Source organism: Elephas maximus, chromosome 1 (assembly GCF_024166365.1).
Source record: "Elephas maximus indicus isolate mEleMax1 chromosome 1, mEleMax1 primary haplotype, whole genome shotgun sequence".
In the NCBI taxonomy this organism is placed as follows: Eukaryota; Metazoa; Chordata; class Mammalia; order Proboscidea; family Elephantidae; genus Elephas; species Elephas maximus.
The window spans coordinates 96,343,642-96,394,605 of NC_064819.1; the positions used below are offsets into that span (position 1 = coordinate 96,343,642).

The 50,964-nt window shown below is 50.4% G+C and overlaps 2 protein-coding genes across 2 annotated transcripts; one reads left to right on the plus strand and one right to left on the minus strand.

Moving 5' to 3' along the window:
- Positions 1-13,749: 13,749 nt before the first annotated feature.
- BAK1 (BCL2 antagonist/killer 1) lies at positions 13,750-19,755 on the minus strand. The gene is made up of 6 exons (XM_049890294.1): positions 19,503-19,755; positions 17,313-17,413; positions 15,840-15,975; positions 15,341-15,484; positions 14,059-14,239; positions 13,750-13,919 (listed from the first exon to the last, which is right to left on the minus strand). Exons 2-6 carry the CDS (start codon positions 17,380-17,382, stop codon positions 13,812-13,814), a joined length of 639 nt encoding a protein of 212 aa, XP_049746251.1. The 5' UTR covers positions 17,383-17,413; positions 19,503-19,755; the 3' UTR covers positions 13,750-13,811.
- Positions 19,756-20,746: 991 nt separating this feature from the next.
- Positions 20,747-26,301, plus strand: LOC126068193 (gametogenetin-binding protein 1-like). Its single transcript, XM_049870672.1, has 6 exons — positions 20,747-21,225; positions 21,937-22,025; positions 22,559-22,653; positions 22,869-23,019; positions 23,975-24,114; positions 26,061-26,301. The coding sequence occupies exons 1-6, from the start codon at positions 20,747-20,749 to the stop codon at positions 26,109-26,111; spliced, it is 1,005 nt and encodes a 334-aa protein (XP_049726629.1). The 3' UTR covers positions 26,112-26,301.
- Positions 26,302-50,964: the final 24,663 nt, after the last annotated feature.

Here is a 50,964-nt window from a genome sequence, read left to right on the forward strand (position 1 = left end):
GAAGAATGACAACATCCACCGCTTCATATATAATACAGTTATTTTGGTTTCACTGGAGGAGAACATCCTCAGAAGAAATTTCCATAGAGGGCAGTGGAAATCATACCTTCTACCAAAAATGAACTGTGACTATTAATGGGACTGGTTTTTAAAGAAGCTTTTCCAAATTCACACATACAAATGTGACCTGATCACTGTCAGAGGCTGCTAGTCACTCACCAACACCACATTCCCCTTTTCTCCTACCAACCAACAGAAACACAGTTGTATTCAGGGTGATAAAGGGCTCAGTTAAAAAGACCACATCCCCCAGCCTCTCCTGCAGCCAGGGCTGGTTATGTGACATAATTCTGGCCAATGAAATGAAAGCAGAAGTCATTTGACATGGCTTCCAGGAAGCTCTTTAAAGTCTTGTTACTCAAAGTGTGGTATTTTGTTCCAAATGCAGAATCCCAGGCCCCAGATCTACTGAATCTGCACTTTAACAAGATCCTCAGTTGATCGACAGACATGTTAAAGTTTGAGATACATGCTTTAAAGGGAGCTAAATTAGTTCGCTTCCTTTCTTCCTGCCTGGAATGTGGATGTGATGGTTAGCTATAGTGGCTAGATTTTCACCGTGATGTGACCTTGAAGAAGGAAGCCAAATGCTAAGGTTGGCGGTAGAAAAAACAGAAGGAGCTCGGGGCACCGATGGCAACAAGGGGCTGCCATACTGCCAGAAAATGCCTATCTCCACACTTCTCTGGCACCAGAAAACAAACCTCTACCATGTGCATTTACTACTGAGGAGGAACCATTTCAGATGTATAGACTGGAAGAGAAATCAGAAAGCTGTAAGCAAGGGTGTTACAGAGGAGCCTGCAGGTTGAGCTGTGGCTTCACTCACTCCTTCAGTTACGACAGATGCCAAATCTGACAAGTGACTTTTCCCTACACTCCTATCTTCAGACCAACAAGAGAAATTTGACGCTATTTTATCATTGCTTGATGCATTTTCTAATACAAAAATGAATTTATTTAATTTTTATTTAAAAGGTATCTGTTTTTGTTACTATTTAGTGCTTTATGTAACATCTTTTTTTTCTAATTTTAGGTAAACCTGAATATGAGTTGGAACTGATTTGATGGCACCTAACAACAACATACAGAATGTCAGCTATTTAAGATGTACTAATGAGTCAGACAATTAAGTTTTCCTGACACATTATGCTTTTAAAATTTGTTTATTTTCTAACCATACCTTCTGTCCCATATTACTAACCATGCCTTATAGGCCAAAATATCTTTTCTTCATTACTGTACTTTTTTGGAGTTAAGATATCTAAACCCTGGAAATATTTGTAATCTGGAATAGGCAGATCCTACACGTATTTAAGACAGAGCCTCAAACAACTTTGCATCAAAATTCTGTTTTCTTTGCTTGGCTTCCTCCCCCACAAGGTTGCATTAAAAATCCTGTTTCCTTTGCTGGGTTTCCATCCCCACAACTCTCCGTTAAAATCCTGCTTTTTTTGCTTAGAAGTTATATGTAAACCCCGTTGCGCCTCAATAGTATGATTAAAGAATGTTGCTGTCGAAACTTGCGTGAACTTCCTACTTGTAAACCCCTTAAAAGTAACTTTTCTCCTAGTTCTCAGGGAGCAGTCTTGGCAGCAGCAGCTTCAACTGGCTCCTTTTCCTTGCACAATAAAATAAAGGTGCTTTTCTGCCTTCCCACCTCGGTCTCTCGTTTACTGGCCAATACGAGTCATGTTGAGCAAGAACCTGGGGTTTCCACCCAGTAATATTTTGCAGAAATAATTGTTATGGATTGAAATGTGTCCCCCCAAAATATGTGTCAACTTGGCTAGGCCATGGTTCCCAGTACTGTGTGACTGTCTGCCAATTCCTGATCTGATGTGATTATCCTATGTTTTGTAAATCCTAACCTCTCTGTTAATGATGCAGGATTAGAGGCAGTTATGTTAATAACAGGACTCAATCTACAAGATTAGCTTGTATCTTGAGTCTATCTCTTTTGAGACATAAAAGAGAAGGGAGCAGAGAGGAGAGGGATATCTTACCACCAAAAAAAGCAAAGCCAGGAGCACAGCATGTTCTTTGGACCTGGGGTCTCTGTACTGAGACGCTCCTAGACCAGGAGAAGACTGACGACAAGGACCTTCCCCAGAACCAACAGAGAGACAAAGCCTTCTCCTGGAGCTGGTGCCCTGAATTTGGACTTCTAGCAGACTAGGCTGTCAGAGAATAAATTTCTCTCTGTTAAAGCCATCCACTTGTGGTATTTCTGTTATAGCAGCACTAGATAACTAAGACAATAACATTCTACTACGTTTTTACAAATACTTCCAAAGATTTGTCATATAAAGAAACTTAGCAAATTAAGAATAGAAGGAAAATTCTTTTACTTGACAAAGATTATACATCAAAAACCTCAGAAAATATTACACTTAATGGAATAACTTCAGTCATATCCCCTTTAAGATCAGGCAACAGAAATTAAAAAAAAAAAAAAAAAAAAAACCTCTATCACTGCTACTATTTAACATAGTACTAGAGATCCTAGTCAATTCTGTAAGAAAAGAAAAAGTATAGGGATTGAGAGGGGAGAAGTAAAAAACTCATCACAGAAAACTTAAAATACAGACATGAATTTGCAAAATTACAAAATAAAACAAGTCATCTAATTCCATCCTAAAACAAAACCTCACATTTAGTAAAGGTTCTGCCAGGGTTTTTTTCCTGAGTGTATTTAAAAAAAAAAAAAAAAAAAACACAGTTTAATAGGAGCCTGTAGCTGCCCTGATTTAGAAAGAAATGAGGATTAGAGTTCATTGCTTATTTTTGCATTGAATTATCAGTGCAATTTAAAGTGATATGAACTCTACAAGCTGTTGCACAGAAGGAAATGCCATTCAATGCTCCATTTTCTTCAGGTAGTTTACAACTGGGTTTCAAATGTTTGCCAGTGTTCTTTTGGTCAGGATGTTGTTAAAGCATATGGCAATGAGCAGTTTTCATACTCAAATAATTTTAGTGGCCATGGTAATGAAGGAAGCCAATCACACAACTAACCACCACAGTAAAAGAAATTCCTGGGTTGCACAGTTGAGGGGGCCTGTAGGTATGTTGATCTGGGTTCCAGTTAAGGCCTTAAGTCAGAGAGAATGGGAAAAGAATTCAGAGAGTAGGAACTGGTACTAAGCAAATGTGATCTGTCCTAGAATTCCAGTGAACATATGATTTACTGTCCCGATGGGGACGCTTCTGACAGAAAAAGAGATCGCTATTAATAATTACACCAGGACATCAGGTCTTAACTGGAACTGTCCCAAACAAATTGGGACATATGGCCACCCTACTAAAAACAAAGTGTTCCCTTTCCACTCTTCACCTTAAAATTATCTACGTCAGTGGGCACAAATAAATCTTTTCAATCACTGTGTACTAGCGAATAATCCAGAAGACCTATTTCAATTGTTTGCCATGCACTACAGTTTGAGATTTTCCTCAGTGGGATCTTGAACAGAAAGTATGACAGCCTCTAGAGCCAGGGTAATGGCACTGGTTCCTGGAGTTCAGAGATAGAGAAAAGTGTTTCAGGAAGAAAAGGAAAAGAAATTAGTTGATCTCTGAGTCTCAGTTTCCTGTTCTTTCCTAGATTCTTGAAACCAAACCAGCAGTTCATGATGGGGTGGGCAGGGGGCCTGAGCAGCAGCTGCACTTGGAGGTAGCAGGGTCAGTGGCTGTACCACCAGGCAGCCTCTGCTCTTCTTTCTTCTCTGGGTCACTGGCCCAGAAACCACCTGTGCAGCCATGAGAGGAGAGGCTGTGATGACAGACCCAAGAGCCACGTGAGCAGCAGGGAGCAGCTGGAACTCTACTTGTATTTGATGTGCACATCTACCTCAACCAGTATCCCCTAGACACTACAGATGGAAAAGAGAATTCCATTATATTCCCCATGTTCTGTTTGATAATTATCCTATTCAGCCCTTTGCCTTTCTATGCTGTGAGTTCCAAGCTTCGCAAACATGCCTCTCCTTTCCTACCTCTTGTACTAAGTAATGGAATTCAAAGTCTGGCTTTGAAACTACAGGCCTTCCTAACCGCTGGTGAAAAAAGATTAGGAAGTAAAAACATTTTTGGTCTACAGCTGCAAAAAGCAAATACTATTCAGTGTCATAATAACTATTCTTAGGTTATTTTTAAGAAATCTTTTGAGATACCTAGACTTCAAAGATTGTTGCTATGTCCTGGGAAAGCAATTTTTAACTTCTAAAAAGTCTGTAATTCTGACTTAATAATTTCTGTTTACTTAATAATTTCTAGTCCAGGTGTGATTTTCATTCTTAAGCCAGGAGAGGGGTCATTATTAGCAACCTCCTCTCCTCAATAAGAGCATGGCGATAAAAATGAGTGAAAACAATGACTCTATTAGATTTAGTATTTCAACAGAATCTTACAGTCTAATGTTTAAATTAACCTTATAAGCAAAAAGGCACTAAATGTTTAAGTCTGGTGGTTGGGGTTATTCTGCCTTTAGCAAATCCATGAAGAGGAGAACTGACCCAAGTGGTCTGGGTGGCAGGGTACACAGCAATCCTGAGCTAGGGGCAGGACCCAGTCCCTTGGCGACCAGGAGAGCATAAAAGAGGTATGGGCTGTTAGCCCCCATAATACACAGGACCCAGGAAAGGTCTTCATCTTCAAGGGGCAAGATGGCCTTTACTTTTGGGATAACTGTCCAGATCCTCTTCTAATCCTCCTGAATGAGTTCACTAAGAGGACAGAGGTAAGGAAGGAGGGTTGCAGGTTCCATCACCATCGTCCAGACACCCTTTCTCAGTGACCAGTCTCTGTACCAGAATAGGGATCATTGGGCCCAGGGAGGTGCTTATTTCAACATGAGGGTTTCTGAGAGTTTGGGAGTTCCATATCCAAAGTACCATTCTCTACTCTGCTTCGATTTCCAAAGGAAGATGCCTGATTTCTAAATATAGCACAAATGAACACTCTGTTGACTTAGATATATATCCTAAGTCCATCAGGAACAGATGAAGGTGGAAAGAAATCCACCTTAAGCCTTCTTTCACTGTACCCTGAACCAGAGCAAGACCTGAGATGAAAAGACCAAACAATTATTGGTAATATTTAAATCGACCAGGAGGAGAAAACTAATTAAACCAAGTCAATACTCTTAACAATAAAGGTGTAACTCACAAGACTTTAAAATTACCCACTTTAACGAGTACAATTGTGTTGAAGGCAGACCAGGACAGGAGCCCTAAAGGCCCACTGCACTCATCTGTCTGGCCATCCCTTGATACATGTCTAGCTGTGGCTCTTTGCCCAGCCCAAGTACATGGGTCTTCCCCCTTCCAACTGGCTGATTTGAGGGCAAAGGAAAAAAGGTCAGGCTGTTAAAGAATCAGGTCAACTCTCTGCTCATTTCATATATTTGGGGAAGCTGGTTCTCCTTGGGTCAGAATATACTCCAAGGGATGGAAAGCAAAATGGTCCCAGGGGGCAAAGCCTTCTTGTGCTTATAGGGTGATATGAAATACAGTAGAAGTAGGCAGCTACCCTAGAAACCTACAGGTCAGTCCCAGGCCTGGGATCTTGCAATGGGAAACTCCTACAGAACTCCAGGTGTGAAAAAGGACAGAAAACTGTCCACTTTCAACAGGTAAGAATCTGGGAGTAGAAACATCTCACCTCAAGGACCAGTGGGACCTCAAGGCTCTTCTTGTCATCATAGGGGATCAGGAACTGCACAGCTCTACTCAGCTGTACTTCTGCCAAAAGAGGGCTTGCGACCAAAAACGGACATAGGCAAATTCCAAAACTTTTGTCTGACATAAAAGTATACAATATGAACAAGGAATAAAGAAATACTAACCAAAAAAAGAAGAAACTCAACTGCTCACTATGATAACGGGCTCAGAGGTCTGTTCTGACAAATTCTGGAAGCCTTCCATTCCCTGGAACTTTCCACAACACACAACTGGAGAGGGAGCGCCGTGGGGAGGAAAACCTCCCAGTAAGAAAATGAGTTTGAGGTTAAGCGTTCCATGTCAGACCGATTGAGGGTCACAGGAAAGTCATTACTCTTCCTATCGGACAACACGGCCACATCCTCGAAGGTAGAAGCTCCTGGAACACAAGGTTTGTCCACTACGTCTACCACCTACTCCTTGAAGGATAGGCAGGGTTGGAAACTTGAGGACCGGGTGTACGGGATTGAGAAAACGAGGCTGGGTAGCGCCTAGGATGCCAGGCCTCCGAAATGCCCTGGTGTGGATATCTAAATGGATTAGGTCGGCCTCTGCCAAGGGACTCAGGACCTGCAGCCCACTTACTTCGGGCACCGTTGTCATGGCTTGGTGAGGAGAAAGGGGAGAAGAAAATTACAGTGCAGAAAGCCCATACTCCGCGCCACCCCGCTCTTGAACCAACTTCCCTCAAGCGGCTAAACTCCACACCCCCAGCGGAACACGAGGCTGAAAGAGCCTTAAGCCCTGCCCCCAGCCCGACTTCCGCGTCCTCTCTAGGATGCATGGAGGACTCTAGGTCTCTGTGTGCCGCTCCTTAGGCAGCAGACACCTCTGGTCAAGTCGTGCGGCTTCCAGCCCAGCTGCAAGTTTTAACCTGAAACGTGGCATTCCGGCTTCGAGCCCTCATGTCCCAACGTTGAAATGCGCAGGCGCACTACTGTGAAGGCGTGGACTAATTAGTGTTCAGATTTTATGTGAATTTATCTTTCAAAATACTTTTGGATCAGCTAAAGAAAAATAGAAGACAAGCAATCGTATTTCTAAATACAGAAAAATCTTAACATTTTAGTGAATTTTATTCCAAAAATGTTCAAACTATTTATACAGATAGTTTGATTTTTTTGTGTTTTTGTAATCATAAATTTCTCCACTTAATAACGTGAACTTTCTTCTTTCTGGATGTGGCAGCATTGTAATAGCCCATTGATTGGATTATCATTTATTCATTCTATATCAAATCTGTAGCCCTGGTGATACAATGGTTAAAAGCTCAGGCTGCTAACCAAAAGGTGGGCAGTTGGAATCCATCAGCCATTTCTTGGAAACCATATAGGGCAGTTCTACTCTGTCCTACAAGGTCACTGTGAGTCGGAATCTACTCCTGTGTTGGATGGGTTTGAACCGCCAACCTCTAGGTTAATACCCATAACCCTTTGCGATCCAGTCGGGCACAAACAATTTGCACCACCCAGGGACTCAGGGTCCTTTGGGCCTATGGACTACTAGCGGAAAGATTGGTGGTTTGAACCCTGAGGCACCTCAGAAGGCAGGCCTGCCAATCTACTTCTAAAAGGTCACAGGCTTAAAAACTCTCTGGAGCAGTTCTACTCTGTGTATATGGGATGGCCGTGGCCAAAAGTCGGAATCAACTCCCTGACAACTAACAACAGCCCCATTTCTGGACCCTTCCCGCTTTACTATGTTTGTTTTCCCTTTGCCTTATCTTTCTTGTTTGTTTTAAATGTATTTTATCTTGCTTTTTTGGTTTAGACCTATATAAGCCACGTTAGGAGCCCAGGTTGTGCAGTGGTTAAGTGCTTGGCTGCTAACCAAAAGGTCAGCAGTTTGAATCTACCAGCTGCTCCTTGGAAACCCTATGGGGCAGTTTTCTACTCTGTCTTACCGGGTCACTGTGAGTCGGAATCAACTCCATAGCAATGGGTTTTTTTCAAGCCACCTTAAATCCTTTTTGAAACAAAGTGGTATATAAAGAAATAAAATTAACCATTTCCCCATAGTTGGAATAAACAGTACTCATTTTTAACAGGAGCCCTGGTGGCACAGTGGTTAAGACCTTGACAACTAGCCAAAAGGTCAACAGTTTGAATTCACCAGCTGCTCCTTGGAAACTCTATAGGGCAGTTCCACTCTGTGCCGGAATTGACTTGACGGCAATGGGTTTTTATTTTTTAACTACTTGAAATTTGCCACGAATGAACATTTTTGACCATGAAGTTATTTTTCTACTTAGGCTTTTCTGTAAGCCAAATTCCTAGAAAATACTGGATCAAGAGAAAAAGTAGTCAGTATTTATTGAAGCTTGTGGGTGCTGTGGGATAGAGAGATGATGGGGGGGAGGAGAGAATATTCATTGAGAGTTTACAGACTCACACATACCAACAATCATGAAGATGGCGAAGGCCCAGGCAACATTTCCTTCTGTTTTACATAAGGTCACCATGTGTGGGAGCTGACTCAAAGCAGCTAACAACAATATCGAGGGTTTACTCCATGCCAGGTACCTGCTAATCCCTTCACATGGGTCCTGACCTTATATTGCTCAGACAAAATGTGTATTCTTATAAAAGTTAAATAGCCATTAAAGGCAGAACCCAGTCAAAGAGTTCCCAGCAATGAGGGAGGTAGGTGCTCAGGGGAAGGAGAACACTGTGAGATGGGGGTATCAGGTTTCAAGAAGGGTGAAATTCTTAGCAAAGCATTTGAGAGCAAAAGGACTATTTGCAGTTGCTTTTTTTTTTTTTTTTTATGTTTATTTTGGAAACCCTGGTGGCGTAGTGGTTAAGTGCTACAGCTGCTAACCAAAGGGTCAGCAGTTCGAATCTACCAGGCACTCCTTGGAAACTCTATGGGGCAGTTCTACTCTGTCCTATAGGGTCGCTATGAGTCGGAATCGACTCGACCGTACTGGGTTTGGTTGGGTTTTTTTTTCATGTTTAAATTAATTTTCAATTTATTAAAGTTGTAAATTTAAAAACAGACTTTCTCAAGTTTTTTTATTAATTTACGTATCTTGATATTCTATTTTGAAATCTAGTAATTTTTGTATAAAAGTAAGAACAATAACTTGTTCTTTGATTAATATTCAATTAGCCCATGGGCTTGACATATTAAATTTGCTTGAACATTACTCATGCATTTACAAACTTAGTTAATTAAATTCGTTTAAATATTTAAACTACATTTACAAATTTAATATACTTGATTTTTTCCAAGCACTTCAAATTCCTCATAGAGTAGATTTACAAGTCAAACAAGAAGAAAATCTTGTTAAGCATGTAAATAACTCTCATAAACCTAATAATTCAAACCTTTAAATATGGCAAATCAAGTTGTTTTAAAGATTCCAAAACTGTTTACAAACAATCAAATTATCTACACCTTTAAGCTTCAAATCACAAGTCTAAAATAAATTACATAATTCAACTTGAAATCACAAGACTGATCTGCAGATTCTCTAATATTCCAAATTCCCTTAGATATTATAACCCAAACCAAACCCAGTGCCGTCAAGTCGATTCCGACTCATAGCGACCCTATAGGACAGAGTAGAACTGCCCCATAGAGTTTCCAAGGAGCGTCTGGCGGATTCAAACTGCTGACCCTTTGGTTAGCAGCTGTAGCACTTAACCACTATGCTACCAGGGTTTAAATATTATAGACACACTAAAAAAAAAAAAAAAAAACAGAATATCTCAGCCTTACAAAAACTTTTCCCAGGTCTGTACAAAAAAGAATTGCATTATGGATTTGTTTTTGTTTAATCATTTCTATATTCTTTCACAAGGTGGTAAAATGAAATAATTTTTGTTCATGTTGCCTCAGTTCTACAATCATCTTATTGATATGCCCCTACAACTGATATTTACCCTTCTAAATGTCACCAGTTCAAATCCACCAGCTGCTTCTTGGAAATCCTATGGGGCAGCTCTACTCTGTCTTATAGGTTTGCCGCTAGGAGTCAGAATCGACTCGCAGGCAACAGGCATAAATGTAAACTTAGATTTGAATAAAAGTAATATATTTATTAATTTATGTTACTTATCTATGCAAAGAAACAAAATTATATTAGAGTGAATGATACAATTAACTACTACTTATGCTGTCGCTATGAGTTGGATTCTACTCCAGGGCACACAACATCATGTTCTGGGAAGCCTGGGTGGCCCAAGCAGTTTACCATCAGCCGCCAATTTAAAGGTTGGCAGTCTGAACCCATCCAGCTGCTCATCAGAAGAAAGATTACAGCCAAGAAAACCCTATGGAGCTGTTCTACTCTGTAACACACACGGGTGCCATGAGTTGAAATTGACTCCATGCATTTTATTTTTTTTTTAACATCTGGTGGGCTGAATAACCTCTCCCTTCCCCCACCTGGTCTTACTTTTATTTCCCAGTAGGCTGGGGTTCACCTTTAACATGTCTGATAATTGGTGAACACACCCTAGGAGAAGCTGGGTTTTGCTGATTTTTCTGGTCCCTGACCTTTGAACACCTCCAGCAATTATTGGTAACTCCATTCACACACAGATAGGGGATTAGGAATATCTGTTCTGCTTACATTGAACTAAATCCATATTTTACAAGTCTTGGATCGGTGGCCTATATATCTGAGGTGTGTCCAACTGGAGCAGAATATAGTGGTTTCACTTAATTAACTAATGAATTAATTTTAGTTTACTTTAATGCTATTCAGATGGCTGTCAGAAAAATTTGTTGAGACTTTTGGGTGGTCGGGCAAATGAAGGATTTTTTTTTTTTCCAATTAAAGAGTTTGGATGGATGCCCAATGACCTAAAATATATTTTTTTTCAGATGAGGCAAAACAGCAAATAAATGGCTGTGATACCGCGAGGTAGGGGTGGGGAGAACGCGAGGCCGATTTGTACAAGGAAGGGCGGGGATTCATACTGAAACTACAGAAATAAATGACGGATGACAGTTGAATGCTGCTCATTTCCCTTGACCCCATAACCGGACTGCCCGAGCTCAGTGGCATCACACACTGTGAGGAATTCAGATTTATTCCGTGGAAATGAAGCCAACAATTTCAGAAAGACCACAAATTTTGAGGAGTACGAACATGTCCTTTTAACTTCCTTAATACCTCCAGAACCTGTCTGCTACTTTTTATCCCCACAGCCCCTGCCTTATTCTGTCCCTCCAAACTTCTCACTCTCGGGTTTCCGCAACTCCTGAATCCTCCTCAGACTGAGGTTTCAGAAAACTTCATTCTGGCAGAATAGTGAGTGAAATGGCGGGGTGGTGGTGGGGGTGGGCACAGGCTAGATACAAGCCAAAACCCCTGGGGCTCCTCAAGCCTTTCTTAGCTCCCGCCACAGCCCACCCGCCTTTCTTTCAGTTATAATCTGCCATTCCCTCGAAGCCTCACGCTGTTCTCACCTTCAAAACCCAGGTGGAGCGTGAGGGAGGAGGAGCGCCCCGCGGCTCCGCCCACGAAAGGGCACGCGTGCGTAGCCGATGCTGCTCCGGGCATCTTAGACTCGGGCACCCACGCAGCTTCAGCTGTCTTCAACCGGTTGGTGCTGTGACGAGGCCGCTGCATGCGCGGGTGGAGAGGCGACCCTGCACCCCCACCCCATCTCCTAACCCTTTTGCGGGCCTGTGCACCAAAGACCATCTGTCCTCATTCCCGCCACTCTGACCTCCACCTAAAACCTCTAGCTACAGCTCCCCGGGTTACTCTGGGAAGGTGCCTCAGTTTCCTTGTCTGTAAAGTGGAAGTTTAAGGCCTCAAAGGTCACCCAAGGTCATCAGCTATTATACTTACTGATTAGGCACCAATGATAAATTCTTACCATGAAGCCTGGCACATAGTGTGTTCAGTAAATGTCCAGAAGAGTTTCCTGCAGGAGCTTGCAGAGTGTCTTAGAGCAACCACCTTTCTAGCCACCACTGCCTGCAGCTCTGTCTTTTCCAAGGGCTGTCTTCCCCCATGATTGCATCCCTGCCTGTACTTTTTGACAACCTTGTTGGAGTTGCAAGGGGTTTGAGAGGCCAGTACCCTGGGGCATGAAAGTGAAGCTCATGAGTCCTCTTGAACTTGCATGGGACCATTTTGGAAGGCAGTCAGAAGAGCAGACCAGGGTGCCCAAGACTGGAAAGACTGCAGATTTTGGAACATTTAAACGCCCCCATGCTTGTTATTTTTTATCACCCCTGGCTGCGTCCCCACAGGGACTCCCATGCAGCATAAAACCCCTAGAATGAAAAGCCCCGTGTGTGTGCTGGCTGTGGGGGACATTATGAAGGGGGAGCTGAAACACTGTGTCCCAGGAAGAGCCAGGCGTGGGGGACAAGGGTGTTCAGGGCCAGTGTGGGTGGTGGCCCCAGGGAGGGAGAGGAATTCGGGCCTGGTCTAAGGTGGTATGTGGGATCCCCAGGCACGTGCAGCTGCTTCAACAGATCTGAAGCCAGGGCCCAGAGCCTGGAACCCCTGACTTCCTAAGGGGGTAGGAAACTGAAACCCAAGGAGATAGGTGTGTTGGGGGTGGTGGGGGGCGGAAAATGGGTTAGAGAGGGGGTAGGGAAGGACCAAAGCCTTCCAGGGGGCTGGGGGCACTGGAGCACCATACCCAGCCCTGTTGGGGATTCTGAAGGCCTGATTGGAGATCTGATTCAGTAATACCCCTGGTAAATCCCAGGCGTGCCTAGGTTCCCCCACTCCAGAGGATACAACAATGACCAACCAGGGGATTGCACAGTTTATTTTCAAACACACTCTGAGGATGTGGGGCGGTGGGGGGGTCCATCTGCCCCCCATGTATTTGGCTTAACCAAGAATTTCTCCTCCGCTACCTCCAACCCCTAGGCCGTCAGGATAGACAAGGCACTCATCCCCCCCGGTGGGTCTGAGGCAGGTGAGGAGCTGGGAGGTGGGGGGTGAGAGGGGTGAGGGAGAGGGTAGAGTTCAAGTATTCACAGTTTCCCCATGCCCACCCTCAGATTACACTGTGCCCATGCCATGACAGAGGGGAAAGGGGTCAACTCTGGGATTCCTAGTGGTGTTACTAGCCCTTCTCCCACTTAGAAATCTCAAAATGAGCTCCCTGCCCCTTTTTCCTGACAATAACAAACCACAGTCCTGAACCCTGTAGTCTGGGCAAGGAGGCCCATACTTCACTTGCCCAAGGCCCCTGTCTTCCTCACATGGAAGGATGGGAGGGGCATAGTCCTTCATCTGTAGTGAATGGGCTGGGAGCCAGTGTTTATAAGGTGGAAAAGAGAACCCTCAGGAGGTAGGGCTGGAGGGTCCTGATGGATAAGTCAGGCAGCTCTTCTCTGCGCCATTCCCCTACCTCACTCTACCCCAGGCCCAGAATCCCTGAGAGTCCAGTCAAAAAGGGAATATGGGGTGGAGGGTGGGAAAGCTGAGCAGGACCACAGGCTTAGGTCTGTGAAGCAGGGAGGGCCAGGGCTGGGCTCTATCCCAGCTCTCAAGCTCTGACCTTCTAGAATAAGCTGAATCCTGGGGACCACAAGGGAGGCCTACTGATTCCCACCTCCCAAATGCCTAGGACAGAGTGGTAGGACTCGGGTTGGGATCTCCCAAGGGTATTATAAAAAGCTAAAACCATTAAAAAAATGCCCTGGGGAGAACTGCTTTCAGCATCTTGTCTCTCCAGGTGATCAATCTCCCCGGGGCCCAGCAGACAGGGCGGAAGGGGGAGGCTGCAGCCCCTCTCTGATAGGATGGGGCCCAGAGAGGGGGGCCCATTAGCACCATGCAATGTTGGGGCATCCCTGCAGTCTAACTGACCCCTGGGCAGGGGTCCCCCAGAGCTGGAGTACCCACTTGCTAAAGCTTCTGTATCCCTGCCCCTTTTTCCTGACAATAACAAAGGTGACCCCTGCAGGGGAGGGAAGTGAAGGGGAGGGGAGGGGAGGGGAGGGGAGGGGAGGGGAGGGGAGGGGAGGGGAGGGGAGGGGAGGGGAGGGGAGGGGAGGGGAGGGGAGGGGAGGGGAGGAAGGCTTGACATTCATGCAAGAGTCTCATCTGGGATCCCAGAATCTTCGTACCACATACTGGCCCAACAGAACCACAGCCAGAGCTATCAGCACATTCCAGATGGGACCATTGCCTAAGTCCAGGGCTGCAACCTGCCAGGAGAGACAGGGTGGTGACAGAGGGGTTAGAGGGGTTGGCAGAGCATACAACCCCCCGCCCCCGCCCTGGGGACAGAGCAGGTCTGGGAGGGGCAGCTCCTGCAGCACATGTGGCCAGCCCTCAGGCACTCACCCAGCCGCCCCTCTGTGCAATCCACCGGGCGATGCAGTGCTTCAGCATGAAATCTGCCACGAAGCTGGTCACGTGGCCCAGGAAGCCAGTCAGGCCATGCTGGTAGACGTGCAAGGCCAGGCGATAGCCAAAGCCTAGGAGAGCCACCACGCGGCCCCAGTTGATGCCGCTCTCAAACAGGCTGTAGGTAAAAAAGCATCCCATATTGTCTGTTGAGGACTCCCAGGAGGCAGCAGGCTGTTGTCCCTCTTCAACCCCCTGTACCTCCCACCCCTCTCCCAACTGGAAAGCAAAATGGCTTAGCTGTGAATCCAGGCCACAGAGGCTGCCCCAGCCTGGCCTTGATTTGGAAAAAGCTTGGTTCTCTGTGAAAGGAGAAAGCTCAGAGGGCAGCTGAGCTGGATGCTGCCACCAGGGTGTGGCCCTGAAGTCTACAGGTGCAAAGTGGCATGGAGATGGCAGAGGGCAGAATGAGCAGATGGAGGCAGCAGGGAGATTACCTGTGGGTGTTGCTGCTGGCCTGGCAGCCCGAGGGACAGCCGAGAGAGAAGACAGAAGAGGAGGTTAGGACAGGTCCCAGAAACACAGTGGTGGGGGTGGGAGTGGGCCTCCAAGGACAGGGGCAGGACATTAGCACCAACTCTAAATCTATCACTTACTCCTAGCTTCACCCTCAGCTTCAAACCTGCATTGACATGAACCTCCCTCACTCAGATGGTAACAATAGCTAGCGATTCCTAACTGTGGACGGTGCTATAAGCATAATTTCCTCATTTTACAGATGAGAAGACTGAGGGCTAGGAAGTTTCACAAAACCAGTAAGCGGCAAAGCTGGAATCTGAACCTAGCTTTGGGCTCTCTAACCACTACACCAGATTGCCTCATAGATGTCATATTATACTAAATGGAAGCCATTCTTAGGGCCTGGTAGAGGTTAGCAACCTTACCATCTTCTGTGTGGAACATGGTTCCAGACTGGAAGGAGGGCTGTCTTACAGCTAGGCTGGGGAGCTGTGGGAACATCCCCACTCATGGCCTCTCTAAAGTTCTTGGTCTAACCAGTCAAGTCCTCAGTGTCAGAGCTCAAAAGATGAGGAGTCTGAGGCCCAGAGAGAGCAAGACAGGTAGCCAAGGCCAGTAGTGAGTTAACAGCAGATCCAGGACCGGAGACGGGTCTGCTGACACTGTTAGAGGAACCCATCACATGGGTAGGGACACAGCGTGTAGTGACAGGACAGCAGGGAGGCAGTGGCTGGAATGCATGGAGAGGGGGCCGCGCTACCTCGAGGCAATCTTGATGAAGTACTGGGAAGCGTTCTGTGGTGTTGGCTGCAGGTGCTGCAACATGGTCTGGAACTCCACATCGTAGCGCCGGTTGATATCATCCCCGATGATGGCAAGCTGCCGACCCACCTGCCCCATGACACTGGAGGGACGGGAGGCAGGTGGGTGAACAGACAAATGGGCACACAGCACACAGTAGGGCTGGCCTCACAGCAAAGCGGTTCTGCTCAAGACACCCTGGCCCTGTGCACCCCTCCTTGGAGGTCCCTGACAGAGTTCTCAGCACATGAAAGCTGGGCTCAGGGGCAATGAGCAGGTGTGGGCTAAAATAAAATGGCGCAAGGTCCCAGATGGGTGTGGGAACCCGAAATGAAAAAAGAGCAACAATGGGAGAAGGACAAGTCTCCCTAGGCCTCCCCAAGTCCAGAACTTACCCATTGACCCCGGGTGGGCCCCTCCTCCCTGATGTCCCTGTGGGCCCCGGGGTCACTGCTCACCTGTTAGGCTCCAGGGGCAAGGAGACCATCTCCGGGTCAGCGGGTGTGGCCGCCCCTTCGGCCTCCTGCTCCTGCTGATGGCGGTAAAAGACGTAACTGCGGAAAACATCCTCCGCGTCCCTGGCTACCTGCACCTCTGAGGATCAAAGCTGACAGTCAGGGAGGGAGAGCCAATCCCAGTACCCCACCCTTTGTGGGTTCTTCAAGGCTAGTGGTCCTCTCCTGGGAACAGAAATGTCCCTACTCCCACCCCTTAGTTAATAAAAAAAACCATTACCGTCAAGCCTATTCTGACTCATAGTGACCCTATAGGTCAGAGTAGAACTGCCCCATAGGATTTCCAAGGAGCAGATGGTAGATTTGAACTGCTGACTTTTTGGTTAGCAGAGGAGCTCTTAGCCACTGGCTCCACCAGGGCTCTCACCCCTTAGTTAACATCTAGTAAACATTTAGTGGGAAGTGTGGTGGTTAAGAGCTTGGCTGCTAACCAAAAGGCCGGCAGTTCAAATACACCCGCCGCTCCTTGGAAACCCTATGGCGCAGTTTCTACTCTGTCCTATAGGGTCACTATGAGTCAGAATCAACTCAATGACAATGTGTTTTTAAACATACAAAAAAAAAACCCTCTAATGCTTACTCTGCTGGGTACTGTCCAGACAGACACTTTTCATTTAACCCTCATAACAGCCCTTTGAAGTAGGTGATCCCCACTTTACAGATGGGGAAACTGAGACACGGGGCATGTAAGTAACTTGTACAAGATTACACAGCTAGAACAAGCAGGGGAGCCAGGCTATAATCACAGGCACTTGGGCTCCCGAGTATTTTGGTGTATATAAGGTACCCATACCTGTGGCTCCAGAAACATGAGAAACACATTTGAAACTGTGGCTTTGGGCCTAGAAAAGTCAAATAGGGAAATAGGGACAGAGCTGGGACCTAGACTTGTGTGGTAGACCCTGAGCTCCAGGCTTCCCTGACCACCCCCTTGGAAGAGGGAGGGAGGGCACCCATCTTACTTCTTCCCCCAAAGTCACCACAATTGCTCTCCCTGTTTAGCTGACCTGACTCGATGATAAGCCAATTTACTTCCTTCTTTCTCCTCCTACAAGGATACAACATCCACGCCTCATTCTTTCCTCCTTCCTCAGCCCCTGATTCCACCCCTCTGCCCCAGGATGGCGCAGTGCCCATCTTCCCATTCACTCCCTGGCCTCTCTCAGCCTCTGGAGCCTCCCCCGCCAAGACTCCTCCCCTTCCCAGGGCTTAAACTTGACTGCAGCTCCAGCTTCTGAGCTCAACAGGCCACCTGCATTGGGCAGGGAGATACTTTTGGCCTTTCTCCAAGGTGGGGAAACTGAGGCTGGAGAGCCTGCCCACAAGTCCTGGCCCTGTCCACTTCCACTCTCTCCATGCACACAGACAGCCCTGTGGTTATGTGATGAGTGATGGAGGGGGCAGGAAGATCATTACCAGAAGTGGAGGGTGGAGTAGAGTCTCCACAGTCCTGCCCGGGAGGACCCGGGCCTTGCCCAGATGCCATTTTTCAGGTTCTAGTGGAGGACAGCGTCAGCCTGTGGGGACGGGTGAGAAAAAGCAGAGATAGGGATGAGCAAGGAGTACTAACTGCGGATTCCAGAGAGGTTCCCAGGCCACACAGCAGGGAGGGCTCCCCCACTCCTGGAACAACCCCCCAGCCCTTGCTCTAGCCACTTCTTATCCCACCACCGAGGGTCCCTGTGGAGTCTGCTGGGCAAAAGCAGAATTTATCAAGCATTTTAACTGGTAACCCTGAATAGATGGTGCGGTGAGAGAGGTGAGGCAGCCAAAGACATGCCGAGTGTGTGGTCAAGATTCACGCCCAGCTCTCTGCACCCTGGTGTCCTCAATGGGCACCCAGGGCCTCTGGGGAGGGTGTGGCTGCTGCAGCGGCCTCGTGGAGCTCAGTCCCATTTCACCTCAAGTGAGACTAGTTCTTCCAGCTGCTCCTGGGACCTCCTGTACCCTACCCAGCAACGCTTACCACAAGCTTGCCACCTCTAGCCAATGACCCATGAAGTTCTTCTCGGAGGCCCTACTTCCCCCTGGCCAGTCAGAACACACCTGTTTTCCAACTCAGGCTATCTAGCCCCAAACATTTCCTGAGTGCCTACTATATACTCCTACCACTTATGAGCACTTGCCTGGTATTGGGCGTTGAAAACTCACATTAACCCAGTGAGGTAAGTATCATTGTACCCATTTCACAGGTGGGAGAAGTGAAGCATGGGGTGGTTAGTGCCACATAGCTAGTCAAGGAAACTCAGGTTGGTTCTCTGAATCTCTGTGAGTTCATAAACTCAACACTCATTGGAGATTTATTTTCCAGTCTGTGGACCTGAGAGGGTGTCCATTTTCCCTTTACCTCCTGCCTGTACCCTCCCAACTCCTGCCTTGGAGTGAGCTGAAGAAGCAGGGCGTTCCTCACAGCCCCCACCCTGCCTCACACCACGCACCCACACCACACAGCTGCCCTCCTGCCCCAATTTCCCCTTTGCCCAGTCCTGGTCACAGGGCTGCTCTAGCGATCTGCTCTGTGAAGCCTGTTTGTGAAGAAAGAGCATTTCCTGGACTGAGCTTTCACTTTCAGTTTGCACCCCCTTCCAGGACCCCATTTTCCCTGAAGATGCCTCCATCACCCTGGTGAGAATGACCCATCCTCCTGGCCCTGAGGAGGGCTGCTCCACCCAGAGCCAAGCACAGCAGCCCCCTCCTCAGGGAGGGCCTCCGTACCTTCACCTTCCTCCCTCTCAGGCCTGGGGCCATCTTTTCCCAGGAGCCCTCCAAGAAGGGAATGGGCAAAGGTTGATCACCTGTGCACTCAGTTCTCCACCCCTCCACTTTCTCAGGGACACACCTAAGGCAGACCCCCCTCTCCTATGCCCGGGGGCACCAGGCCTCCTTAAAGCAGGCCTTTGCCTGGCACAACCCCATCCGGGCAGCTTCTTACTGGATAAGATGGCTTCCCTCCCCTCTGGTCCCTGAAACCTGGCATCCCAAGACCACAGGACAGGAGGATGCTGACTGCACCTCCAACCCCCTCTATCACCACCCCAGGGGTTCACTACCAGGAGCAGGCGGGTCCTCAGGGTCAGCAGTCTGCATCAACCTGGGCCTACCCCCGTCCCCCATTCCAAGTGGCCCAACTTCCTGGTAAGGGGAGTCCACTCTACCCCCACCTCCTGGGCTTGCTGCTACTGACTCTGGCCGAGTGTTCCCCAGTGGAGATGCCTGATCAGGCCTCAGACCCGGTCTAGGGCTCCTGGATGGCAGGAACCGCCCTGAAAGTTCTCTCCGGCTCTTGACCTTGGCTCTGACCTCCACCCCCACCCTCCAGACTGCTAAGGGTCCCAGTTCTCTGGCATCCGGTTTTCCAGCACCCCAGGGCCACAGCAAGACGGGAAGCCATCTAAGGGTCAGCAGCACGGAGCCCCAGCACAGCCAAACTCTCAGCGGAGTTTGGTGGAGCCGTGGAGGCAAGCCCTGAAGGCCTCCCCTTCCCCATCCACCTCCTCAAAAGCTCCCTGCCTCACCCTGGGGCTGGGGCTGGGGCTGGGGCTGGGGCTGGGGCTGGGGCTGGGGCTGCGATGAGGGCGTTGGAGGGGCAGTACCTCCCCAGCTTACCTGCGCGGAGCCTGGCCTAGACTGGGGATGGCTCAGCAGGGACGAGGCCTGGGATCCCAAGGGGCCAGCGGCTGCTCTCTGGGGCAGGATGCCTGCCCAGGCCCGGCTTCCAGGAATGGAAGTCAGTGCATTCCCGGCGTCTGGATGCCGCCTCAGCTTGTCCCGTGGCCGAAGGACCCGCGCAGAGCTGCAGATCATAGAGGTGCGGGGCCGCGCTTGCTCCAATCAGCTCCCTCTAGAGGAAGTTCCTCTGTGGCCGCCGGATGCGACACCCGTTCTCAGCCTGGCTCCCAGGCCAAGGGCAGCTCCCGCCCCGCCCCAGATCCAGCCAGGATGGAGCGGCTCCCCTCTCCCACTGCTTTGTCTACCCCTGACTCCCTGGCTTTGTCTTGGTCTTTTACCCCTTCCATCAATCAACACCAATAAAAAAGCCAGGATGGCGAAGTTTCTTAAGCACCCACCCGTGTGCCATGCACTTTAGCAACCTCATTGTCTCATCACATCTTCTCAACATCCCTTTCGGGTACGGTCAGTGAACTCTGCCCATTTTAAAGATGAACAAACTGAGGCTCAGCTGGTATATGGTACTCCCCCAAGGTCACTGAGCTGGGTTTATAATCAGGTCTGTAGGTGCCGCGGGGAATAATAATAATAAATGAGATTCAACCGATGCGCCAGCACCTTAGATACAAAACCCTGACGATCACAGGCAGGTAAACAGAGATGAAAACATGGTGAGGTCTGTGCTGCCCTCTGGGCATGCGTGAGCTGGGTGCTAAGGGGGCAGAGAAGAGGAAGGACGCATACTGTCTGGCATCAGGAAATGGTTCTCAGGGACAGGGCAAGCCCAGAAAGCTGGCTGGGTGGAGGTATGGGTAGAGTCCTCGACAGTGCCCTGCCCCATTCTGGGGATCCTAGTCCCTCCCAGCCTCTCCTGTTCACTCCCACCAGGCCTCCTGGGGCTCTCACCAAGATCCCCTCCCCCAAGTCTTCATCCCCCCCAGCTTCCTCAGACCCCCTGTCTCATCACCTGCCTGTCCCCTCTGCCCCTAACTACTCTCCCACCCACCCCATGCCCTACCAAAGTCACCCTCCCCACCCCACCCCCCACCTGACCTTTGCCTTCTAGAACTCCTGGAAGTTTCTAACTGGAAGTTTTCATTTGAAAACTCCTCCTGTTCTTAAGCAGTTGGTCCTGGGGTGACCACTAGGGCTCCTCCCTCTGAGTCAGGGTCCCCTTCAGGATGGAGGCCCCAGCTCCAACCCACCGACCCCGAATTTTGGGCCACTCCTCCATGTTCCGCTTTTTCCGTAACCTGATGAGGAGCAAGAGCAGCCCAAAGCGCTCTAACAAGGGACTAGCAAGAGGTGGGACGTGTCCCTCTCAAGAGCAGGATGCCGTCCACATGATGGATCGCCAGGGCCAAGAAGAGAGCAAGATCGAGCCACCCTCCATGCTGCCTGATGCCCTCATGGTAGCCACTCCCAAGGGCTCCCTGCACCTGCTACTGCATGATCCCTCATGCCTGGGGGTGGGGGATATGTGGCCCCAGACCCTCACCCCCATGGAGATCCTGCAGGTGCTGGCCCAGGGCAAAGAGGTGAAGTCGGTCCTGCCCAGAGGAAGTCAGGAGGTGCTGGGCAGCCTGTCTGAGAAGGAGGAGGAGGAAGAGAAGAACGAGGCAGCAAGGCAGGCCTCTGGGGATACAGGGGCCTCGGGCAGGTAAGGGGCTGGGGCTGTGGGTGGTGGCGATGGGGGAACCCTGGTGGGGAAAGGGCCTAGGATGTAAGATGGTGGAAGGATATGGGCCTGAGATAGGGGACCTAAGTTGAGCAGAGTCCAGGAACGGTAGTCCTTAGATGAGTAAAGGGCTGAACAGGGGCTGGGTATGGGGGCTGGGCGGTTAGGTGGTGGGGGAAGGAGCCAGGGATTAAAGGTAGGGCCAAGGTATGGAAGCATCAAGTGAGGGGAAGAGCCTGGAATTGGGGGGTTTGGGTGGGGGAGGAGGCAAAGACAAGGGTTCCCCCACAAGTGAGGGGGATGGGGGCACCATGAATGAAAGAGGGAGGGGCCAGGTCCCCTCAGCTCTGAGGAGCTGATGTGCCAGGGTGGTTGGGGCTCCCACTCCTGCTCCACCCTCCTTTTCCAAGGCCCACTCAACTCTGCCCTCCCTCCCCACCCTCTCTCCTATTTCCCAACCCCATGTGAAGAAGCAGAGACATACCTCCCCACACCCTCCTTACATGACTTTTGGGAAGGGATAGCCCCCCCTATGACAAAGACCCCAGAGGGCAGAACAGGGGGCTGCTGGGAGAGGGAGAACGGAAGGGGCTGAGTAGGGTGTGTCAGAGAGCCTTGGGGGAGGTTGGGGCACCCCCTGCCATATTTCTGGGCCCTACTCACCTCCCCCACCTGACTGTGGTTTGGAATCAGGATTGCTCAGGCTCTGGAGGTGGAGCAAGAATGCCTGCAGAGGGCCAAGACCTTTACCAGGGAGGAAGAGAAAGAGTATCTGCTTGACGGTGAGTGTGGCCCTCTTCCTCTAGGACTTCTCAGGGGTGTAGGGCCCGGCAGGACACAGGACACAGTCTGAGGAGACACTGGAGCCAGACTGCCTGGGTTTGAATCCCAACTACCTTGCCAAACTGTGTGATAATGGCAAGTTTCTCAACCTCTCTGTCTCAGCCTCCTCATTTATAAAATGGTCATATAATAGTACCTATCTCGGAGGGCAGAAACCCTGGTGGCGTAGTGCCGAAAGGTTGGCAGTTTGAATCTACCAGGTGTTCCTTGGAAACTCTATAGGGCAATTCTACTCTGTTCTATAGGGTGGCTATGAGTTGGAATCGAATTGGTTTTGGTTTTATCTCAGGGTAATTGCAAAGATTAAATGAGATGTTATTTGTAAAGTGCCTAGAATTGTGCCTGACACATAATTGGTGTTTGCTAAAGAAAGCAAAGAAACCCCACTCCCAGCTCAGGCCTCCCACATCCCTACCCTCCTGGGCCACCCCCTACAGCCATCAGCCTGGCAGTGACTGCTGTTCCTTCACAGGAGACCTCAAGCTGGCCTCCTCAAAGGCAGGGATGACTCCCTGGAACCACCTCCTCAGCTTGTACAAGCAGCTCCAGAAATCAGCCATGGCCAAGGTCTGTGGGACCAGCCTGGGGTGGTAGGGGTGGGAGTGAGGCCCCAATGGGTCCCCTCCCCCATGCCCAAATCTGGCTTGGGCCCAGGGACAGCAGTCCCTTTTCTTAACCCTTTGAGAGCTGTTTCCTCCCACTTCCTGTTGAATCTGGGGAGGGAGGCTGCAAGTGTGGGCCCTGGCCCTCCTCACTTACTCAGAGACCTGGCATCCTTCCAGTTTCCTCTCAAGGTCGGCTTGCCCCCAGAGAAGGATAAAGGGGAGGAAGAGGAAGTGGAGGAAGAGGACAGCTTATTTAACCTCTGTGTCCCAGGCATTGTCACCCTCCAATCACCACTGCATAAGACTTTTAGGTCAACGGATACAGTGGGTAAGTGTGGTGCCCCCTCCTCCCCTCCCAACCTGCCCCTTGGCCCAGGGAGCCCCCCGTTGGCCAGAGGCTCAGAAGTGCAATACCAGTTCTGACCACCAGGTGGTATCAGAGGACCTAAGATGATCGCCCCAGACCGGCGATCCGTGTGTTACCTCGGTGTGGCTGGGCTGGGTCTCGCCGGAAGGAGAAAGGGCCTCCTCCCTCCTGGCTGAGAGGCAGTGATGGGGGTTGTGATTGAGGCTGAGGCTCTTGGAGCGCCACCCTTTCCTCAGCCTAGATCGGGTAGCCCATTGCCTTGTAGCTACTTTGGAAAGCCACCTCCATTCCTGGTTTTCCCATCATGCATTGCTGTGTCCCCCCCCCCCCGCCCCCGCAGCAGCCTAGACATGGGGAGCAGTTGGTTTAGTGGTAATAACATAATACGATAAAATTATTGTTGGCACTTACGTAACTGTTACTATGAGCCAGACCCTATTCTAAGTACTTTTCACATGATGCCACATTGCAACTTCATGAGGTAGGTCCTATCATTATCTCCACTTCACAGTGAGGAAACTAAGGAGCAGAGAGCTTAAATAACTTCTCCAAAGTCACACAGCTAGTATGTAGCAGAGCTGGGACTTGAACCAGGCAGTTTGGGCTCTAGATCTATGCTTTTGAGTTTGTGGCTGGAGGGAGGGGGGCAGATGTCTGCCCTCCTACATGTCTTCAGGCTTTGCAGGAGGGAATCTGCGGAAAGTGAGCTTCCTGGGGAAGGCAGGGTGGTGGGGAGATGGTATCTGGCTGGTTCCAGGTAATGGAAGAAGAAAGAGCTACAGACCAGAGATCGAACAGGGGTGGGATGAGATTTGGAGAACAGGAACCCCCTTCTCTTCCTTGGGTCCCCAGCAGGTTGCTCCCCTCTTCTCCTGCCTCCACCCCTCCCCGCCCACCTCTCCGACTTGACTCGCAGGTTTCGTGGAGTCAGAGTTGAAGAAGCTTCTGGCCGTGCAACGGGAGTCCCGCCTCTGGAAGATGGGCAGCAAAGAGGGCCGGGAGCTGCTGGCCCAGCCAGAGATCACCCTGGAGGAGGCGGGCGTTGTGGATGGCCAGGTATGTCTAGCCCATCCTGACCTCCAGCTCTCTGCTTGCGGGCACCAGAGATAGTGGGGTTGGAGGCCTCTCATCTTCACAGGGCCTTGCCCCTGGCATCAGTCTACACTTTGGGGAGATATAACCTCTGCTTGGTGATGGTGTTTCTGAGATTAGGACCCTGGTCCCCTGCACTTGAGTGTGTGTGTGTGGCACACCCACTCACACACTTTTCCATCTATCTTTTTGTCTCTCACTGACCCAGATGTCCATTTTTAAGTCTTAGCTTTGCCTCACTTGCTGTGTGGGCTTGGACAAGTCCCTTCACCTCTCTGGGCCTCAGTTTCCTCATCTGTACAGTGAGGGGATTTTTCCAGACAGGCTGTAGGGCTTTTCTGTGCATCTGTAATTCATATAATGTTGCTGTTTTTCCATTCTCTGTCCCACTCCCACGCAGTTCCACAAACACACATAGATGCACTGGGTGGGTTTGAGGACCGCCGTCCTGCTCACCCTCCCCGACATCAGCCTTGGGGCTTAAAGATTAAGCTTCTCTGAGTGCACATTGATGGCTCTGTTGTTAGAAAACCTGTCTGTGCCTTTTTTGAGCTCAGTTCCATTTCATTCATCAGTTCAGTCTTTCATTCAGGATTTGCCCCTCTTGGTCCATGTAGCTGAGAAAAGGCAAGAGCATAGGGTTCAGAGACCAAGTTCTTTGGTCAGAGTGCCTGTTCCGCCTGACTTGCTCTGTGACTTTGAATATAGGCCTTGGTTACTCCACCTGCAAGGATCTGGGAGATGAAGAGTATGTAGCCATAGCTGTAAGGACACTCCTGGTGCCAGGGATTACGATCTTCTTACTCTCACTCCTTGGGGGTAATGGATACAGAAAGGCATCCTACTCGTTGTCCTAACCCTGCCCTCACGCCTGTCTCACAGGAGCCCCCTCTACCGTGCTGAACAAGCTGCGTCACCTCACCCACAACCGCACAGAGCAATAGCTCTGACAGGGCCTTCTCACTGTTCCCTTTTCAGGATTCTGATTCTTTCAGTCTGCTCTCATCCCTCCCTGCTCCTCCAGAACCACTTTCTAAGCCAGCCTGCCTGCTGGCGGTGGGAACCTAACCCAGTCCCAGTGGTCACAGCTCTGGGGTAGCGTGTGCAGTATTGGGGGGCCTAGGGAGTTCCTAAGGTCCTTGGGTGGTACCAAGTGATTTGCAATCAGCTGCTAACCTCAAGATTTGTGGTTCAGACCCACTCAGTGGCACTGCGGAAGAAAGGTCTGGTGACCAGCTTCCGAAAAGATTACAGCCAAGGAAACCCTATGGAGCAGTTCTATTCTGTAACACATGGGGTCACCATGAGCTGGAATCGATTTGACAGCAATGGGTTTGGCTTTTTTTTTTTTTTCAGGGAGTCCCTGGGTAGTGGCAAGTGAGGGCCCAGCCCAGTCCTCACTTTGGAGACAGAGCTGCCTCAGGAATACCTCTCTCGCTTGGGTGTTTCAAGGGTCCTGGCCTCATCATCCCCTCCCCCCACTCTCTCTGTATCTGCCCTCAGGGACATCAAGCTGAGGGGGAAGGAAGTCCCTCCCCACCTTTGGGGAATGCTGGGGACCTGGGGGAGGGGCACTGAGGCAGCTGAAGCACCACCCTAAACTGGCGGGGAGGGCACCAAGCCCCCTTGGCATGGTGTCCAGGACAGCGGTGAAGGAAGGGAGGGGTTGGCTGTGGTACCTGACTCCTGGAACTTCCAAGGAGTTCCCGTAAGTTGGAGGGAGAAAGGTCCCTCCATGAAGTAGTGGGGGAGGGAGCTGGGTCAGCTGTGGGGATGTGGGGAAGGTCTAGAAAAGGTGGTTCTGGGAACTTGTCACTTGGGAGTAGATGGGAAGGTTATGGGGTGCAGAGCAGGGCCGGGAGGGAGCCCGAAAAAGCTGAGGCATCTTCCTTCACCCCTTCTGCCCCCAGCACCTGCTGCTCGAGGAGATGGACGAGATGGGGAACTGGCCTCCAGAGTGAAGCGGGCACTGGCCCTGAGTCTGCCCTGCCTGGGATGTGTCCCCCTCTTCTTAGGGCATATCCAAGGAGCCCCTAGGGCCAAGCGGTCCTGGAATGACCAGTGTCCTTGTGTCTGCAGGGTGGGCTGGCCCAGCACTGCCCCACCATTGGATCCAGGCCTGCAGTGTTGGTAATAAAAACCCAGTTTGCTTTTGGTGGCTCTTCTGTCTGTCTTTGGACCCCACCACTTCATCCTCAGCTTCATCCAAGCCCAGTCTGTCCAGGATCTCAGTCTAATCCCCAGTCTGTACCCTGGGGGCTGCCAGGGTGTGGCTGCAGAGCCCTGGTCTCTGGTGGGATCTCTGCAGCAGGGCCCTGGAGCCAGGAGGACGGGAGGTAGGGTGGGCCCAACATGGGAGTGGGAGACAGCCCACCTCCAGATTGCCAGGGAGGCCCTGCTGCCCACAGTCCTGCGCTTGCTGGGAGGAGCTTCCCTGACATCCCTCCCTCCTCGAGTTCCCCAAGTTCCCAGGCCATGTTTGTGGCCTCACCAGGAGGATCCGGGAATTCTCTGGCAGGAAGTTCCTGCCCAGCTAGCTAAGGGACAAAGCCAGGAAAGCAGCGGCCCTGGGACCCTGGGGACCGCCTCAGCTATTTAGGGCCCCTGACTCAGGAGGCCTGGGCTGGGAGAACAGACGACAGGTCCCTGGGGTTGATGCAGGAGGGGCGGGTCCCAGGCTGGAGCAACCATCCTTTGCAACCCCATGGTTGGGGGGGGTAGTCCTGGTTTAGACACCAGGGGGCACTGTTTGTCAGGAGGCTCTGCTGACCTCCCTGTAAACCTGTTGCTTTGGAGGATGGCCAATTCCTCCCCTCTGCCTGGGTGCAGGCCAAGCTTCTAAGCATATATATGAAAGAGAGCAGCACTCCTGTTTATGGTAGCTTGTCTGACGTTCCCCACTGACCCCTACCACGTCCTTCATTACTGTGTCCAATCTGAGGACTGCTGCAGAGCTGAAGTTCAATGTCAGAACATGGCTGCCATTCTTAATAATTACTAGGATTGATAGCAACAAATGTTTGCTGGAGAGATGAGCCCATAGCCACATGCTTGGGTTGAGGTGGGGAGCTGTACACACCTGGCCCCAGCCCAGCCCAGCCCAGTGAAGCTGGAAGTCCCCTCCACCCCTCAATCCGGCTGGAGGGTGGCAATCAGAAGGGGGAGGGCTCAGAGAGGCTATCATCTCTTAAATGGGGCTGAGGGCTTTCTCCTGGGCTTCTTGGCCAGAGTCAATGGAGTCCTTGACTCAGGTTCTGAGCTAGGGGCTGGTGGAAAGACCCATCTGGACTGTCCCCCTGAGTCAGCTGGGAGGTGGCCTTGTGACCAGATGACTCACCTGTGCCCTAATTGTCCTACTAACCATTTCCTCCAAGAGTGCAGGCTGTTGTGTGTGTGGGCGGGGGGGTGTTAATTTTTATTGTGTTTTAAGTGAAAGTTTATAAATCAAGTCAGTCTCTCATACAAAAATTTATATACACCTTGCTTTTTTAAATATATTCCTAATTGCTCTCCCCCTAATGAGACAGCACACTCCTTCCCTCCACTCTCTCTCCTTGTGTGTATTCGGGCAGCTTTGGCCCCCTCTGCCCTCTCATCTCCCCTCCAGCCAGGAGATGCCCACATAGTCTAATGTGTCTACTTGATCCAAGAAGTTCATTCCTCACCAGTATCATCTTCTATCCCACAGTCTAGTCCAACCCCAAAGAGTTGGCTTTGGGAATGGTTCCTGTCTTGGGCTAACAGAAGGCCTGGGGACCACGACCTCCGGGGTCCTTCCAGTCTCAGTCAGACCATTAATGGGGGGGGTTGAAGGGTGGCCTGTGGGCTCCGTGGGTACACCTGGCCCCTGCCCCAGCCCACATGGACATAGCACTCACTCTGGCCCCACCCCCTGTTTATGGGCCCCATGGAGAGAACACCTCTCCTTCTGATCAGGCCTAGGTTGGAGAGGGAATCCCAGGCCCCGATCCCCCCAGTACAGAGCTTCTGCCTATCCTGTACCATTGCCCCCTGGGTCAGGCTTGCCTCCTGGGCCTATCTGGGCACAGGAAGGCATAACACAGGATTGAGGTAGGCTGGGCCCCTGCTGGCAGCTCAGGATCCTTGACTTCTTTTGAGAATAAAGTGGTCACTCAAGCCACCTCAGCTTCTGGGCTGTGGCCACCCCATTTCAGGGACAGGAGCATCTCAATCTCAGAGCCCACAGGGTGGGGGCTGCTGGGTAGTGAGCAGAGCAGAAACTTTGGTTTTACTACCTGGGACCCAGGCTGGTCCCTCCCTCCTCTGCTCCTCATTTTTCCTTTCTGTCAGTGAGGAACAGGCTATCTCCAGTCCACTCCCAAGATTCCTGTGACTACAGAGGAGAGTGCCTCTGAGACCAGGAAGTGTGGCAGCTGGTCCTGTAGCTGTAGCAGGAGGGGGATCTGCGTGCACCACAGCCATGAGGGCTTGTTCCTGGCCTCACAGGGCTCCTGGGCTGGTTTCTGTGGATGGGCCTGGCCAGTCACTCATGGGTGGGATAGGCAGGGGCGAGGTGGCCCAAGGACCTGCTGTGGGGTCTAAAATGCCCCCAAACAATCAATCAGGTCTTAGGGTGAGGCCTTCATCCTGGAGAGACAACTGGTTTGTGGATCGGCAGGCCAGGGGGGTTGGGGGGGAGTGGTGGGGATCATGTACCGTTTACCAGTGACTGAAGCTGATGGTGGGAGGCCCCGAGAGTGAGTGTAGAGGGTGGGTCTTGGGCTCAAGGCCAACATGGAGACAGGCCAGGCATGTCCGATGGGCCTTGAGGGAACACTGCAGACACATCTGTGGGTCAGACCTGGGAACTGGTTGTGTTTTAAAGGTGCCGTCCTCTCCTGGATGTACAGACAGCCAGGGTAGGGCTGCCAAGAACAGCTGTGCAGGCTGAAGGGCAAGAAAGATCTGAAACCCAGTCCACTGGGCTCGGCTCACCAGCCATGCTCCCTTGCCAGTGTTGTGTCCACCTTGAGGGGGAGCCTTTTTCTAACTTGTCCAAAAGGGTCTATTGGGCTGGCAGTGGCCCTGGTCAGGCCCATGGAAGTTAAGTTGGGTCTTTATGTGAGGACTTGCCAAGTCTCTGTCACTGTCTGGGATTCTCTCTTCTCCTTTATCTATTGTCTCTCTCTATTGGTACCTGTGTGTTTCTGTCTCTCTCTCTCTCCCTGTGCTTCTCTGTGTGTGTGTGTGTGTCTGTCTGTCTGTCTTTTTCTCACTGTATCCCTGGTAGGACAGAGGTGAGAAAAGCAGTCCTGAGGTCCATCCTGAGGGTATTTTGGGGACTCACTGGTGGCTGAAAGGAAGGCAGTAGGTGGGGCCATCTGGGAGCTGGGAGTAGGATAGGTGGACCGAGGGAAATCTGGGCACATCAAAGCTGGAGGCCGTGGGATGCCCCTCCCTGGAGGCCCCTGGCCAGGAACCCCAGGGGGATGCTGCTTGGGTCCCCAACTGGGGTCACTGGTAGCCAGCTGGGGTGAGAGGGAAGGTAAAACTGTTATTTTCCAGCTGGGAAATGAGATGGAGATCAGGAAGGTAGAGGGAAGAGACTGGACTGGGTTGGAACCTCTGCTCTGACTCTGAGAAACGCATGTGACTGCAGACAGATCCCATGCCTCTCTGAATCTCAGTTTCCACATCTGTGAAATGGGCGGATCCCAGGCTTCTTGTGTGGGCTGAATGAAGTGCTGTATGACTCATAGAGGTTTCTCAAAGAATACATGGAACAAATACTTATTAAGCTCCTAGTACATCTCAGTTCTGTTCTGGGGACTGGGGAATAGAGAAGTGAACAAGACATACAAAACCTGCACTTTTTTGGAGTTTATATCATTACTATGGGGACAGGCAGTAAACAGTAATATTTGAGGGGTGACAAGTATATGAAGAAAAACGAAGGTGCGTAATGTGATAGAGAGACCCCAAGGATGCTGTTTTAGACAAGGGCATGGAATGGGAAAGGCCCCTCTGAGGAGGTCATATGTAGGCAGGGACCTGCAGGAAGTGAGGGAGGGAGCCATGAGGGAAAGGGCATTACAGGCAGAGGGAACAGCCAGTGCAAATGCCCTGAGGCAGGAGAAGGCCTGGGGTGTTTGAGGAAGGGGAAGGAGGCCTGTGCTGCTGGCCGGGAGTGAGTGAGAGGGGACTAACAGGAGGTGAAATCAGAAAGGAAGTTAAGAAGATAGCGTACTTTGGCGGCCAGGCATTTTTTAGGATGCGGCTGTGAGGGGGTGCTTGACCACTAGGGGGCGCGCCTTGGCCCATTCGTCCGTGCAGAGGTCAGCTAACTAGTCTCTCCCGGCTTGGGTACCTCCGACGCCCGCCCCACAGGGTGGAGCGGGGGCCGCCTGGGGCGTGGAGTCCAGGAAGGGGTTGTCGAAGGCACGTGGGCGGCCGGGTCACGCGTGGGCAAACGCAAAGGGAGGGCGGGAGGAGGCGGTTGGCAGCGGCAGGGCGCGTGCGCACCAAAGCACGGTAAATGCGTCCTGACTACGCAGCCTGGACTGTCCTGGGCTTCGGCTCGCCGAGAGTGCGCACCAGAGCCAGCGCGTGTCGGGACGTTTCTGCACCCTCTGGGCCCTCACTGGGATGGATGTCAGTGGAGCTCAGGGCTTCCTGTAGTGAAGGCAGTTTGATGTAAGTCGTCAGCAGACACGGATAAGACACATCCCTACCTTCATGAAGTTCACAGCCTGGTGGGGGAGGGGAGCAACAGGCTCATGCCATGAAAATAAAATTATGATGCTGTAATAGTTTGGGAGAGCAGGGAGGAATCCGGAAGGCTTCAAGGAGGAGAGACATCATTTGTGATTTGTGCAGGAGGAGGAATTTGACAGGGGAAGTAAGGGGGAGGGAGAACTGCAGGAGCAAAGTCACAGAGATGGGAAAGTGTCCTGTCTGCAACAGGACCCCGTGACCACCTCCCTGACCAAACCGGAGATCGGGGACCATCATGGACTCCTCTGTCGTCCTTGTTTATTCCACCTGGTTACACGGCTTCTTGCACTCCCTGCCATGATGCTGACCCTCCCCCTCCGCACTCTCAGTGCCTTTGCTCAGGCCCTGCTGAATCACTGCCACAATGCAGATGCAGAAGCCTCTCAGTGCCCCTGCCTGCAGGTGTCGGGAAGGCGGGCCCTGTTGGGCACTGAATCCATGTCTGCAGTGTCAGGCATGGTGGCTGGCACAGAGCAGACTCAATTCACGGTTCGGGACTGAATGAAGGGGTGGGAGGTATGGCAGATGGGGAGGTGGAAGGGGTTCGAGGACAGGGGCGTGTTGGAACTGAAGAGGTAGGCAGGGATCATATTGCAAGGGGCCTTGTATGCCAACCTAGGCCAGGCAGGGAGCCATGGAGGACGGTAAAGCTGGGGAAGTGGCATGGACAGATGTACAGAGGGAGGATGGAGTGGAGGGGATGAGGCCAATTAGGGGAGGTGGTGTCAGCCTGAGCTGGGACAGTAGCAGATGGGCTGGACAGTAGGACACTCCAGCCCCCATCCCATTGCCATCGAGTCTTCTCTGATACATAGCAACCCTATATGACAGAGTAGAACGACTCCATAGGGTTTCCAAGGCTAAAATCTATACAGAAGCAGACTGCTACATCTTTCTTCAGGGTATCGCCTGGTGAGTTTGAACTGCTGACCTTTCTCTTTGGACCAGCTGGTGAGTTTGGAGTCCTTGAACCACCAAGTGCTTAACAAGAGCACCTCAAGGACTCCTGGATACTCCAGCAATGGTTGTTAGCTGGGGGCAGTCTTGTCCTCCAGGGGACATTTGGCAACATCTGGAGACATTTTTGGCTGTCACAACTTGGGAGGGGCGAGGGCTACTACTAGCATCTGGTGAGTAAAGGCCACAGATGCTGCTAAGTATCCTACGATGCACAGGACAGCCCCATAACGAAGATTATTCGGCCCCAAACGCCAGTGGTGCCGAGGTTGAGAAATCCTGAACGTTAGCGGCGTGACGACATTGGACAGGCCACTTAACCTCTCTGGGCATCACTTTCCACATCTCGAATACAGGTTATTGGGAAGATTAAATAGGTTAATACATGTTCAGTACCTAGAAAAGTGCCCGATGTATACTAAGCACTAGGTAACATGAGCTGTTGTTTTAAAGCATAAATCTGGTAGGTCCCTCCTCTGCTGAAAACCCTGCTCTGGCTCCCCATTGCCCTGAGTCAGACCCAAAGTCCTCCCAGGGACCAATGAGGCCCTTTGCCATCTGTTCCCCCACCCACCTTTACCTTTCCACTCCATCTCCTGATACTCTCTTCCTGGTTCTCATGGCCTCCACTGGTCTCTTTGCTGTTCCTCGAACACAACACACTCCTACGTCAGAGCCTTTGCACTTGTTCCCTTTGCGTTGGAGGCTCTGCCCCTAGGAATCTATGTGACCCATTCCTTCACCTCCTTGAGGTCTCTGCTCAGCTGTCACCTTTTCAGAAAGGTCTTTCTTTATGTAGCCACTTTATGTCAAAAAAAAAAAAGCATCTGTCCCCATATCCCCCAGTGGCTGTCCCTGTGCCCCTGCCCTGGTTTATTTCTCTCCAGAACACTTCATTTATCTGACATATGGTATATTTTATTTACGTGTGTGTGTATTGTCTCTCTTAATTGGAATGGAGTTTCATGAGGGGAGGCATCTTTGTCTGTTTTGTTTACTGCTGTATCCCCAGCGCCTAGAGCCTTAACTGGCACTTACGAGGTGTTCCTTAATATTGCCTAAAAGAGTGAATTTAGTAGAGCAAACGAAACATTCCACCAGGGATCAGAGAGGTAGGAGGGGAATGGAGAGAAGCTGGAATTGTGCAGCAGGGCAGAGGGTCTAAGTGGACGTCTTAGAGGGGCGAAGGTCCTGGTGTTGCCTAGGGCTCAGAGCCTTGCTTGTCCGCCCACCCCAAACCCTCCCATCCCCACCTCCTTGCTGGGGTCCTCCTGCGGCTGTGCCTTGCTCTGCCTGCCAGGCCCTGGACGTGGCACTTCCAGCCCAGGCGGGCAGCCAGGCCTGAACAATACATCCTTTCCCCTCTGATAAGCTGCCTCCTTTCGGGGGCCTGCAGCGAAGGACGTGTCCTGCTGCTCAGGAAGTACCCGGGCGGGCCTCTGGAGTAGGCACAGGGCTGGGCGTCTGCCACCTTGGCAGCCATCCTACCCAGAGACTGGGCACAGAGGAGCATGGGGCAGGGGCCGGGGCAGACCCCTGCCCACAAAATCCCTACCAAAAAAATTAAACCTATTGCTGTCAAGTTGATTCAGTCTCATGGCCACCCTGTGTGTTACAGAAGAGAACCACACCATAGGGCTTTCTTGGCTGTAATCTTTACAGGAGCAGACTGCCAGGCCTTTCTTCCATGGAGCCGCTGGGTGGGTTCAAACTGCCAACCTTTAGGTTAGTAGTCAAGCACAAACTGCAACACCCAGGGAGCTTATGTCCACCCACTCCTCACTAATTTATTCATTCGACACATCTCTATAGGGGACCTGTCAGAGTACTACTGTGAACAAGTCAGACAAGCCTCTGCCCTCCTGGGACTCACATTCCTGAGGGGAGATGAGGAAGAATGGGGGGACCAGCTGTTACACACTGGGGTGATGGCCTGCCTCGGGCAACTTCACCCTGGGCTACTATGGTATGAGGTGTGCTGAAGGCTTGGAATGGCCCCAGAAACAGTGGGGCAGCCTGGTTCTGAAGGGATGCCTCTTGGACTCAGAGAGGGAACTGAGGACCTTGGGCCTCCTGGGCTTCTCTGGCCTCCCAAACCCCCCTCTCCTCCCCTCCCACAGGTGTTTCCATGGTTGATAGTGTGCAGCTAGGAAGCTGAGGTCATTTCTGATGAGTGGCTCCCCTTCTTCCCCCTTCTCACTTAGCTGGCCCACCCTGTGACCCTGAGGCTCAGGATGAGAGTTCCAGCCCCTCCTGACCTCCACAGGCCTCCTTACTCAGCACATACTCTTGACTTGGCCCCTCCCTCCACAGCCCTTTCCTGCCAGTGGCCCTGCTTCAGTTTTCCCATTGAGGGGGCCCAAGGTTTAGCAACACCTGGGCCCTAGTCAGAGCCCTGGTGGTATAGTGGTTAAGGGCTTAGGCCCTTAACCCAAAGGTTAGGCAGTTTGAATCCACCAGCCGCTCCTTGGAAACCCTATGGGGCAATTCTACTCTGTCCTATAAGGTCATTATGAGTTAGAATTGACTAGACAGCAATGGATTTGTTTTTTTTTTTGAGGGGGGACCTAGGGTAGGGGTATTTGGAAAGTAAACACAAAATCTTCTAAATGGTAGAGTAACCCTCCATGTTCATACCCAAGCCTGTGTAATGGTACACACGCGTGCACACACACACACACCTCTTGCGCAAATATGCCCCCTCACACGCTCATCCATGGTTGCTAACCTGCCTGCACCTCAGTGCCTGCGGACCCTTTGGCCTTTACAGACAGGCAGGATGGGCAGAGGAAGGCGCTCGGGGCCAGGCTCTGCCTTGCCAGGGCCTCAGTCCTCAAATCTGCAGACGGATGCCGGCCTGTGGTCCCTTGGTGTTCTCCAGGGCCTGTAACCTATGAAGTCCCAGCTAGCACAGGGAGAGAGACCTGTTCTGACATGTCACCTGTGGCAGTTTTAAAACATGGCCCCAACATTCTTTGGCACACTTCCCATTAAGAGGTGGGAGGTCCTGGGATGACACAAATGGTTTGTGCTCAACTACTAAGGATTCAAGCCCACCTGGTGGTACCGTAGAGGAAAGGCCTGGTGATCTGCTTCCGTAAAGATTACAGCCAAGAAAACCCCATGGAGCAGTTCTACTCTGTAATACATGGGGTTGCCATGAGTCAGGGGCTGACTTGACTGCAACAGGTTTGGTTTTGCTTTTGGGCTCATGACTACTTCCACCAATAAACCCATTAAAACCCATTGCGGTCGAGTCAGTTCTGACTCATAGCGACCCTATAGGACAGAGTAGAACTGCCCCAGAGAGTTTCCAAGGAGTGCCTGGCAGATTCGAACCGCCAACCCTTTGGTTAGCAGCCATAGCACTACGCCACCAGGGTTTCCTCCACCAATAAAGTACAGGGGAAGTGACAGTATGTGACCACGGAAGCTAAGTCATAAAGGACCGTGTGATCTCTGTCTGCTCCTCTTGGGACACTGCTCTGGGGTAAGCCAGCCACTGTGTAAGAAGTCTGACTACCCTGAGATTGCCAAACTGGAGAGGCCACGTGTAGTTGTGACCGACAGCCCCAGCTGACCCCTAGCCGACAGCCACACCACTGCCAGCGTGTGACTGAGGGAACTACTGCACCCTAGCAGTGTGTGAGTGGGCATGTCTACCCTGCTGAGCCTCCAGATGACTCCAGCCCCAGCCGACACCTGACTGTAATCCCATGAGAATCCGCAAGCAAGAACTGCCTAGCCATGCCCTTCCAAATCCCAGACCTAACATAATTGTGAACACCACTGTTTTGGATCACTTGTTGTGCAGCAATATAATAAGAACATTGCCTCAGAGTCCTTCCTGGTCCTTCTCTTGGTCCTGCCACTGCTCATCTTGTCTCCCAGACATACCCCTCCTGGAATGGGCCCAAACCCTCAAGATGGGCCCCTGGGCTCTGAGATCCTTTCCCCGGCCCCCAGGGATAAACAGGAAGTACTTGGCCTACCCCGATGACAGTGTCTAGCCAAGCACCTGACAGAGGAACCAATGGATGCATCCCTAGCCAGGGCCTCCTGTTTGGCCAAAGCCACACTGGCCCTCACCCAGGCCCTTCCCTGAGCACCTGGCACCCCACAGCCCTTTGTTGGCTGGGCAGGGCTGGCGCTGGATGAGGACAGGTTAGCAAGTTGCCAGAGCTCAGAGGTGCGGGAAGCTGGTCCTTGGAGGTGGCTGGGGTTTGAGGCAGCACTAGGAATGCTGACTGGTATGGGAAGGACACAGCAGAGACTGGTAACTGGGCTGCCTCAAGGGGAGGGAACAGGATGGAGAGATGGGGAGATAGAGGGAGGTGGTTCCCTGACTATTCTTTTGAATATTACACTTGCCACTGTGAAACCTGTTCCAAGATCCTTACACACATATTTCCATTAACATATGGATAAGTAAAATTAACAATCATAACCTCTGATTCAGGGAACTACTGCGTCCTAGCAGTGGGCCTGTTACTGGGAATGAGTGAGGGGGATTGGAGGAAATCCTAGATCTCACTGTGGGTACCCTGCCTACACCCCCATCCCCCTCCCCACTCTCATCTTCATGTTTGAAGGCTGTTTCCAGAGGTTTTGGGCATCTCTCTGCCTGAGGGCCTCTTTCTGCTGTGGGAGGGGGGCTGGCCATCACCACAGAGCAGGCAGAAGTGCCAGGGAGTGAAAGCCCAGAAGCAGCCCTCAACCAATGATGGTCCAGGATTCGGTGAATAAACACCTGACTTCTTCACCTCTCACTGGGTTAATGGCTTGAGGCATGTTCTGGCCCAGCTGGCTCCCTGAGCTCCCAGAAGGACTGGGCTCCGGTTGTTCCCAGTGGTAACTGGCTAGACAGTAAATCCATTACTGGTGACTTTTCCTTCCCTGCCTTACTTCCTTGCTCCTCTTCTGGTGTTTTCTGTGGTCGTCTCCATTAAAGTTAATAAACAGCTACAACAACAAAAAAACAAAACCAGTTGCTTTCAAGCCGATTCCAACTGTGGTGAACCCACGTGTGTCAGGTGGAACTGTGCTCCACAGGGTTTTCAATGGCTGATTTCCCCCCTGCCCCGCCCCACTAGGTTTGTGTTTTTGTTTTTATTGTGCTTTAAGTGAAAGTTTACAGATCAAGTCATCTCTCATACAAAAACTTACACACACCTTGCTATGTTCTCCTGGCTACTCTCCCCATGATGAGACAGCGCACTCCTCTCTACCCTGTATTCCCCATGTCCGTTCAACCAGCTCCTGGCCCGCCCTGGCTTCTCATCTCGCCTCCAGACAGGAGCTGTCATTTGCTGATTTTTTGGAAGCAGATCATCCGGCCTTTCTTCCGAGGCACCTCTGGGTGAACTCAGACCACCAAGTGTTCTGTAAGCAGCTAAGCTCATCAACCGTTCGTTGATGGAACAACAGGAATTCCTTCCATGAAAGCACGTGCCCTGGAATCCTTGTCTCAGGGTTGGCATCCTGGAGAACCCAAGCCGAGAGATACTGAGGTGAGTTCTCAGTGAACTTGCAATCGGGCTGCGGAATGAAATGAGCAAAGTTAGTGACTACCAACACGAGAGCACATGGGAAATAGACGTAGTCATAGTGACCCGCCTCTGTTTAAGCACCTTCTCTGTGACAGGGACCAGGCAGAAAGGGCTCATGTTGGTCATCTCATTGAATGCTCACCACAGTCCTCTGTGCTTGGCACTATTGTTATCCCTGTTTGACAGGTAAGGAAACTGAGCTTAGGGAAGTCATTTGTTCAAGGTCAAGAGCTAGGAAGTGTCAGGTCTGTCTGGAGAGTCTACACTCCAAACATGGGCGGTCCCTGTGCACCTACTGCCCAGTGGAAAGCAGGAAAGAGGGAGGCCTGTTGTACCCAGTGGTCCTTGGCAAGATGTCTTGAGTAGGGGGCCTTTTCAGCTGAGCCTTGAAGGATGAACAGACATTGGGAAGATGGAGCTGCTGGTGAGGGCTTTGGGCCTTGATTTCCTCATTTGTTAAGTGGGCATAATATTAGTACCCCTCTTAAAGGGACCTTGAAGATAAAATGAACTGTTATGGACATAACGGAGTCCCTGGGTGGTGCAAACAGTTAATATGCTCGGCTAACTGAACGGTTGAAGGTTCGAGCCCCGCTAGAGGCACCTCGAAAAAAAAGTCCTGGTGATCTAAAAGGTGATCTACTTCTGAAAAATCAGCCATCGAAAACCCTGTGGAAAGTGGAAAAACATACCTTGCTCATGGATAGGAAGACTTAACATAATAAAAATGTCTATTCTACCAAAAGCCATCTATACATTTAACGCACTTCCGATCCAAATTCCAATGTCATATTTTAAGGGGATAGAGAAACAAATCACCAATTTCATATGGAAGGGAAAGAAGCCCCGGATAAGCAAAGCACTACTGAAAAAGAAGAAGAAAGTGGGAGGCCTCACCTTACCTGACTTCAGAACCTATTATACAGCCACAGTAGTCAAAACAGCCTGGTATTGGTACAACAACAGACACATAGACCAATGGAACAGAATTGAGAACCCAGACATAGATCCATCCACGTATGAGCAGCTGATATTTGACAAAGGACCAGTGTCAATTAACTGGGGAAAAGATAGCCTTTTTAACAAATGGTGCTGGCATAACTGGATATCCATTTGCAAAAAAATGAAACAGGACCCATACCTCACACCATGCACAAAAACTAACTCCAAGTGGATCAAAGACCTAAACATAAAGACTAAAACGATAAAGATCATGGAAGAAAAAATTGGGACAACCCTAGGAGCCCTAATACAAGGCATAAACAGAATACAAAACATTACCAAAAATGATGAAGAGAAACCCGATAACTGGGAGCTCCTAAAAATCAAACACCTATGCTCATCTAAAGACTTCACCAAAAGAGTAAAAAGACCACCTACAGATTGGGAAAGAATTTTCAGCTATGACATCTCCGACCAGCGCCTGATCTCTAAAATCTACATGATTCTGTCAAAACTCAACCACAAAAAGACAAACAACCCAATCAAGAAGTGGGCAAAGGATATGAACACACATTTCACTAAAGAAGATATTCAGGCAGCCAACAGATACATGAGAAAATGCTCTCGATCATTAGCCATTAGAGAAATGCAAATTAAAACAACGATGAGATTCCATCTCACACCAGCAAGGCTGGCATTAATCCAAAAAACACAAAATAATAAATGTTGGAGAGGCTGCGGAGAGATTGGAACTCTTATACACTGCTGGTGGGAATGTAAAATGGTACAACCACTTTGGAAATCTATCTGGCTTTATCTTAAACAGTTAGAAATAGAACTACCATACAACCCAGAAATCCCACGCCTAGGAATATACCCTAGAGATACAAGAGCCTTCATACAAACAGATATATGCACACCCATGTTTATTGCAGCTCTGTTTACAATAGCAAAAAGTTGGAAGCAACCAAGGTGTCCATCAACGGATGAATGGGTAAATAAATTGTGGTATATTCACACAATGGAATACTACGCATCGATAAAGAACAGTGACGAATCTCTGAAACATTTCATAACATGGAGGAAACTGGAAGGCATTATGCTGAGCGAAATTAGTCAGAGGCAAAAGGACAAATATTGTATAAGACCACTATTACAAGATCTTGAGAAATAGTATAAACTGAGAAGAACACATACTTTTGTGGTTATGAGGGGGGGAGAGAGGGAGGGTGGGAGAGGGTTTTTTATTGATTAATCAGTAGATAAGAGCTGCTTTAGGTGAAGGGAAAGACAACACTCAATACATGGAAGGTCAGCTCAATTGGACTGGACCAAAAGCAAAGAAGTTTCCGGGATAAAATGAATGCTTCAAAGCTCAGCGGAGCAAGCGCGGGGGTCTGGGGAACATGGTTTGTGGGGACTTCTAAGTCAATTGGCAAAATAATTCTATTATGAAATCATTCTGCATCCCACTTTGAAATGTGGCGTCTGGGGTCTTAAATGCTAACAAGCAACCATCTAAGATGCAGCAATTGGTCTCAACCCACCTGGAGCAAAGGAAAATGAAGAACACCAAGCCCACACGGCAACTAAGAGCCCAAGAGACAGAAAGGGCCACATGAACCAGAGACCTACATCATCCTGAGACCAGAAGAACTAGTTGGTGCCCGGCCACAATAGATGACTGCCCTGACAGGGAGCACAGCAGAGGACCCCTGAGGCAGCAGGAGATCAGTGGGATGCAGACCCCAAATTCTCATAAAAAGACCAAACTTAATGGTCTGACTGAGACTGGAGGAATCCCGGCGGCAATGCTCCCCAGACCTTCTGTCGGCACAGGACAGGAACCATCCCCGAAGACAACTCATCAGACATGAAAGGGACTGGTCAGCGGGTGGGGGAGAGACGCTGATGAAGAGTGAGCTATTTATATCAGGTGGACACTTGAGATTGTGTTGGCAACTCTTGTCTGGAGGGGGGATGGGAGGATAGAGAGAGAGGGAAGCAGGCAAAATTGTCAAGAAAGGAGAGACTGAAAGGGCTGACTCAAGAGGGGGAGAGTAAGTGGGAGTAGGGAGTGAGATGTATGTAAACTTATATGTGACAGACTGATTGGATTTGTAAACGTTCACTTGAAGCTTAATAAAAGTTATTTAAAAAAAAAAAAAAAGAAAACCCTGTGGAGCACAGTTCTACTCTGGCACACGTGGGGTCGCCATGCGTTGGAATCAACTCCTCAGTAACTGGTTTTCTTATAGACATAAAAGGCCCGAGGTAAGTGTTCAATAAATGCTGATTCTTATTGGCTATGAATGGAAACAGCTGTCGGGTGTGGTCCTGCTTGTCCTTTGTACAGGGCTCTGGAGGCAACCTTCCAGATCTTACTCCCAGCATTCAGGCCCTGAGGGAGGGAGCTGGAGAAGCTGAAGGAAGTTAATTAGTCCTGAGTCCCTGAACTTGGGTTTTTACTCAGTCTGCTTAGAGTACTCCTTTTTAAAGAACTTCCCAGCCTCCGTCACCCAATCCCCACACCTCCCATCCCTAACAACCTGGAAGTCCTTCCTGCTGTCTAACCTCTTTTCTTCTTGCTGTACATATTATCCCCCAGGAAGTAGGGAAAACTAGTGAATTGAGGTGATTGGTGCTGGAGTCTGCTGGAATCAGGGCAGGTAGAGCCTGTTTGTGGTCCACAGACTGTGGTACCCAGAGAGAACCCATCCTGGGCACCGAGGGTCACCTTGCTCGGGAGGGAGGAAGCTGGGCCAGGGTTCCCCACTGGTAGGTGGAGTCAGAGGAAAGATCTAGGTGGCAGCTGTGGGTGGAGGCTTGGGCCTTGGAGGGCTCCCTGACCCAACTTCAAGGTTCCTCCCAGGAACTGAGGAGGTGCTTAGGGCAGAGTCCCATGAGGAAAAGAAAAACAGCCTTCTGCTGGGCTCTCTCTCTATGGGCCTAACTCCTGAATGAGCCGTGATTCCCCTCCCAGATTCTCCATTCTGCAGCATAGAGGAGAAGCCGACAGGTTCTGGGGTCTGGCCAATTGGATTCCGAGCCCCAGCTATCACTTTTTAGCTGTGTGATACTGAGCACCTTCCTGAGCTTTCCTTTTAGCTGTGTGACCTTCACCACTATGTAAATTGCCCAGTTTCCACTCCGCATTTGTAGAACTTGGGGATAATCCATTAGCTGCTTGAATGAAGGTGAATTCCATTAGCTCTGTGAGCCTTGGTTTCCTCATCTATAAAATGGGGACGGACATTAGGTAACACTAAGGGCAGTCTTAGCACCATCTAGCAGGCAGGCAACAGGAGTTGGTGATGGTTGGTTATTATTAGTTGTCCTTTTCTGGCTCCAGCCCCAAATGTCCTTTTCTAGGTAGTCCTCTTTTCTGCTTTCCCCAGCCAGCCCTGGGCAAATAAACACAGAGGTACCTGATGTGCTGGGGCCACTCCCAACTACGTTTAGAAAGAGGGTGTAGGATGACAGCAATGCCAACCAAGGAAGGAGCCGCTGAGGCTCAGCCCCACCCAGCCCATGTTTGTCAAAGTCCTGCTACAGGGCCAGGGTCTCGGTGGGGGCTTGGGACCATGGCAACCAGGATCTCTTAGGCCCCACCCTTGAGAAGTTCTCACTCTCATGATGCTGCTTTGGCTGGGTGGGGGTGGTCATTGAGTTGATCCCAAGTGTCTTTTGGGATTAACTTGTCCTAGACTTTTTTATTTTTTAGACTTCTGGCTGAGTGGGAGCAATGCTTGGTGGGAATTCACCTCAGCCCCTTGGGAACATACCCTTCAGGTCTTGAGGAGGCTGATCTCAGGGCCCTCTTGTCCCATGGAGCCCCCTTTCAGGGACTCCGAAAGTCTATGTTCTAGTGCTTGCTGCAGAAAATGTCAGGGATGCAGGTGTCACATGTGCAGTGGGCCTAGCACAGGCACCCACTAAGTGTTTGAATGAAGACGCCTAGAGGAAAGAGTGGGCACTCACGGGACCTGGGCTGACCCTTAGCCCACACCTCATTCCCCCCACGGGCCCTTCTATGCTGCTCCCCTGCTGTAGGGCCTCTGGTCTCCACCTGTTGCTGTCAAGTCTGACTCATGGTGACCCCAGTGTTACAGAGCAGAACTGCTCCATAGGGTTTTCTTGGCTGTCATCTTTATGGAAACAGATTGCCAGAGCTTTCTTTTGTGGTGCCGCTGGGTGGATTCAAATCGCCAACCTTTCAGTTAGTAGTTGATCCCAGTTTGTACTACCTAGGGACCTCTTCACTCCACCCAGAACCAAAAAACCCAGTGCCCTCGAGTCGATTCTGACTCATAGCGACCCTATAGGACAGAGTAGAACTGCCCACAGGGAGATGGAAATGCTGGGATTTAAAGTCCCCAGGGACAATCCTCCACCAGTGAGTTAGTGGGTAAATACCCCTGCTTCCCGCCCCCGTCAGTGGGTCGATTTTGAGAAGTGCTCTGTGCAGTCTCTCAGAGTGTCCCCACAGGGCTGAGCCCCAGGGACCCACAGCAGGAATCTGCTCTTTAACCCATTCTTTATCGGCTTCCCCTCTTCCCTGGCTCTCTCTCTCCTGTCCCTCACTTGTGCTTCCTGGGATCATCTCCCAAATGAACTACTGCCCCCTAGTCCTGGTCTCAGGGTCTGCTTTGAAGGGGACCCAGCTGAAGCCCCGGGCCCAAGCTTTGCCACACTCGCTGTGTGACCTTGAGCAAGTTAAATGGTTAACCTCTGAGTCTTGCTTTCCTCACCAGTCAAGTGTCACCATGGTGCCTGCTCTCAGCTGTGGTGCGGTCACATGACCTGGGGAGGGTGAGAAGCAGTCAGGGGCTGGAAAGCACCAGGCTGGAGCTTTCTTTGCAATTCCTCCCTCAGGACATGAAACTCTTGGTACTGTAATGACACAGAATACAGGATACTTCCTGAGACAGGACAAAGCCCAGAGGACTGTACCACACAAAGAAAGAACCCTCTCATAAACTATGGACTTTGGTTAATAAGAATGTGTCAATATTGCTTCATCAATTGTAACAACAGTACCACACCAATGCAAGGTATTAGTAATAGGGGAAACTGTGCAGGGGGAGAGGGTATATGGAAATTCTCTGTACTATCTGCTCAATTTTGCTGTAAACCTAGAACTGTTTTAAAAAATAAAATCTGTTAATTAACAAGAAAGGAAGAGTAAAGCAGTCTATGGACTGATAGATGCAGGGCTGAAGGTTTCCTTGGAATTGCTCTCCCAGGAGACCCACCCACCCTTGGACAAGGGTCAGAATCCAGGATGATAGCCTTCATGCCTGCCAGACCCATCAGCTAATTAGCAGGACAATGATTAAACCACTGGAGCCCTCTTCCCTGGTCCAGGATTCCAGAGGGGACCAGCCCAGCCAGGGTGGGAACCCAGGAAGGTAGAACCTTTCCTGTCAACCAGGTAGACCTGCTACACGTTCTGGAAGCTCCAGGGAAGGAAAGAGGGTGTGCGGAGAGGAGGAAACCACCTCCCCCACTCATGACAGCCTGTCTGGTCCTGTCTGCTCTCATGTGTGACATGTCCCATCACCCCCCTCAGGTCAGGCTGGAGGTACCTGAGGGCAGAAAAGTCACCTTCATCCCTCATGTTCCATCCTCTCAAAGGATGGCTGTTACTTCCTCAATATCTCTCAACTCTGTCTGCGTCTATTTCAGGCCCCCAACACACACACAAACACACCCACCCACACCCACACACACCAGTGCCAGCTCCAGCACTTCCTACCTGGGCCTTTGTGGCATCCCTTTCAAGAAGTGCTTCACTCAGATGCTGGGGGATAGGTTTCAAAACCCAGATCCCAGCCAGTCCTCCCAGCTAAAAGCCCTTGATGGCTTCCTATTGCCTAAGAAAAACACTAAATCCCTTTCTGTGGCCACAAGGGCCGGCCTGGCCTTGGCCTCATCTCTCAGCACAGGCCCTCTTGCTCTTCTCCAGCCCCACCGCTGGCTTCTTTATGGTGATGTACTCACTGTGTTCCTTCCTTCTCCAGGGCCTTTGCACATGTGATTCCCTGTGCCCGGAGTGCTCTCCCCATCCCTCTTCACCTATCGAACACCTTCCCTTCCTTCAGGTGTCAGCTCAAGGGTCACTTCCTCAGTGAAGCCCACCTGTTCCCTCACGCCCCCAACCTGCTTAGGGGAACTCCTTTATCACCACACCCCAATCATCCACAGCGTACAGCATAATTCCAATATAATTTATAGACGTGATGCAGATCTGCAGCTGGACTTGAACTCCATGAGGCAGTCACTATTGTCAAGTGGATGAATGCAGCCCTTCTCCCGGACCAAGTGCCCCAGAGGTCTGAGACTGGATTTGTTCACTGCAGACCAGGGAAGCTCCTTTTAGAGAAAAGCCCTCTGGCTTTGAACACACAAACCCTAAGGACGTGCCACAAGGCAGCACCTTGCTCAGTACTTTGGGACACTTCTGAGAGTCCCAGGGCTGCCCCTGGAAGTTCTGGTGTCTGGTTGGAGGTGGGGGCTGTAGCCCACCAGGGCTTGGTAAGGCCTGCTCTGTTCCTCTCAGGCTGGAGGAGCCGGATGGGGGTGTGGGAGGAAGAGGTGGCTTGCTCAGCTCAGGAATCCCTCCTCTCCCCGGCTGCTCTCCATCTGGCCAGCAGCCTCCCCCGCTGCCCAGGGACAAGGGCCTCAGTGTCTGCTCAGCTCCTGGGCAAACAGCAGGCCTTTCTCTCCCTCTCCCCTCTGGAGCGCCTCAGCCGTGACCCCTCCCTGCCCCCTTGGAAGGGCATGGCACACCCCTTGCTGCATGTCCTCTTCCTTCTGAATCATCCTGAAAGAGAAACTGGCAAACCTGTGCAAGAGAAGGTCTTATTTGGTGGGCGAACCCCTAAATTTTAGCCTCGCTCAAAGGCCTCCTCCTGCCCAGGTGGGTGTGGGGCATGGCTGGAGGCCAGGGCCCAGCCCAGGTGGACTCAACATCATCCCCTTCATCTCTTGCCAGACAAGGGCTGCTCCTGCCTGGCCCTGCCCTTGGGGAGGCCTTCCCTGTTCCCCTTTCCCACAGGATCACAGGGCTGGTGTCCCCCTCTATCTTACCCACCTCATGCCTGGGCACCCTCACAGAGACCTGGGCTGCTGCTTCTCATGGTGCAGTCTGAGACGAGACAGGATGGCCAGGGGTCCCCTCTCCTCAAGGGCTTCTGCTAAGGGCGCTGGCCTGGGCATCAGGGTGGTGTGACTTCAGAGGGTGACTGAGAACAATAATCAGACAACCTCCACTGTAACGTCCACCATCTCCTAGCTCAGACGTAGAACTCAAGGGGGTTCACAGCTCAGCTCAGCCCCTAGGCCTTCCTTCTCCTGGCCAGTGAGAGTAATGGGCACTCAATAACTGGTTATCAAATTAGGGAGGGGGCTTGGAGGCCTGATTTGTGGAGATCTTGATAAAAATCTTCTGCCTCATAAATGACCCTCCTTGGTCATTCACATAAAACAAAATTCCACCATTAGACCTTAATTTCTTTAGATTGACAAGCACTTTCCTTTTATGAGAACCATCAGGACTATGGAAATAATGAGAGTTACAGAAAAGATTCACTGACTGAGCTAAGGTAGTTATTTAGTCTGGATGTCCTCCATTTACCCCTCCTGATCTGCTGCCTGTCCTTCTGCAGTGGCTTTGTGCCCAGAAGGCTGACTGTTCCAGCCTGGATTATGACCAGGCTCCCTTGTCCTTTGGTTTCCCATTAGGTTGGGCCAATGGGAGGCACTGATAACAGATTGCAGGACAGGAGAAGGGAGAAGCCGAGATATTTATTCCACCAGTTTTTCCTTGCCAAGTCAAGACCGACAGTGACTGGGCTTTGTTCTCCTGAGGGCCATATCTCCTTCCTTGGCCTTTTCGGGCCTGGTGTGGAAACAGCTCCCTGCAGTTGCTAGCTCCAGGGTGCTGCACCATTCCTTGCTGGGTTCCTTAACTCTGCTCTGGCCTCTGTAAGTTGATCCAGTCATTGAACTCTCTTTAATCACCCTTTGGAGTCTCTGAGTGGCACAAAAATTAAATGAGCTTGGCTGCTTACCAAAAATCTGGTGGTTGAAACCCACCCAGAGGTACCTTGGAAGAAAGGCCTGGAGATCTATTCCTGAAAAATTATCCACTGAAAACCGTATGGAGCATGGTTCTACTCTAAAACACGTGGGGTCACCATGAGTTGGAATTGACTTGACTGCAACTGTTTTTTTTTTTTCTTAATCACCCTTTGGGGGATGTTGCCAGTTTCCTGTTAGGAACTGGCTGCTACAGCTCTACATTCTTATTTGACGCATGTGGAGATTGAGACCTAGAGAGGTGGGCAGCTTCTCTATACAGCTAGTAAGTGGTTGGAGCTAGGACTCCAGAGATCTTGCTCCAGTACTTATGCTTTTGACTGTGTCCGCAAATGTGCTCTCCTCAGGGGACAGGAGAAGGCCTGGTGATGTGGTGTCAGCCCGTCAGCCCCAGGGAAGACATGGGGTAGAGCCCTTGGTTTCAGGACTCCAGAACCAGGGGCCCTGAGTGATGCAAATGGTTAACGTTTCTGGTTAATGGAAAGGTTGGAGGTTCCAGTCTACTCAGAGGTGCCTCGAAGAAAGGCCTGGCAACCTACCTCTGAAAAATCAGCCAAGAAGGGCAAAATTAGAGTGGAAGGGGATCACACATTCTTCGCTGATCAGTGGAAATCCCAGCAGCAGGTTGCTTTTATCTCTTTCTTCAGCCACCAAGTGTTAGGGCTCACTGGCAGCATTCCTGGAGTTAATTTCGCCTCCGGTCCCTTGCATATAGTAGGTGGTCAGCAAATGTCTGAAATAAACTGATATGGCCCTGATGACTGGTGGGGAGGGATGGGCAGGGGTAGGGAAGAGAACAAGTTCTGTCTCCTTTCTAGGCTTTTCCAAGAGGGTGAGTGTGTGAGGGTGAGGAGTGTACGAGTGAGAGTGGTTGTATGTGAGTGTGTGTGAGGTTCCTGGGGCAGGCAGTCTGGCACACGCTCCTGGCTGTGGCTTAGTCCTTGCCATGGGTTGGGGTACTTGCCCAGGGCGGTTATGGCATGGGGAAGGAATTCTCTGGGAACCCCAGCGGGCCTGGGCGGGCACCCCACCCACAGCGGGTGACCAGGCTGGGTGGCTGCCGCACTGAGTCAGCCCTTCTGGCCCGACTCTGCCCCACCCCTCCCCTTCAGGGCCCTGCTGCCATATCAGTGATGGGGGTAAGAGGAAGCCCATGAGAGTTCCCTGTTATCTGCCCCAAACCATGAGACTGTCAGACTGTGTGGCTAGCATGGGGGGTGCCTATCCCTCTACCACAGTCAGAGAGGACCTGAAAGAGGTTAAACAACACTCAGAGCCAAGGGCGAAGTCTGGGAAGGTGGTGTGAACCTTGTTTACAAGGCCCAGCAAAATTACATAGCAGAGCTAGGAGTTAGTCTCCAGAAGGTGGTTGGCAGGGGGTGGGTGAGGGGTAGGGTGTGGGTGGGGTAGTGGCAGTGCTCGTGGAGAAAGCCTTGGGCTCAGAGCTGGTAGCCCCTTCCCACACTCCAACTCCTTTTTATCACCCCCTCCCCAGTGCTCCCTTCTGAGTCCGGGAAGAGAGTCTGAGGTCATGCCTCTCCTTTCTCTTACCTTCTCAGGCCAAGTTGGATGAAGAGTGAAGGAGGTGGGTTTCCTGGGGGTCTTCCTGCTGGTATTTGGAGCTTGGGGATTGTCTTAGTTTCCTAGTGTGGCTGCCACAGAAACGCCACAAGTGGGTGGTTTTAAAGGATAGAAATGAATTTTCTCACAGTTCAGGAGTCTAGAAGTCCAAGCTCAGGGCGCTAGGGGATGGCTGTCTTTTGACTCTGGGGGAAGAGCTTTGTCTATTTCAGTCTCTGCTCCTTGGGTCCTTGGAGATCTCCACGTGGCATCTGTCTTTCCCTTGTTTGTGCTTGCTTGCTTCCGTGCCTAATCTGCTGTTTTTATACTTCAAAATTGATTAGGTTTAAGACACACCCTACACCGCTATGGGCTTATTAACCTCACAAAGAAAATGCTGTTTCCAAATGGTATTACACCCACAGTTACAGGTGTCAGGGTTCCAAAGCATATTTTTGGTGGACACAGTTCAATCCATAACAAGGGTAATGCTTTCCAACATCTTTATTTTTATTTATTTTCACACAGTTCAAAATGCAAAAATCTCAAAAAGATACAGTGAAAAGTAATTCTCCCTCCCCCAGCCATGCCCCTCAGGTCCCCCACCTAGAGGCCCCTGTAGTCACTGGCTTCTTGTGAATCTTGAGCTTTGGGATTTCTGACTAGAACTTCCCTTCCCCTCTGCTTTCCCTCTGGGACAGGCTCACTCGGGAGTTGGGGCTGGTGGGTGCTGGGAGACACCCAGCCACTGAGGTTGGGGCCTTGGCCAGGCCACCGGTTGTCATGGGGATGGTGGTGGCCTCCTTCCTGGGCCTGAACTTGGCCCCAGCTTAACAGCTTCCCGCTGAAGCCACTCAGAAGGGGTGAGGCCCATCAGTCCATCTTCCCAACTCTTTAGAGCATCTCTGGAAGCTCCCCACTTCCCCCTAGGGGGCCCAGGTGCCCGACACCCCGAGCTGGGGCTCCCACAATCTCCCTTTATCTCCTGATATAATTGATATACTTCCTTCCACCCTCTTTCTCCTTGACAGTTTAATTCTACAAAGATTTATTAAGCACTTACTATGTGCCCGGCCTGGCCTGGGGACACAGTGTGAGTTGGACGTAGTATCCCCCATCCAGGAGCTTGCTATCTTATGGTGGAACCAAAAAAAAAAAAAAAAAAATTACAAGCCAAGAGTGCCTTGATATATTCTCTGACGGTGGGGGAATAAAGAAATTGCATGTTAAAAAGCCAGACAATACCTAGTGTTGGAGAGGAAGTGTTTTAGAGTGAACTCTCACATGGCTGAGAGCTAAGTTAGAACACTTCAGTGAGTTTTTTTTTTTTTTTTTTTAGGAAGTTGATGATGCCCTTGCTTATGAAACAGCAATTCTGCTTTCTAAGTTTTCACTCTAGAGCAAGGTTCTTTAAACGTTTTGACAAGAATCTTCAATAAGAAATACAATGTGACCTAGAATACATGTACCACACACCCACGGCAGAAACAACTTTCACCCTCATACCTACTCTGTTGATGTAGGATGTACCTTGATATTTTCCAATCAATTTTTAGTTTTAAAATTCTGATCTTCATCCACTAAATTGATTTCGTGACCCATGAAAGCCAGTTGCCATTGAGTTGACTCTGACTCATGGCAACTTCATGTGTGTTAGAGTGGAACTGTGCTCCCCAGGGTTTTCAGTGGCTGATTTTTCAGAAGCCGATCACCAGGTCTTTCTTCCAAGGCACCTCTGGGTGAATTTCAACTGGCAACCTTTTGGTTAGCAGCTGAATGGGTTAACCATTTGCACCACCCAGGAAGTCCCATAGTTTGAACAGCAATGCTTTAAAGACACTCAGGTACATGAATAAGGAGATAGGAAGGCTTACTGCGACATCGTTGTAAGAGCAAAAACTGAGATAGATATCTAATGCGGACCATCAAAATGGATAAACAGTTATGATGTGGTCAGCAAATGGACTGTAATATCCCAGCTCCATCTATCAGAAAGTACATACAGGGTGATAGGATTTATATACAGTGTAAAACCCTACAAAATCATATGGCACCTCGGTTTGTGGATACATCTGTATGTGGTACAAGCATAAAAACCTGCCTGGAATGCTCCCACCCAAATCAGGAAATTGGTAACCTCTAGTGGGGTGGGGAGGGAGGTTGTCAGGGAGGGGTGCATAAGGAACTTCAACTGAACCTTTTTTTTTTAATTGTACTTTTGATGAAAGTTTACAACTCAAGTTAGTTTCTCATTCAAACATTTATACACATATTGTTTTGGAACATTGGTTGCAATCTCCGCAATGTGACAGCACCCTCCCCCTTTCAACCCTGGGTTCCACGTGTCCATTCCTCCAGTTTTCCTGCCCCTTCCTACCTTCTTGCCTTGCTTTTGGCCAGGAGTTGCTCGTTTGGTCTTCTACACTTGATTAAACTAAGAAGCACGTTCCTCACGTGTGTTTTTGTTTGTTTTATAGGCCTGTCTAATTTTTGTCTTAGAAGTGGGCTTTGGGAGTGGTTTCAGTTCTGAGTTATTAATGTGTCCCAGGGCCATAGTCTCAGGGGTTCCTCCAGTCTCTGCCAGACCAGTAAGTCTGATATTTTTTGTGAATTTGAATTTTGTTCTGAATTTTCTCCTGCTCTGACTGGGACTCTATTGTGATCCCTGTCAGAGCGGTAGGTGGTGGTAGCCAGGCACCATCTAGTTCTCCTGGACCCAGGCTGGTGGAGGTTGTGTTTCACGTGGTTCTTTAGTCCTTTGGGCTAATATTTTCCTTGTGTCTTTGGCTTCCTTTACTCTCCTTTGCTCCAGATGGAAAAAGACCAATAGTTGTATCTCGGATGGCCGCTTGCAAGCTTTTAAGAACCCGGACACTACTCACCAACATGAGACGTAGAATATTTCTTTGTGAACTATATTATGCCAATTGACCCAGATATCCCCTGAGACTACGGTCCCCAGCCCTCA

Coding starts and splice junctions, on each gene's coding strand:
- LOC126068193 (XM_049870672.1), top strand. CDS start 20,747: ATGGAGGCCCCAGCTCCAACCCACCGACCCCGAATTTTGGGCCACTCC. Junction 22,654..22,868: donor AGAAATCAGCCATGGCCAAG/GTCTGTGGGACC, acceptor GCATCCTTCCAG/TTTCCTCTCAAGGTCGGCTT. Junction 23,020..23,974: donor TAGGTCAACGGATACAGTGG/GTAAGTGTGGTG, acceptor CTTGACTCGCAG/GTTTCGTGGAGTCAGAGTTG.
- BAK1 (XM_049890294.1), bottom strand. CDS start 17,382: ATGGCATCTGGGCAAGGCCCGGGTCCTCCCGGGCAGGACTGTGGAGAC. Junction 15,976..17,312: donor TACTCCACCCTCCACTTCTG/GTAATGATCTTC, acceptor TTTGATCCTCAG/AGGTGCAGGTAGCCAGGGAC. Junction 15,485..15,839: donor TTGCCCCTGGAGCCTAACAG/GTGAGCAGTGAC, acceptor CCGTCCCTCCAG/TGTCATGGGGCAGGTGGGTC.